General features: G+C 41.4%; 1 protein-coding gene across 1 annotated transcript; it reads left to right on the forward strand.

Annotated features, from left to right (window-relative positions):
* Positions 1–16,235: 16,235 nt before the first annotated feature.
* On the forward strand, positions 16,236–46,239 carry LOC148041080 (gamma-secretase subunit). Its single transcript, XM_087676634.1, has 2 exons — positions 16,236–16,735; positions 45,753–46,239. Exons 1-2 carry the CDS (start codon positions 16,426–16,428, stop codon positions 45,908–45,910), a joined length of 468 nt encoding a protein of 155 aa, XP_087532760.1. The 5' UTR covers positions 16,236–16,425; the 3' UTR covers positions 45,911–46,239.
* The last annotated feature ends 25,850 nt before the right edge of the window (positions 46,240–72,089 follow it).

Consider the following 72,089-nt stretch of genomic DNA (forward strand, 5'->3'; position numbering starts at 1 on the left):
ATGACAGCCAATGTAAAACTCTGCGAGCTCTTTCCGTCCAAGCTCGATGTGCTCGTCTTTGATCAGCTGTAGGATTCCTATCTGGAACTTCAGGTTCAGCCTCAACACCTGTCACTAAGTCCCAGTATCCTTTGCCTATCAGAAAGTTCTCCATGCGGAACTTCCATATTGCATAGTTGTTGCTATCAAGCTTTTCTCCCACAATCTGGGTTACATTATCAGTTCTATCAGCATTTGCCATGTTGCAGACCTTGCCTGACTACCTGCAAACCAAGATTTTCTTAACAGTTCAACTTCAGCCCGGAACTGTTTATGACAGTTTTCTGCAATTAATTGCAGTAAAAAAACCAGAGTATTTCAGCCCACTGACACCCCAAAACAACCCACAAACAAGTGGTCTCAACTGTAGATATAACTGTCAATACATAAGCTATGTGTTTGCTTCAGCTTAAGCTTATGTAACCTCACTGCCAGGGTACATACATGCAGTCTGAAAACTGTAAACTGTGAGTAACCAGCAGCAATTTCAAGTCCAAAACTGAGTGTGTCAACAAATTCAGTTTCAGGTTGCAGTCAACCAGAATTCAGCATACCAAGCTCCAAGCAGCTCCAAAATTGTAATTAGCCAGGACAGTGTAACTGCATTTACTTCAGCTTCAAAATTCAGTTTTCAATGATGCTCATTGCTTGCTTCAATTCTCCATGCATTAGCATGTATAGGCCAGTTCATATAGATGATGGAATCCCCAAGATGACCTGTATTGCTTCAGTAATGCACAGTACTTGTCATTGACTGTGTATGACAGTTTTCAGCTTGTCATTGATTTTCAGATCTGAGTATTCTGTCATTGACTGTGTATGACAGTTTTCAGCCTATCATTGATTTTCAGATCTGAGTATTCTGTCATTGACTGTGTATGACAGTTTTCAGATTTTCAGATCTAAGTATTCTGTGCAAGAGATCTCAGCTCCAAGACATTTGATCCAATGTATACATGCTTTGACACATTCTTGTGCTCCAAAGATGCTTTCTGAGTGTAGTACAAGGCTCCTGTGTGTCAGTAATGACTGAATGCATGCTGTCCATTCATGTTTATAGCAGTTCAGAAATGATTACAGGTGTGTGTCTGTCACTCCAGCTCATAACAGAGCTCCCACACAAGCATTTACTCCTTGCACACTTCAAATACCTTCAATAGTGAGCATACATGCTCTATGAACCTTGTCCAGGTGCTCCACTGAAGATTGACAGGTTGCTATTCACTCAGATCAGCAAGCGCAGATTTTCAGATACAGGTTGCTATCCATTCAGATCAGCAGGCGCAGATTTTTAGATACAGGTTGCTGTCCATTCAGGAGGCAGTCCACGATTTTCAGACACAGGTTGCAGTCCACGATTTTAGGACACAGATTTCAGGAGACAGTCCACGATTTTCAAACACAGGTTTCAGGAGGCAGTCCACGATTTTTCCTGATTCCTTACTTCCATCTCCTTTGCACTGCAAGTTGTCATGCCCATTCTCCCACAGCCTCATGGATGAAGCTCTGATACCATGTTCAGATTCAAAGAGGCAGATAGATGACAGACAGAGTGAAGCAACACGCTTCCTCTCTCACACTCTATTATTTATACCACACTCAATAGTGAAAGATACAACCTACGGTCATAAGACCATTCACACCAAAGGCACCGACTTATTTAATGTATCTAACTACTATGGCTAGACTAGCTGTGTCCAGCTCATGTCGGTCAACACACACTAAATGAGCTTGATATTCTAACAACCCCTACTTTACTATTTGGCCAACAGATACTAGATTCTTTGTAATTGATGGCACATGTAATACATCTGTCAGACTCTTTGTTTAGCCATCATACAAGGACAAGGAAACCTTTCCAATGTGTGAAATTGGGTGGCATGAATCATCACCCTTCTGCACATAACCTGGGTTTTGTAAGTCCTGCATCTCTCCAAACCATTCAACATGACTGGTCATATGATTAGATGCACTTGAATTGACATACCATACATCATCATGTGTCCCCATTCCTGTAACTACATTCATCATATGTTGCATAACAAACAGACGCTCATTTTTTTCTTCATTCTGTCATGAAGACGATGCATAGTTTCCTACTGCAATTTATCACTGCGAATATCATCCTTCTTTGCATAGCAATGGGCTGCAATATGGCTTGTTTTGCCACAATAATGGCAAACAATAGCAGAATTTCCAGAACCTCTATTCTGCCATCCACCTCTTCCTCTAGAGCTCCCCCTGCCTGTAAAGTTTCCTCTGCCTCCAGAAACCTGCATTCCACCAAACTGTTGATTGAACCTGTTTTGCTGGTTATCGCCAGCATGTCCCATACCACGGCCTCTTGAAGAGGATCTACCACGTCCCCTTCCTAAACTCGAGTAAAATGCTTGGACCTGTTCACCATTTCTTTCAGATGAATCACCCTACATATTGATCTTTTCAGTAATCATGAGAGAGATCAACTCATCAAAATCTAGAAATGGCTTCCGTACATATACTGAAGTAACAAATGATTTCCATGCCTTCTCATTGTTAAGGCCACTCAGAGTGGATGAAACCAAATCATCATCATCTGGCATTGCATCAATTGCTACTAAAGCATCTGCAATGCTCCTCACCTTCAACACATACTCATTGACAAACATTTTCCCTTTCTTCAAAGCATTCAACTCTTGCTTGAGCTGAATCTTTCGTGCCTTTGTATTTACTGAAAACATGCTCTCAAAAATTGTCCAAGCTGTAGGTGAAGTTTCTGCATTCCTGATATGTCCCAGCATAGTATTATCAATGACTGCAGATAGCCAGTACATCACCTTTTTGTCTTTCGTATTCCACTCTTTCCATGCTTTTAACTCATCTGCAGTCGGGAGGGATACCCAGCTTTGGCTCCTTTTCTTCACCTGAAACAAACTCATAAAGGCCCTTTCTAATGAGGAAGTTCGTCACGCGAAACTTCCATGAAGGGTAGTTGTTCTTGTCGAGCTTCTCAATAATGGGATTTCCACTACTCTCTACCATTATCACAAACAAGGACATAACACAGCAAGCTAGTCTTCTGCAATCTTTCACAACACGTACACAGAAATACACCAAGCAACCCTTTTCACTGATTATTCAATAGTACATGTAATCTGCAACCTGTTTGCAAATAAACCTTATGTTTGCTTCCTGCAAACACCTAAAAATTTACATATTCGCAATCTGTAACCTGCGCATCCACTTTCGGTCAATATAGCCGAAATCAAAGTGTACCCTGAAACTGTTGTCCGCAACCTTGCAGCTCTAAAACGGGGCCTGAAACGGCCTGAAACGCCCAAAATAACTACCAAGAGATTTTTACTCTGCCCGACTTCCGGTGCCTCCACAGGCACTATCCAAGAGAGAGAGTGGAAGAATGCGAGAGCTTCTTACCCGTTGCTTGCTTGCTTGAACCTTGCTTCTTCTCCTTCACTTCAGCCTTCAAAATCAGCCTCTCTTAGTGGTGTGGCTCTGATACCATGTCAAGAATCGCGTGGTGGGGGGACTTGCTTGAGCTGTTGCGTCAAACACACATTGTATACACAAAGGAAGCTCACTCAAGAACACAAGAAGAGAGATGGAGGCCAAAACGTTTTCTTGTTGGTTTCTTCTTCTTCTTCCACACACTATACAATGTACACAAAGTATAGATAAGATACAACATAAAGGAAAGAGGCCTTCTAAGTCAAATAGTGCATAACTGACAACACTAATCGACTGGCGCTATGTCTTTGCCAGTTATAGACAGCTGTAACAAACTAAATATAATAAGTGATAAGTCAGTGGCCATGTGAGTATCATAATGACCACCAACGTGCTAAGTGTAGACATGCAGACCCATCTAGCCAGGCGGTCCATCATCAATGTCCGCACGTGTTGAGCTTGCCATCTCAACACTTCCACTAGGAGACTTTTAGTTAGTAGATATGTAGGATTTTCATATGTAAATATATTTACAAGCTCTATTTGCTTATCCTCAACCACCTCTCTGATAAAGTGGCAATGGACCTCAATATGCTTGGTCTTCACATGAAATACTAGATTACGTGTCAATTAGATAGCACTAAATAGAGTTTGAATGCAAGTAGGAGTCATATATGTGATACTAAGGTCTACAACCAAGTGGCCTAACCATAGGGTCTCCTTACAAGCCTCAATGATGGCTGCAATCTACTTAGTCTTGGTAGTATATTTTTATACACTACGCATCCAAGAAACAACACCTCAAGCAAAGGTGAACATATAGCCAGAGGCAAACTTCCTACTATCCGTATATCCTATATAATGTGAACCTATGTAACCCATGACTTGAGTATCCTAGCTATCATAGCAAAGGCACAAGTCTGCAATATCCTTAAGGTATCTCACGATACCCTTCAAAGCATCCCAATGTTGCCTCTCAGATATCGCTATACAACGAGCCGCAACTCCCACTGCAAATGCTATGTCAAATCTAGTGGCTATCATAGCATACATCAAGCTACCCACTACCGATGCATGTGGAAACTCAGTCATCTCAACCCTCTCATCATTTGACTGGGAACAATGGTCTTAACTCAACTTCACATGAGAAGGTAAAAGGATATCAATTGGCTTAACACCTTGCATATGGAACTACTCAAGTACTTTACGAATATACTCGTTCTATGATACATAGAGAAGTCTCTTAAGAGTGATTGCAGTTAATGTGCATACCAAATATGTGAGAGGCATACCCCATATCCTTAATCTCTAAGCTCTTTTTGAGCTGAGTCTTCAAAGCATTTAGCTCATCATGAGCACTCCAAACAATCAACATTTCATCAACATATAGTACTAAGACAATAAGGCTAGCATCATGAGCCTTCTCCGTGCAAAGACACTGATCCATGTCACTATGGGAATAATCTTGTAAATGCATAAAGGTATAAGCCTTGTTATACCACTCCCTGGGTGGTTACTTAAGTCCATATAGACTATTTCTCAACTTGCACACTAGGTATTTATTGCCCTTTTCCACAAAGCCCTTAAGCTATTACATATAGATATCCTCGTGCGTAGGTCCCCATATAAGAAAGCTGTATGAGCATCCATATGATACAAGACTTGACTTATCTATGTTAGCAAGGCAGCCAAAACTAAGTAAACTGTATTTTCCTATTTAAAACCCTTAGCAACCAAACGTGTCTTATATAGTGGCTTAAAGTGACTATAGATGCTCTTCAACTTATACATCTACTTGCATGGCAATGCATGTTTTCCACTCGAAAATGGAACCAAATTCCACATATGATTCTTATGTAGTAAATCAAACTTAGATTACATGGCCCTCTCCTAGGAGTGACTATCATATCTACACATAGCCTCCTCATAAGTAAGGGGCTCACTAGAATCTGTTACCATGACATAATGCATAGAGTACCCATAATGATTAGGAGGACACCAAACTCTAGTAGAGCATCTCAAGATTGTCTAGGGAGCTTGTGCATCATGTGTTCTCTATCCAATATCATGATTGTGCACAATAGGTAGATCCTATGTGACTACATCATCAGTAGCTATAGGTTGTCTAATTGGGACTAGCTATATGATAATAAGAGGCTCCTCCCAAAAGGCCACCCTATGCACGTCAATCACTAGCTCCAGTTACTTATGTATTTTTTCCTCATAAAAGACAACATCATGGTTGTGGATAACCTTCTAAGCCTCTTGATCCCAAAGGTGATAAACCATCTCATCTACATTACCATATCCAAGAGAAATGCACTTGATAGACTTTGGATCCAACTTGTTGTGTTTGTCTTTGGGAATATAGTAGAATGCCTCACATCCAAAGACTTGCAAATGAACATTAAAGAGAGGTTTCCAGACCATACATCCTCTATAGCTCTACCACCAAGAGTTGTTCAAAGGGAACTATTAATCTAGTGAATGACATTAGTAATTACGTCAGCCCAAAATGTATGTGGTAAGCCTACATGACTAAGCACTCTTTCCTAAATAATCCTATTCATGTGCTCTACAACACCATTTTGGAGCAGGGTGTAAGAGACAATCAACTAATGCTTAATACCCTTCTCATCACAAAACTACTCAAAATAATATTACACATATTTACCCCCATTGTCAAATCTTAGGCATTTCAGTCTAGACATAGACTAGTTCTCAACCATTGCAAGAAAGCACTAAAAAGTACTCAAAACTTATGACTTCTACTTTATGGGATAGGCCTAGATTTTATGTGAATAATCAGCAATGAGTATAATGAAATACTTTGCACCATCCAAGGACTAACAGGGCATGGGACCACCAACATCTAGATGAACTAGAGCCAAAGGCTCACCCATGTGCATAGTACTAGATTTTTATGTGTGTCATGAGTCTACTTGCAATATAAACAATGATTGCATGAAAAAAAACATGAAAAGTATAGTTATGGGAGATACTACAAATGAGTTAGGGCTTTCATATCTTTTAGGGACATATACCCAAGACAACAATGCCAAAGAGATACATGTAAAAGATTGCCACACCCAAAACATGTGTAGTAGTGCCAAATATAAGTAAGGGATAAAGACTGTCAATCTTGGTACTTCTAACCAAAATGAGATTTCCACGAGTGATATTCTATGCAAAATCACCAAAAGAAACGTAATACCCAATATTATCTAACTATCTTGTGGAGATAAGGCTTCTAGTCAAAGTCAGCACATAGCATATGTCGTGCGACACAAATAAAGTACTAGTAGCAACTGCAAGCAAACATCCCCAAAGCTAACAATATCATAAACATGATCATCTCCCAGTCTTAGAGGACCTATAATAGGATGATGAGTATGAAAATAGACAAGAGGGGAGAGAGGTGAAGAAACTAAGAGCACACACAAAGGCATGGAGACTTGAGCACATAGAGAGATAGGGTTGATATCTTCTTCTTATTCTTCCACACAAACAACTAAGTCTACAACATAATAAAAGACTAATATGAATGTACCACAATGTATATACACGTGGTCACTAAGTTTGAACCTACTAAAGAAAGAAGAGGTGGCACAATAAATGTGCCATAACTTAGGATGGACTAGTGTAGTCAAGTTGTAGAATCACTAGCATATCCTCATGTTGGTCACCTAACATGCCAATGAATAATATGTTGCCACATCACCAGGGCATGTAGTGGATACCAGCTCATGTAGAGCTTAACATCTCAACAAAGTATAGAACCGATCACAATGTAGGGTTACATGAAAGAAAGCCCACGAATCAAGCAACCATTACTAAGAGAAAGACGATTAAGTATTAGTCAATTGGACATCGTGTGAAAAAGTAGACAAAACATACTCATTAGAACTATACTCTAATGCATTTATCTCCTTGATCTTGATAGTAGACTTTGTGATGCCATGAATATCCGAAGTCTTAGTATTATCAAGCTCTTTTCCCTTGCCTTTATCTCACCTGTCCTATCGCATTTTATGGCATTGTGGTCGGATATGACCATGTTATCCACAATAATGATATATAAGAGATGCATTGGGACCATGGGATTGATTGTGACCCTTTCTATGAGATCTAAACTTCAATCTACCCTGTTGTGCATATGTGCCATGATGGTCATTACCATATCTACCATCATTACGACATCTAACATCGAGTGCATGAGAGGTCCGGGCTGCATCAATATTCTTTATATTTACTTCCTCTATAAGAAAAGCACCCTCTATATCTTTGAGCTTAATATCATATGTAGGTGGGTTAGTACTTATGGCAGTGCAGAAAGTATCCCAAGACTGAGGGAGGGTAACAAGCAAGAATGTAGCCCTAATATTCTTCTAAGAGGTAATCCCCTGTGAAGCAAGCTAGCTAGAAATGGAATGAAATTTAAATGAGAAGGCATACCAGTGCCTCCCTTTATAAAAATATCCATGAGTTTCTTAAGCCAATACAATTGGGAAGAAGGGATTTGCTTATCATAAACATTGCATACTTTCTCCCACACCCGAGCACCACCCTCCGTCTCAATGACATTACCTGCTTTGACAAAGACAAGATAATAGTAGACTTGTATAACTCATCAAGATCACCCCAAGCCCTCTACATCATACTCTTCAAGATTTATCCCTTTAGTCTTAAATGGCCTAATTTTCTTCTTTTGAACCAACACTTTCCATATTTGGGTCATGCAATAGTTGAAGTTATTGCTATCCAACTTGTCTATGTTGAAAATGATACTATCTCTAGGAGCACTTGAAGCAAATGCCATCATGACAACAAAGCAAAGAGTAAATAGGCTACTATAATAATAGTAAATTAGCCCAAAACTAAATACAAGAGGCATTGTACAATATGATGCATGGCTACCCACAAAATAAATGCACTCAAGTGCTCAAACCAAGTGTGTCCTCTCAACAAACTAACTTAAACTAAATTTCAGCACCAATGTCCATAAAACTACAGTAAAAGAGTATCTAATTGTAGGGAAAAGACTAAAATGAAAAGCTTTCATTGCTATAGAAGTTCAAATAGTAATTGGGCAAAAAAGGCAACTAGTAGTGTACAAGAATGAGCATAAGCCAAGTACCAAATACTATTGAGGCCCAAAGATGTCAGGTATATAGATGCATCCTAACCAATAGGATAACCATATACATAAGTTGACTTTGCATAAGGGATCTCTCAAGCAATAGGAAGATCCAACAAAATGCAACCAAACTCACTACATATGAACAATGAAACTCGTGTACATAAACATAGCATGTATCCACCACTAACAACCTGTTTGATAGGAGAAAGTACTAGGGTATCAGATCAAATCTAAATTATCCCACAATCATGAATGTCTACAAAGACGAGTCCCTCATTGCTTCAAGAGTCCAAGATCTACAAATAAAATACCAAAGTATTTCCATTGGAAGCAAACCAGAATAGCCAATGAGCAAACCAAGCTCAATACATAATTGCCAAATCATATGGTAACCCAACTATACATCTGGGAGTACACCTATAGAGAACTACAAACATGTTAATCAATACCTAGGATAGAAGAACACCGTCAATGAAGTAATAACACAAAAGCCTAAACTAATCTCATGGGTATATAACAAGACCATCCACATCAGGGGCCTACCTTCATCAAGTAGATTCTACATTGACTACTACCTTAGGTCCTCTACTTTCCTAAAAGGATGTGCAAAAGCTTCTCCAAAAAACTCAATCATCACTATTAATGATAGTTCTTCATTATTAGCAACAAATGGTCCAGCATCAAGGCTTGTACTTTAATCATATCAACGCAATATTCAACCAATGTATAAATAATTTGAAAGTTGAGATCTCTATTGTGGTCAGCTTACTAAGCCGTAATAATATAGTTCATCATTATAATGCTAAAAGTTTCATTGTATGGTACTCATATATTTATTTTATAAAATGAAAAAGAAAAGAGAAAGAAATTAAACATGCATCTGTAGTCATTACAACACCTATTAGAGTTCCCACATATGGTGTTTCTCTCTCTTGCTCTCTTGCTCTATCTGCAAGATAGTTATTGCTTTACTCTTGCTTCCACTTGTGTGCTTCCACTTGGGCTCTACCTTTCATATGGTATCAAAACCAACCATTTGAGAAGCTTCTTCATCCTTTGCTTTAGTTTGAATTCAAAGCTTCAACTCGAGGTTTCATGGCATCCATTGTTTCTTCCTCTTGAGCCATGCATTGAGTCTTTCCTTCTTCTAGCTTGTTCCAACTTACTCCACGCTTGTTGGGAGATTCCCAAGGCTTAATTGAGCCTTGTTTAGTGCTTATTGAGTTGAGGAGTGGCCATTTTATCCATTTTGAGTGGATATAGAGTATGTTATAGAAGTTGTGGACAACTATGGTAACATTGTTATATTTTGACCATAACTTTTACATACGGTCTCAGATTTAAGCATTCTATAGCTAGAAATGAAGAGTGTGATGAGAGCTATAGATTTTAACACTCATAGAGTTGATTCTGTGTAGTTTTTCATTCTCTATCTCACATAGAACAAACTAGTTCTGGTTTGGATAGCAAACAATAAATTCCATAATGCATGTTTGATGCTTCAGGGATACTATTTTGGTGTCCACATGGTATGGTTATGCTTTTGGATAGCAAACAGTAAATTCCATAATGCGTGTTTGATGCTTTAGGCTTACTATTTTGGTGCCCATATGGTATGATTATGCTTTTAGGACTCATTTGAGCTTGAAATGGCTCAGATTTCACTATCATTTTAGTGTTATAATAACAAGATAGCAAGCATTTATCAGTGAAAAGCTTATGCATAATGCTCATTGATGCTTTATGGGATACTCAGTGTGTGGATGTATTGCTACTTCGTGTGTGGATGTATATTTCCTGATATGATATGGCATGCTTTTGAGCTGAGATTTGGACTTTGTTACATTGATCTTAGCTATGATTACATGCCTCGATTAGTTCAGTGGCTTATGCAATTACGGGCTTGAAGAATTTATTGGGTTTTATACTCTTGGCTTATGCTTCATGTATCTTGGATACTCAAATGTCATGTACTTGACGTTTTGAGCTTGCATTGCTCATTTGGCATTTGATTTTGTTCCAATGGGAGTTACTTGCACTACTTTGGATGTTACATAGAGCTTTGGGCTTATGCAACTGAGCTTGAGCATACTTTCATTAAGACCCTAGGACACTTACTTCATGTGCGTACTCTCTTGATATGTATTAGATGTAGCTACCCTACAATGGATTGATTTGATCACTTACTTTGGACTTGGCACTTATATCTTTCAACATATTGTCAATGATATTTATATACTTCTAGATTATATATTGATCTTTCCTTAGTGGATTATGCATTTGACAGTTCTCTTATATTTACCTTGAGATCTCCTATGTGCATAATGTCTATGGCTACCACATGTATGGTTACTAATACATTGCAATTGTGATAGCTTTCAGTGTCAATTGTTCCTAGTCTTTCTTTCTTGGTTGCTCATAGTTAGTGGTTGGCATACTACTATTGTTTATTATAGCATCCTATCATTTTAGTTTTATGCATTCTATCTCCAAGGGTAGTCTCTTGGATTTGATAGTTACTTGATTCCAATTAATGGACATCTTAGCCTTCTCGTAGTTTCTCTTGCTCAACCCTTGCTTTTGGCTGTGATTTTGGGGCTGCTTCATTGTCATTTATAGTAGCCTATTTATATTGGATTGTGCTTTCATCTCTTGCATTATGGCTGGTGGATCGAATAGCAGTGCTATCTTTAACATTGAGAAGTTGGATGGCACAAATTACAGCTATTGGAAGACACAAATCTGGTAGGTTTGAGTGTAGAAATTGCAGATTAAGTCATTGAGATATGAGGATGTAAAGCCCAAACACTTTGATATAGAGGATTGGGCTGAACTAGATGATCTATGTAAATCTATGATCATTTTGTCACTCTCTAAGGTTGTCTCAGATATGCAGACTGCATGGGAGTTATGGGATAATATTCACAATGTCTATGACAAGCAAAGCTTTACCTCTCAAATGTATTAGTTGAAGCAACTCATGGACCTTCATATGAAGGAGGGGACCTCCATATCTACCCACTTGAATGAGTTTCATTCTAGATTTGGTTGCTTTGCAAAAAATGTGCTTTGCCATGCAAGTGGGTATATAAGTTGAAGAGTACCCCAAGATGTCCCAAGCTAGCCTATAAGGCTAGATTGGTTGCTAAGGGTTTTAAGCAAGAAAATGGTGTTGACTTCGATGAAATCTTCTCTCATGTCATCAAGATGACTACCTTACGCTTGGTTTTGCCTTCGGTTGCATAGGTCGATTGGACCTCTATCAATGGATGTTAAGATAACTTTTTAATATGGAGACTTATATGATGAGATTTATATGCATCAGCCTAAAGGGCTTTGAGAAAAAAGGTAGGGAATACCTAATGTGCAAGTTGAGAAAGAGCCTTTATGTCCTTAAGTAGGCACCTAGAAAATGATACCACAAGCTCGATGATTTCATACATTCCCAGGGATATACTCGTAGTGATATGGATCCTTGTTTATACACGAAGAAGGCTTGTGATGACAGCCTTATGATTTTGGTACTCTATGTTGATGATATGTTGATTGTGTTGGGAGCACTCGTGATGAGTTGGATGCCTTTGACTCAAGAAGATCTTTGAGATGAAGTACATAGGACATGCCTCACATATTCTTCGGATGCACGTCACACACGATCGCTCTAAGGGTCTCCTTTACTTATCAAAAGAAGTACCTCCATAAGGTTATTGAGCAGTTTCATATGTAGGATGTTAAGCCTATTGGTTGTCATTTACCTTCACATGTGAAGGTTAGTCAGGCCAATTCTCTACAATCTAATTAGTAGAAGGATGAGATGGCCAAGATCCCTTATGCATCTACAGTGAACAATTTGATGTATACCATGATAGTCACTTGCCCTAATATAGCATTTATAGTGGGAGTTGTGGCATGCTATATGGCTATACCTAGCAAGCAGCATTGGGATAGTGTGAAGGGTATCATGAGGTACCTTAAGGACAATGCAGATATGTGCATATGATATGGTGGCCAAGATATAGAAGTTGTAGGATACACCGACTCTAATTATGTAGGACATATAGACAATAGGAAGTTTACCTCTGGCTATGTCTTCACCTTTGTTGGAGGCGCTATTTCTTGGATGTCTAGGGTGCAAAAATGCACAACCATATCTACTATAGAGTCAAAGTATGTTGCAGCCACTACTGAGGCTTGCAAGGAGGCTCTCTAGTTTAGGTTGTCTAATTATAGACCTTGATATTATTGATGTGGTCCCTACAGTGCATTCAGATTCTATGAGTACTATTCAATTGGCAAAGAATACAATCTTCCATGCGAAGACAAAGCACATTGAGGCGCTATCACTTCATCAAGGAAGTGGTAGAGGACAAGTCTATTGAGCTTGTCAATATCTCGATTGACGAGAATCTTGTAGATCTACTCACTAAAAGTCTCTTAGTGGAACATTTTGTCTTTCTTATAAGAAGATGATTATCATAGGATGAGATGACATCCATTCCTTATCCTATTGTACTTTATCACTTTTTTCTTATTCTCCCATCACTAGGGCTACATTCACCTTTAAGTGGGAGGTTGTTGGGGGTAAAGGAGCATGTGTCCAACCACCTGTGTATTCATTATACTATCAATATCCGCACACCTATACACTATAGGTGGTAGGTGCACATCATTGTCACTTCATTCTTTATTCTTTTAGTGGCATTTAAATAAGGGAATGCTGGTCACACATTGTGATTGTTGGAGCTCCCACATACAATGTCTCTCTTTCTTGTTCTCTTGCTCCATCCTCCATAACTTTTGCTTTGCTCTAGCTTTTGCTTATGTGCTTCCACTCAGGCTCTACCTTTCATCTACAATGTGTCTACTAAAGACACCTTTTACTCTCTTCTTCTCCCTGCCTCTTTGCAAGCCATTTCAATTAGAGTAGTGCATTGATTTTTTATTTGTATATTTTAAACTACCCCTCTTTGCCTTTCTCACGAGAGAGAGAGAGAGAGAGAGAGAGAGAGAGAGAGAGAGAGAGAGAGAGAGAGAGAGAGAGAGAGAGAGAGAGAGTGTGTGTGTGTGTGTGTGTGTGTGTGTGTTTAGTGGATGCAAGTGTTGTAACAATGGTTAGCTCTGTTAGCTTGCCTATGTTAGTCTTGTTGGGTCTGCCATCTCTTGGTTGTGAGTTTTTGTCCAATCTGATGAAGACATAGGAGCTTTGGTAGTTTAGGTGCATTTTTTTAATTTGTTGACTTCCTGTGTGCATTCCTAGGCTAGTTTCTTCTTTCCACAGTCTACTTACACCTATTAGACATTTCATTGTCATCTTGGATTTTTTTTAAGGGTCTCCCCTTTTTTTTGGTATTTTTCTTCAATGACCAACATTAAATGTTTATTGATCAGATTTTTGGCACCTATTGGTGTAGGTCAGTCAAATTGAGCATTTATGGCAGTTTATAGCCAGCCCCTTCACTTGGCAGATACACAGACTCTTCAGTCTTCAATCTTCCCTTTGTAGGTACACACTCCGACTCCGTGCTTGGTGCCACCATCATCATCAACATGATTTGGTGTCCTCATTAACACTTTAGGCTATGTGTTGGGACTGATCAACCCATCATCATTGTATCAACATTCTTCTTTAGTGAGTTTAGTATCTTTCTTCATCTTCTCCTCTCTCTCTCTCTCTCTCTCTCTCTCTCTCTCTCTCTCTCTCTCTCTCTCTCTCTCTCTCTCTCTCTCTCTCTCTCTCTCTCTCTTTCTTGTTTCTCTTCTATTACGCACTCTCACATGGTATCATTAGCTAAGTGAGGACACAATCTAGAGAATTGTTGTAGAAGAGCAAGTTTTCATCATAGAGGAACATCCCAAATCTTCACAACATAGATTTTTAGCCTACATTTGTTGCACTCTGTGCTCATTCAAGTGGTCTAGTCGATCTTCCTGACAGTCAGGCAACAGTCTCAAAGACCTAAGTGACAACATCTAGGCATCAAGTGATATCTATTTTTGTGTTTTGCAGAAAACACAAATTTGCATTTTACACCATATCCTGGTGCAGGCGACAACATCTTGGTGCAATGTCAACTTCTTGGTCATAGGTAAGAGCTTCCTAGTGGCAAGCAATAGCTTTTCCTTGATAGATAACTCATTTATAGTCCTTGTAGACTGCCTTATCTCTTGTGCAATGTCTCCATCTAAACATAGCTTTCTGGGTGATTGCAAGATTAAATATGTCTTACTAGTTCACGACCTTTGATGACACAAAGGAGCTTCTTTCTAGACACTCTTCTAAGTGGAGATGCAATTGTCACGATTATAGTCGGTGAGAGGAGTCCCCATTTGCACTTGTCCCCCTTCTATTCATTTGTAATAGAAGGCTCTGTCTGAAGTGAAGATGTCGTCCTTGATATCCTTGGTGCAAGTGCCTATCTTACCTTCATTACCCAAAGAAGACAAACTTGATGGTTTGAACTATTCATTGTGGTCATGTAAGGTGGAGTGAATACTCAACACCTTCAATCTTTGGGCTCTTGTCTCAAATTCCATTCCTTGTTCTAAGGAAGATCCAAAAAATGGGACTTCTATGGATCGAGAAGCCTTGTGGGATTGGCTCAACTCTCAATCCCAATCCTTTTGCTTGATGAGTTTGCAAGATTCTGTCCTTGTGCATGTTTGTAGGATGAAGACCGTGGTGGAAGTGCGGAAGAAGCTTATGTATTTGTACCAACACAAGATGTTTACCCACAAGATTTCTATTGAGAAGAAGTTGCGGATGCTTAGTCTTAATGATTCCTCCTCGATGAAGGAGCACATCACAAAGATGGAGGACATGAGAGGTGAGCTTGCCTCTCTTGGTTGGATGATATCCAATAAAGACATGGCTTAGATCCTTCTAACTTAGTTGCCATCTCCTTTGTTCTATGTCTTCTACACTACCCTTATCACATCAAGGACTTGCAAGACACTCTTATGGAAGGAGCTTTCACTGCTTGTCTTATGGAAGTTAGAATTTCCTTGAGGTCATGGCCTTGATTTCAAGGAAACGAACGAGGGATAGGGAGAATATTAGTAGACCTACACTAAGAACACATATTGGTAGATGTGCATCAAGAACCTTATACCAATGATGACCATGTGAGAAATAGACCCCGTAGTGTAGAGAGAGAGAGAGAGAGAGAGAGAGAGAGAGAAAGATAGGTTACTCTCTAGGAGGGGGAGGATGGTACTATCGATGCTGAGGGAGAGGATACAATAGCCTGCTATCAAGATGCATGCTTGTTCAAGTCATTTGCTTCTTGCCTAGCATGCCTTTGAGAGAGAGAGAGAGAGAGAGACATTAAAAAAATAAAGTCATATTTTCCTCTTTGGAATCTTGGGATGTCTATCACGTGGGATTATGTTCAGTTTGGCAATTGGTTTGGAATTTTCAAAAATAAGAGAGAGAGAGAGAGAGATAGAATATAGATAGCAAAGAGAGTATAGATATGGGCCTCTAAATCTCTAGTTTTTATAACTAAGAGAGTATGGACATTGGCTTCTAAATCTCTAGTTTTATTATTTGGTAATTTGGTATAGTCTTTTTTAAAAAATGCGATTGGTTTATTAAGGTACCAAGACCCCCGCATCCTAAGGCGAAGTACGACCGAACCGTCTTTAAGAATGGAACTCGGTCTGACAGCGCATACACTTTGCTTGCGTAAACCAGCTTCCCGTTCAGGTCACTGGCAATTCATGCATTCTTCCCAACAAGGCTCTGATCTTCTGAAATACGACCGATAAAAAGGAAAGGCCACTGCGACTATCAGAATAGAGACATGGAGGTGGTGGAAGACGACAGAGAGGTGTTGCTGACGGTGGAGGGGCCGTCCTCGCCATATTCGCCATCTCCCCCTGCGATACACACAGCGTCACCACCTCGTCCCACCACACCACCACCACCGCCATTAGCGCACTGGCCTACCGTCGATGGTCCCCTCGGCCTGCAGCTGGACGCTGCCCTAACGCAAGCCCGCAACTTCTTCTATGCCGGGTTCTTCCTGCTCCCCTGGCTCTGGTTCGTCAATTGCTTCTACTTCTGGCCTGTTCTTCGCCATCGCCAGTCGGCTGATCCTGTCCTCAGAACATGTGCGTGCTTACTTCCCTGTCGTACACAGTCTTTTATACACATTGACACAAATAACTGGTGCGATTAATTAGCCTTCAATCTTGACAGCACAATCATGGCTAGTCTTATTGAGATATTTTTGAATCGATTTCTTGCAAGAACATTCTTACGTATTACCTGTACTGATGCTTTTTATAGAACACAGTGAGGATCCTCATTAGATGCAGATCAGTTTATGTGAGGGAAAAATGAGGATGCCATGACGAATGATCAAAATACAGCAGTAATGATCGAACATTGTCGGGAAAAGGGTAAGAAACTGCAAAATTCAGGTAGATCAGCTGACAAGAAACGCAAGTGGGTTGTCACTGACTGCAGAGCCTGCAAGATGCGGGGTGAAAACTTGTTGCCTATGTGAAGGATTATATTAACAGGTGCTGTTTAGGATCATCTGCTGCAAACAGTACTAGATGTTGACGTCTGATGCTGAAGGATGACGACAGGGCTGAAGAGATGGACAACTGGTTGGGATGAGTGATGACGGCAGATTATTTGATGACTCCTGACAGAAAAGCTACGGTAAAGACCCTCATGTTGATTTCTTGTTGGATGCATGTACGGCCTGGGGCTGGCTGCTCATCACAAAGCTGGAACTCAGTTGAAGATTGACAAAAAATAAGGTAGAAAAGATGTCACCTGCTGCTGCCAACACAAAAAATTGCAGTCCTCTGCCTTGGACTCCATGTACACTGACATGTGTCATGAATGCGCTGGAGTGGTTTTCAGATGTACTGGGGAGTGGGAGTGCTCCCACCAATTGTGCAGGTCTGCAAATGGCTGAAAACACAGCTTCCTGCCGCCTGAGACAGTGCAGACTGCAGCACTTTCACATACAGGTTGCACACACTGTCATTGGAAGCTCTAATGGGGAAGATGAAAGCTGTGCTCTAATACCATGGTTCATGATGGAAACAGAGGTGCAATGAGGATGAGGCATATGGCATATGAATGCAGAGAAAGGGAAAAAATAGAGTAGGGCCAAGGTAATGGACCCCAAGCATGCAAAATGATTGGAATGGGACAATGTACAAATGGGAGTGAGTACCTAATACAGGCGTAGCCAAGAAAGTGGTTGCTGTAAGAATGAGTGATGAAACTGGCAGACCTACCATAAATGGCTGAAATTGGAAATGCCTAACTAAAATGTGGGCAGCACCCAATGTTGTGGATACCTGTGCTAGATATGGAAGTTGGACACATCAAAACTAAACATGTCACTGAGATCTTGGTAGGTCTTAGGGATATTCTTGAGTTCAATGCATTGTCTTTTTGGGATGGGACCTTTGTGTATAAAAATCTACAAGAAGATAATCATTGCCATTGTGATTGTATAGGACCTAGGGTGGTCTGTTTTTAGTGCCCTTTGTCCAATGTCTTGGTCTCTTTAGGGCAGGACCTTTTGGGGGATACAAGGATGGTTTAAAAAAAAAAGAGACAAGAACCAAGCTTGTCAATGCCTCTTGGTTCCCATTTTGGGCTTGAGAGGGGACCTTAAGCTATCTAAGATTCAGTGCAAATTCATCCCAGTATTGGCCAATTTCTTCAGCTCTCATATGATCCTGTGCTAGCTTGCCTATTTAAATATGTCAATCTGTCATCTCCTGGTTGTGAGCTCCTGTCAGAGTCTGGCAGGAGACAAAGGAACTCTGTCAGTTCATTTCAGCATTTGTGTGTGTTTGCGTTTTCTTCTCAGGTGCAGGTAGCCCATTTTAGGGGGTTATCTGCAGGTCGGCCAGATTTAGGGCCAGTCAGCCAGTTTTGGCTGGCCGCCAGCAGGTTGGCCAGATTTGGGGGTGGGGGCTATATATTACAGCCCCCCCAGTAACTCACATGCACCCTCTTCTGCAGATTTCAGCACTCTCATCTCCCGTTCTTCTCCAACATTGGTGCTGCCATTCATTTCAGCCTGATCTGGTGCCTTCACTGACACTCTGGGCTGCACGCAGGGATTGATCAGTCCACATCATTGTATTCAGCATTCATTTCAATCAGTGCAGTTTTTTTTCTTTCATTTCTCCTCTCTCTCTTTCTATGTGTATGTGTGTTCGTGTTCCTTCTTCCGTTGCACACTCTCACATGGTATCATCTCCTACTTGAGAGCACGGAGGAGAGATTTTTTACAAAGGAGGACACTAGCCATCAACCCCCAACCTTCCACCATCAAACGCAGCTGAGGCAGCCATATCCAGACACTCCCACCTTGTGTTTTGCTGAGGCGGCATCATCTAGAGGAGATGACCACATTAGACATTGCGTTTGGCTGTAGGCGGCATCCTCAGGAGGAGATGACCTTATCTGAAATTGTGTTTGGCTGTAGGCGGCATCTCCTAGGCCAAGGTAGGAGCATCTGTGGTGGTTGGTGACAGTTTTTGTGCCGTCGGCACATTCTCTTTCTGTCTTGTGTTGCCGATTGCTTGGTGATTGCAGATTCGGAAGATGTCTTACTAGTTCTTAGGCTTCAATGACTCAGAGGAGGAGCTCCTTTCTCGACACTCCTTTGTGAGCGGCGACGTTTGTGAGCGGCGACGTTAATATCAGGAGTTTTGTGATCGATGATGGGAGGAGTCTCCTCGAATCTAGCCTTGTTCTGTCCATGTATCTTAGAAGGTTTCATCTATAGCGAAGGTTCCGTTGGAAAAGCCTCCATTGCATGTTTGTATGCCTTCTTTGATTCCCTCTATTCAGGTGCCTATACTCCCTTCTTTACCCAAGGAAGACAAATTGGATGGTTCCAACTATTCATTATGGTCTTGTAAGGTGGAGTATATTCTTGATACCTTCGACCTATGTGAGCTTGTTTTTTCCACTGATTGCTCGTCGTCTCGAGGAGGACCTTGATGATGGGGTCTCCATGGATTGTGTAACCTTATGGGATCAACTTAACTCTCGAGTCCGATCCGTTCTCTTTATGAGTCTATAGGATTTTGTTCTTGTATATGTTCATAGGTTGCAGACCGTGGTGGAAGTGTGGAAGAAGCTTGCATCTTTGTAATAGCACAAGACATTTACTCATAAGATTTTCCTTGAGAAGAAATTACAAATACTCAGTCTCGATGATTCTTCTTCCATAAAAGAGCACATTACGAAGATGGAGGATATGAGAGGTGAGCTTGCCTCTCTTGGAGGGGCGATCTCTTCTGAGGATATGGTGATGATTTTCTTGACTCAACTGCTATCTCCTTGGTTTGATGTTTTTTACACCAGCCTCATCACCTCGACAACCCATGAGAAGCTCTTATGGGAGGAGCTTTCACCGCTTGTCTTGGAGCATGCCGAGTGACTTAGAGAGGTGGGGACCAGTGGTTTTGGCTCCACCAAGGCTTTTACTATAGGTACGGGTGGCAGGAAGAAGAAGAAGTAGAAGGAGAAGGCCAAGGACAAGAAGGAAGAGGACACAAAGGATTCAAAGGAGAAGCAGCCCAAGTGCCCACATTGTGGGAAGGTTACTCATCTCGAGTATGAAGAAATATCCTAACATAGGAACACAAATAACACCGTACGACAAAGCACAGACTGATAGAAGAACACAATTAGGTTTAGGGTAACTTAGAGACAATGAACACAGAGAATGAATGAAAGGATATGACTATTGAATATACAATGCACATGCAACAAACACCCTATGCAATGAATGAATACTGTACCTCGAACTCCTGTATCTCAAGGATTAGAGCAGGGGTAATGAGCTAGAGAGTGTGTTGTACTCTGAACGGATTCGGAATCACAGTAAGGTAGCCTCCGGATATTGAATACCAACAAATGTAGTCAAGGAAGGTTGGATCTGATGTAGATAGTATTGCAAGAGAGAGAAAGACAAAAGCGTAGGTGAGGAGAGAGAAATACTAAAAACACTGGTTATAGGAGAGAGAAAACAGCAAATGCAGGTTACAGGAGAGAAAGACTAAAAATGTGGGAAAAACCAGCAGCAGTAGTCAGTATGTTAAAATCAGCTCTGAACAATATGTGGTAGGTTGGAAATAGGCGCCAGATTGTTGTAGACACCAATGGCTAGCTTGGACTGTGATGTTCTTCGCGTCCGGGGTGTAGACAAGTTGAAATACTTGAAATTTGCAAAAACGAGATTAAGACTGAATGGACTCTGGAGGGCAGCATACCTATTTACAGAAAGTTTGGGCCCTCCCAAGTGGGTTTGTGCTTATGGGATATAGACACTCTCTAGAAACACATTTCTTTTTAAATAAACAAGGTTTCTTCCTTAATTAAGCATGTTTTGGGTTTGTTTAATTAAGCTAACATAGAAACACAAATAATACCGTACGACAAAGCACAGACTGATAGAAGAACACAATTAGGTTTAGGGTAACTTAGAGACAATGAACACAAAGAATGAATGAAAGGATATGACTATTGAATATACAATGCACATGCAACAAACACCCTATGCAATGAATGAATACTGTACCTCGAACTCCTGTATCTCAAGGATTAGAGCAGGGGTAATGAGCTAGAGAGTGTGTTGTACTTTGAACGGATTCGGAATCACAGTAAGGTAGCCCCGGATATTGAATACCAACAAATGTAGTCAAGGAAGGTTGGATCTGATGTAGATAGTATTGCAAGAGAGAGAAAGACAAAAAGCGTAGGTGAGGAGAGAGAAAGACTAAAAACATTGGTTATAGGAGAGAGAAAACAGCAAATGCAGGTTACAAGAGAGAAAGACTAAAAATGTAGGAAAAACCAGCAGCAGTAGTCAGTATGTTAAAATCAGCTCTGAACAATATGTGGTAGGTTGGAAATAGGCGTCAGATTGTTGTAGACACCAATGGCTAGGTTGGACTGTGATGTTCTTCGCGTCCGGGGTGTAGACAAGTTGAAATACTTGAAATTTGCAAAAACGAGATTAAGACTGAATGGACTCTGGAGAGCAGCATACCTATTTACAGAAAGTTTGGGCCCTCCCAAGTGGGTTTGTGCTTATGGGATATAGACACTCTCTAGAAACACATTTCTTTTTAAATAAACAAGGTTTCTTCCTTAATTAAGCATGTTTTGGGTTTGTTTAAGTGAAGCTAATGCATTTTTAGCTCAATACTTCCTCTCAAGCCCAACAATGGTGCCACAAGAAGTACGCTAGCCAATCCCTTAAAAAAAATAAATCTTTTAACCCAAGGCGTCCCACCCTAAAGCAGCTAGAGCATTGGATAGATGGTGCGCATCGGTTGCCCAATGGCCTACTAAGACTACAGAGGCAATGGTTATCTTACCAAGGGAGCCCGAGTGATCACCCTAGAGACAAGTAGCACCCAAGTAGAGAAATATGTGAAAGCTTCGGACTTATGCTTGAGGAAGTACACCCACATGTATCTTGAATGATCATCCACTATAAAAAAGAAGTACAACGTGCCGTTCAAGGTAGCAGTGGATGTGTGTCCACAAAGATCAACGTGAATCAATCTAAGAGGCACCTCAACTCTATGTGTAGATTGCTGAGGAAATGGGGTATGGTAGGGCTTCTCGAGCTAATATGCTCTATAGACATCTCGAGCTAGCTCTAGGCGAGGAAGGCCCTCAACCATCTGAGGGTGAGACAACTCATAAAGAGAGTCATAGCCAAGATGCCCTAGGTGGAAATGCCAAAGACACTCATTGTTTGTAGGCTCTTGAGATGTGGCTAATGCCTAGAAGGTATGAAACACGGAGTGGTATAGGCCATTAGGCTGTGCCTCACTGCAAGCAATTACTAAACCAGTCCGAGAGTCAAGGGCCTTAACTATGGTCGTTGTAAAGAAAATTGCTAATCTAACTAGCAAAGCTATTACTACTAAACAGATAACAAGTTTACCCCAAGCTGAGGGACATAGTATACATTGTCCAATGAAGCCATATCCGGACCCTTGTCAGTGGGGCAAAACTGACGCAACCTTGAGCTCGCATATTGACCAAGGAGTTGTTTTCTTCGTGGACTTGCTTAGCTGTAAAGGCTCGGGTACGGAAGATGTCTTTATAGGAGTCATGTGATGGGTAGCTCCACTGTCCACAATTCAAACATGTGTTGATGTGCTTGGCTGTGACGAATGGGCCTCTGCGGTAATCTTGTCGGGAGGCAACTCATAGATGTGGATGAAACTCGCATTGGATGTCTCTACGGAGACGATGTGAGCCTCTGCAAACCAATTAGACAAGCCCTCTGGAGTTGAGAATGTTGTCAACTGAGATGGTTGACCGGTGGTAGTATGAGTTTGACCTTTCCACTACCCCTTGCCATCACCTTGCCTCCCTTGATGGGGGTTGCCTGATTGAGGGGCGAGGGTCTGTGACTTGGGTTTTGGTGCTGTGTCCCTTGCCTTTGATCGACACTTGTTGTCAAAATGGCCTGCCTTTTGACAATGTTGACAATACCTATTCTTCTTAGGTCTATCAAGTTGCTACAATCTCTCCCCTTGGGCAACCGCTGCTATACCTACGTTTTTGCTGTCCAGCAAGTTGCCTACATCAGCAAACACCTCTCTTGTTGTCACGTGATAGTTCTTTGCCTCAAGTGAGACCAATTTTCAGCATTCTTTGGTGGTATATTGCTGCGTTTACCAGATTTCGGCCTCCAACTGTTGTGTTTTGGTGACTAGCCTACTACCCTTCATTAGTTAGCACACTCTCATTGCCAATTGGTGGTCATAGCACTTGGGATCCATCTCCGGTGGATGTTACTCTCCGACACTGTATGCTTTGCCCTTGGGCATTCTGTACACTCTTACATTCGTTTATAGCATTCATTCACTTTAGATTTTGTTCTCTCTGTTTTTTTATCTCTGTGTTTGAGTTTTGAGTTTTTGCGTTTTACATTTTGCATTTAGGGTGTTTGAGTTTTGCTCGTCTCTGTCTGAGTCTTTGTGTTTCAGTCTTGGTCGTATATGTTGTGTTTCCTCAATGCAAACCCTAGAATATCTTTACATGGTATCGGAGTTGGAGATCTCCTAAAGAGTGGACCTATGGTGATTGTGGAGGCTAGTTTTGTGCGAGACTCACACATGACTTGATTCTGACTGATAATGTCTCAGGCATCTTCTTTCAGGAATCCTATGATGCCCTATCAAGGTTCTCCATCATTGGAGGCTTTAAGAAGGCATTATGGTCTTGAGGAGGAGATAGACACACCTTCGCCTTTACCATCTTCTTTTTCTCGGTTTGGTCATCTTACATATGAAGAGTAGAGAAATACTTGCGCATCACGTACAGTTTGGTTTATACTCCTCCAATAAGTGCTACTATTCCGTCTAGACTAATTGGTGAGATCGGCCACCTCTCTGATCTTGAAGGGACCACGACATTCAAGACGTCTGATGATCCATCTCCCTCATCACAACCATGCCTTATGTCAGGTTGTATAGCCCTTTTGAGTCATATGAGCCAAAATCCTCTCCTGTTTGTTGTGCAGGATCAAGATGATTTTTAGTACGCTAACTTTAATAAAGAAGGCTATTGAAGCAAATACCCTTCATCAGGTATATCTTTACCATCTGTTTGATTTGAGCAAGTAAGACATACTTCTCAACTCCCTCCCATCCCACTACTATCTTCTCCACATTCTAATCTACTCACATCTTCATTCCAAAATCTAGGATTACGTTTCACTTTCACTCAAAGCACACCAAGGGTTGGATCTTCCATCTCTGCTCCTAACACTTTCCCTTTCTCCATCCCAGCGTCTGCTTACCCTCCATTCACTCTACCTCTTGGTGCATCATTCAGGGGAATGCCACCCTTTAACATTGTACCTTCCACCTACCCCCCCTTTACCACATTCTTTCACTCTAGGACGGCTGTGATAAGCATCCCTCTCACTACCCCCGGACACGCACAAGCTCCCTAAATGACCTTTCAAACGCAAGGATATCCGTCCTCTCCTTATGGACTGTCATCACACATTCCTTGGGTCACTTCTTTCCATCTTTTACTCCACATGTCCCTACCCCTCTACCTTGGGCTCCACAACAGTTACCATGCCGATTCTCAGTCTGCCCTTTCCCACATTTGGATCTGCTATGCACACTTCTTGTATGCATGGTGGGCACTCTGGGATTCCTTTCCTCCTCTCCCCCACTCTATTTCCTATATTCACCCTACCTCCATTACACACCTTTTCCATCTCCTAGCACTATCACTCTTGTTGCAATGTCCAAGAATGCCTTCACGAACAAGATGTTTTAACAAGTCGAAGTTTACCACTTAGTCGAACTTCATGCAACAAGTGCTTGAATCTTAAGGACTTTGGGACCTGGTCGTTGGTACTGCCTATGCTAGACCCTCAATTAGCTCACCCTACTCAAACCCGTCAATAGAGAGTGCACAATGCCACAGCCAATGTTGAGTTAATGCAAGGATTGCTTCGTGAGTGCCACTCTCAATTACAACATTTTCCCCTCATATCTAAGCGATGAAGTCATCTCATTGACTGCTATGTGGGTGAGATTGCATTTGACGTATCTTAAAGTCAAGTTGACTGAATATCAGCAATTACTCGCCGAGTTTGCCACTACTAGCTCCCCAAAGTCAAACGACGTGGGTCATATTCTCCTTGAACAAGTTGCTCGACAAATACTTTCATTTTATCCAACACATTATCTCACTGCCTAGATTGCCGACTTTCTACGAGTTTCGAGTGCCAATTCTTGCATTACGCAAGGTTGCACGATCAAGTCCACAAGAAGTCCTCCACACACATCCATTCAACGGGGCGAAGGTTGGTTGCCTCTTCCTTGGGAGGAAAAACCACCAGTGGCAAGAACTCACAAGATGCAAAGGCAAGCCAAAACAAGGGTGACACCACTTTCATGCGACAGAATCAAAGAATCACGAACCCTTTGGAGGCAAATTCCTAAGAAAAATAGGTTTTGCACACATTACCAAAGGTCAGGTCATGTGGACGAGGAGTGTCATACCAAGACCCACCAAGCTCTTCCTTTTAGAAAACCACAATAGACTGCTGCGACTGCCTTCACTTCAGCTGGCCAATCTAGTGGAGCTACACCTCTTGATGCTGTATCATTTACTCAATTTTTCCCAGTAGCTACTAGATATGTGGCATGCAGACAGTCTTAGCAACCTATCTCCTTCACTACTCCTAAAGGATTGGTTGATTGGTTTGCTAGTGACTCACCTATTGCACTTTACGCATCCATTTCTAGGGTATCTACTACATCTTCTAGGACTACTTCTTCATCTCGCCGTATGCAATGGTGGCCACACACTTAACGTTTCCTTTTTTAGACTTCCGTTGCATACTTACCTACTTATTGCATTGCACTTAGCTTTACTTTTTGTTATTTTCAATTTGTTTTTTGGAGCATCTCACTAGTCATCTTTGTGCTTGTCGATTTTGATCTCTTTTGCAGGATTTTGTATTTCAGTGAAGAGCTAATATGCAGTTTTACACCCGTCCTTCCTAAGTTAGAGACGAGCTACACACCATTCCTTTCATGGTTCCATCTACTAGGAGTTTTGCTCTTCTACTAGCATGGAGGCTTCTCCTCCTACGGCGGATCGCGTAATATCTCTCTTGATGCTTTCATGGTGGTGTCTTCTATCCTTGCTCTTCCAGTAGGGATTCTTCATTATTTTCATCCACATGGTTCTCGGCACCACACAAAGACTGACATCCTCAAGCTAGTCTTCCTTTTTTGGCATCAACAATTAGGTTAAGAGGAGATTCCTACCCTTCTTGGTATTCTACAGGTTTTGACACTTGTCTTTGACATTGGCATTTCCCCCCTGTTGTACCTTCCCTATGCATTGCATAATTTCATTATCTTTGTACTAGGGTGCTTGGATAAGTGAACAATTTTCCCACGAGGGAACATTGTCCAAGTGGCACCTAATGCATGAGCATTCTTCAGCATGTAGCATACTATACATTCCATTATGTAGAGCACCATTAGACAATCCTAAGTTGTTTCCACTGGTGGATTACACAACCATCATTCTTTCCATGATACTGCATGGTCTTTCCCTCGTCATTAACATCCTCGAGTGGTTGGGTAAGCTTGTATTGTTTTGTGATGTGTTGGGTGTACCGTCCCTACTCCCATCTTCTGGGTAATTGTTACTTAATCGGCTGCCACCCATAAAATTAACTTTTTCACATTTTAAAAAAAAGTTCAATGTGGTTCCATCCGCCTTTGTAGGGCTTGGTAGGCCATTGGGCAGCCGATGAGCACCCTTTGTTCAATGCCTTGTCCTCTTTGAGGTGAATACTTAGACTCCCTTTGTAAGATAACATCACCTTTGCAGTCTTGGTAGGCCACTCGATAGCCGACTTGCATCATTTGTCCAATGCCCTAGCTACTTTGGGGTGGGATGCCTTCGGGTAAACATTGCCGACCTTCCCTTTTAGGCTCAGTTTTGGGCTTGAGAGGGGGTGTTAAGCTAAAACACGCTTTACAATGGATTAACAATTTTTAATAGTCCCAAAACATGCTTAATTAATGAAAAACACAAATTTGGTGCACAGTTTAAGAGAGTTTCATTGGTCCCCCAAAACCCTAATTTTTTGGGGTACCTTTCAATATCTATAAATAGACAAGTTGCCCACAATTCAGTCTCATCCTTTTGTGTAGGTTTCTCACTTTACCATGCAGATTTCAACCATCAGTCACCTACCATTTGCTGCCCAGCCATCACTTACTGCAACCCATCACTATCCAGCCCTAGGCGGTGTGTTTTCAGCCATCACCTTGCTATTTGGAGGTCTCCATTTGATATGTCATCATAGCACCGGATTAGCTTGCGTTTTCACCATTTGGTGCCGGGCAATAGGCTACTGCCATCTCTCCGACCAGGCCAGCACAACGACTAGCGGGCATGCGCTGTGCATGATGAGGCAGCAGGCACACACGGGGGGGACTAGGTAGCAGGCGCATGTGGCAACGGGCAGTGACTGCCGGGTCACCGGCAGACAGGTCATGTGACTCGCTTGATAGGTCAATGAACCCCCCACATCAGTTTTTTTTTTAAAATAAAAAAGTTTTCTTTAATCTTTTTAATTACCACTTATGCTTAGCGGGAGTTCATGCGTTGGAGGCACAGATCTTAGATTTGTGCCAATTCGAGCCCGGAAATTTGTGGCTTTTTCTAGATTTGATCTTATTTATGCTTGGCAGTGATTTTTAAGTCAAAAATTGCAGACATTGTATGTGGTGACCTCAATTAATTTGGGGATTTTGTCAAATTAGTCAGAATTTTGCTCTTTTGAGTAAAATTTCTTGACATTGGATCCCAACAAATTGGAGCTTTTCATGTATTGATATTTGCTCAGCTGGGTCAGATTGGTTGACATTTATGCAAATTTGGACATGAAATTTTGGGGTTTTGTGTAGAATTTGGTAAGTTTTTGCATTTTTTTCCCATGTGGTGGCTTGTTCATGTATAAATAGCAGAGACTTACTTCTGGTTGAGGAAGAACAGTAGGGTGTTTGCTAGTTCAGCTTGTGCTTTTGCATTTCAGGGGAATTTACTCTTGTGTTCGTGATAAAATGACTAACTTCTTTCAGTTTAGATATCAAGAGTTTGATGGAAATCAAACGGTTTGATGGTCATGGCTTTGACCTTTGAAAAGACCGTATGTAGGGCATTTTGTTCCTAAAGGATTATATGGAAATCAAACGGTTTGATGGTCATGGCTTTGACCTTTGGAAAGACTGTATGCAGGGCATTTTGTTCCTAAAGAATTGTGAGGATGCTTTGTAGGAAGATAAACCCGCACTAATGTCTAATGTAGATTGGGCTAGAGTAAATAAAAAGGTTGTGGCTTACATAAAGATGTGTGTCACTGATGACATCTTGACAAACATTAAGGGTTTAGATAGAGGTTATGCAATATGGGAGAAGCTGAAAACTACCTATGAGATCACCATACTTGTTAATTAGGTGCATTTAATGCGCAAGTTGGTGAATATGCGATTGGATGAGTCGAAGCCTGCAGTTGAGCACTTGAGTGCATTTACAGGCATTTTAAATCAGCTCAAGGATGTAAATTTGAACTTTGATGATAAGTTGAGGGCGATCTTTTTGATCATGACGCTGTGTGACTCTTGGAAGACCATGGTGGTTTCTCTCAGCAATAACCCCAATCTCTCATATGATGAGGTGAGGGGCTCTATCTTGAATGAAGAAATTAGACGTATGTCTAGTGGAGAAGGCAACAACTCAGCTCATAATGTAAGAGGCAAGGCTGAAAAGAAAAATGCAAATGCTAAACAGAGAAACAGGAGCAAGAGCAAAGAAAAGGAAAAGAGTGACATTACTTACTATCACTGTGGTTGGAAGGGCCACAAGAAACCCGATTGCAGGTATTACAAGAAGGAACAAGAGAGAAAGAAGAATGCAGGGGATAAAAAGGAGGAGGATAAGACAAATGCATTGAGGCAACCAAAGGCAAGGAAAAGGCCAATGTGGCCTCTAGTGTGGTCATAGAGGAGCTTTCGGATACAGAGGCTGATGTATTATGTGCAGTTGATTATGATGCCCTTGTATGTCACATGTAGGATATGCAGATTACCAAGGCTGATGTGATTAATGCACTTTTGTCAGTTGATGATGGTGTCACTGAGACTTGGATTGTAGACTTTGGTGCCTCTTTCCATGTAACTCCTTGCTTGGAGTATTTTGCTATATCTTTTGCCCAAGTTGTCTCATAAAAAAGTATTTGGAGTTAAATGGGTCTTCAAGACCAAGTACCGTAGTGATGGCACGTTGGACAAGCACAAGGTTCACCTTGTTGCTAAAGGTTTTGCACAGCACCCAAGCATTGATTTCCATGATACTTTTGCTCCTATAGCTCGGATGGCTACTATTCGTAGAGTTCCTACCTTGGCTAGCCCTAGGTGTTAGGCCAGTCTATTAGTTGGATGTGAAGTCTGCCTTCTTGAATGGGGAGTTGAAGGAGGAGATCTATGTTGAGCAGCCTCTAGGCTTCGATTCTTTTGATGGTAAGGTGTATAGGTTGAGGAAGGTCCTCTATGGCCTTAAGCAAGCTCCCCATGCTTGGAATGAGAAGATTGACTCATTTTCCCAAGAGAGATTGGGGTATTGGTGTTTTCCCGATCCATAGCTTTATGTACACACCTTAGATGGAGGTCGAGTATTGTTTGTCCTTTATGTGGACAACTTGATTGTGACAGGTGATGATACCCAAATGGTTGAGCAAATGAAGGTAGCACTTCATGAGAAGTTTGAGATGGCGGATATGGGACTTCTTCACTTTTTTCTAGGTCAAATGGGTCTTCGAGATCAAATACCGCAGTGATGGCACGTTGGATAAGCACAAGGTTCACCTTGTTGCTAAAGGTTTTGCAGAGCACCCAAGCATTGATTTCCATGATACTTTTGCTCCTATAGCTCGGATGGCTACTATTCATAGAGTTCCTACCTTGGCTAGCCCTAGGTGCTAGGCCAGTCTATTAGTTGGATGTGAAGTCTGCCTTCTTGAATGGGGAATTGAAGGAGGAGATCTATTTTGAGCAGCCTCTAGGCTTCGATTCGTTTGATGGTAAGGTATATAGGTTGAGGAAGGCCCTCTATGGCCTTAAGCAGGCTCCCCATGCTTGGAATGAGAAGATTGACTCATTTCCCCAAGAGAGATTGGGGTATTGGTGTTTTCCCGATCCATAGCTTTATGTACACACCTTAGATGGAGGTCGAGTGTTGTTTGTCCTTTATGTGGACAACTTGATTGTGACAGGTGATGATGCCCAAATGGTCGAGCAAATGAAGGCAGCACTTCATGAGAAGTTTGAGATGGCGGATATGGGACTTCTTCACTTTTTTCTAGGTCATGAGATCCATCAGACTCCAAGGGGGATCTCTCTCCTAGTAGCAGTATGTGCACGAGCTCTTGACTACGTATGAGATGGAGGGATGCAAGTCTATTATGACCCCTCTGAATCTGAATTGAAAGGCCACAACCCATTCTGATCCTCCTTTGGCGAATGCTACTCGTTATAGGCAATTAATTGACTCCTTAATTTGGCTTCTCAACACTCATATTGACTTATGTTATGCCATAGGTGTGCTGGTCGGATTCATGAGTGAACCCGAGCTGGTGCATTGACAGGCTGTTGAGAGAATTTTGCGGTTCCTTCAAGGAACCCTCGATCTCGAGATCTATTATCCAGCAAGTATAGGTGATGCAGGCTTGTGGTGTTAAGAGTGCAACGATGCGGAAGCGTAGGACAAAGACTGAGAGAGAGTGAACATAGAGAGAAGAGAGAGAGAGAAAAGGAGACAGTGTAACACAGAAAATCTGTAGTGTAGTATGCTGTATAGGATGCAGAAATATACAGGGGTGTAGAGAAAATATTTGCATGTCTCTGCCTTGAGGACCTCGATCTCCGTCAGCTTGGGTGCTGTTTGTCTCTATCAAATCTCAAGATCAGAATGTCTGAGAATGTGCTACACACTGACTATAAATAGCCAAGAAATAAAAATGCTCAGCACCAAGTTGGCTGCATTAAATGCAGTTGACTACATAAAATAATGCAAAAAAACTGTCCGACCGATCACAACCTGTCCGACTGATCACAAACTGTCTGACTGACAATCTGCTGCCATGTGGAATCTGCACAGACTGCTGACATGGCTCTGCTGACGTGGCACTCTGGCCGTAGTGTTCTACACACTGCTGTCCAGGAAATGACTCTCTAACACCCCCTCTCAGATCTTGGATAGGCCAAAAGATTGAGGGATCTGGAATGTTGCCGAAGAAGAGCTTGAGGAAGCGCCTTCGTGAACAAATATGCAAGATTATCCTCCGTCTTGCAGTACTCCACATCAATGGTCCCATCCAGAAGCTTCTCTCGAATGAAGTGATAATGGATCTCAATGTGCTTCGTCCGAGCATGGAATACAGGATTCCGTACCAAGGCAATGCAACTCTCATTGTCACACCGTAGAAGAGTAGGACGAGTTTGGGGGGGCAGCCAAGCTCCTCCAACAATCTCCAAAGCCACACAACCTCACATGTGGTAGAAGATGCAGCCCGATACTCCGCCTCAGTAGAAGAAAGGGCTACCGTGGGCTGCTTCTTGCTACTCCAAGAGATAACACCTGTACCCAAGGTAAAGCGGTAGCTTGTAGTAGACTGCCGGTGGTCCACATCGCCAATCCAATCCGAGTTGCTCCAACCTGCAAGAACAAGATCTGAAGCATCTGTACCTGTCGGATAAGAAATCCCTAAGTTAGAGGTCCCCCTCAAATACCAAAGAATCCTCAGGGCAGCCTACCAATGCACCTGTTGCGGTTCACTCATGAACCCTGCCAAAAGACCCACAGCAAAACAAAGATCAACACGAGTGTTGAGAAGCCAAATCAAGGATCCAATCAACTGACAGTAGTGGGAAGCATCCATCACAGGAGAATCGGAGTGTGAAGCGGCCTTCAAGTTCGGATCCATAGGAGTAGAAATGATCCGCAACAAGTCTCCACTCTCAAAAGTCACCAAGAGCTCCTGAATATATCTTTGCTGAGAGGTGACAATCCCCCTCTGAGACTGATAAATCTTGTGATCCAAGAAGAAATGAAGATGCCCCAAATCTATCATCTCGAATGTCTGATGTAAAATTGTCTTGGTCTCTTGCACCTTCTGTGCATGATCCCTTGTTAGAGTCAAATCATCAACATACAACACAACAACACACAACCAACCTTGGAAGTGTGCACATAAAACTGCGGATCGGCCGTGGAGCGCTAATACCCCAACTTTGACTGAAGAAACGAGTTGATCTTTTCATTTCATGCATGTGGAGCCTACTTAAGGCCATACAAGGCCTTCTTCAACCTGTAGACTTTTCCATCCAAGGATCCCAAGCCAGGAGGCTGCTCTACATAGATCTCCTCCTGTAAGTCACCATTGCGAAATGCCGACTTCACATCCAACTGATAGACAGGCCATCTCCTATGGCCGGCCAAGGCAAGAATAGCTCGAATAGTTGCTATACGAGCAGTGGGGGCAAAAGTATCATGGAAGTCAATGCCTGGGCGCTGAGCAAAACCTTTAGCAACAAGGCGAGCCTTGTGCTTGTCCAAAGAACCATCGCTAAGGTACTTGGTCTTGAAGACCCACTTGACACCAATCACCTTCTTGTGAGAGGGACGAGGCACAAGAGACCAAGTGCCATTCCGCTCAATAGCCTCTGACAGATGACTCTGAAGAAGACCATAAAAGCCAGAGAAAAAGCAGTCGGGATGAATGAGCACGAGTGATCCTTTCACCTCCCAGCCTTGCCTAGTTTATTGCTGGCCAGACCCGTCGTGGTCCGATTGCCAGCCGTCAAACCTTGGTGAGTCCTACTATTCTTGGACTCTCTTTGGTTCTAGGCTCCCCTAAAACCCATTCGGGCGCCCAAGAGCCCGGACGGTCATCCTCGTGCATGTTCCCCTTGATTTACCTTAATGTCACTTTAATGTCACATTAATATTTGTGACCTTAATGTCACATTAAATATCACTTTAATTTCACATTAATGTCACATTTCCTTCCCCTTAAGAATCGGTTTCGTCCTCGAAAACGATACTTGAAAGGTCTAACTGTAAATTGGGAAACCTTTTCTTTAAAGTACTTACTCGCTCCCATGTTGAGCTTTCTTCTGAACAATCTTTTCACTTAACCAAACATTCTTGATAAATAGTATTCCTTGTTCGTCTATTACGAACATTTAATATTCTTTCTGGTTCATGTGGATTAGATTGGTCATTTAATAGCTCCTCAATATCATCATTTAAGATTAGATTATCCAAATCACCCAGCTTCTTCCTTAATTTACTTACATGAAAAACTGGATGTATTTTACTACCAGCAGGTAGTTGGAGCTTGTAAGCTAATTCTCCCACCTTTTTAAGTATTATGAAAGAACCACAATACCTTGGTGAAAGCTTTGGACATTGTCCCTTTTTCATAGTTTTAGTTTGTTCAGGCACCTTAAGATAGACTAATTCTCCTTCTTCAAAGGAGATGTCTCTTCGGTGAGGATCTGCATATGCTCTAGCTCGATTTTGAGCCTTTTTAATATTTTCTTGAGCAAATTTTAACATATTATTCATATCCTCCAAAAAGTCTTTGGCTGCTTGAATCTTTTCCTTATGCAGTCCTACTGCAAAAGGAGCTCTGGGTTGAAACCCATACATTAATATAAATGGACTATATCCAGTGGAAGAGTGCTTGGCATTATTATATGCAAACTCTGCTATCGGTAGATACTCTTTCCAATTAGTTTGCCTTTTACTTACATATGCCCTAAGCATATCTTCAAGGATTTGGTTAACCCTTTCAGTTTGCCCATCAGTTTGCAGGTGATCCGCCGTACTCATGCTAAGTTTAGTATCCAACTTCCTAAATACTGCACGCCAAAATTGACTATCAAATTTTCTATCCCGATCAGAAACTATATTTGCCAGAAGGCCATACAATCGGTATATATTCTCTACGAACAATCTAGCCAATTCTGGTGTTTTAACATCAGTTGAAGTTGGAATGAACCTAGTCATTTTGGTTAGCCTATCCACAATCACCCACATAGAGTCGTACCCCCTCTGTGTTCTGGGTAAAGCAACAATAAAGTCCATGGAGATACTCTTCCATTTTTCCGAAGGAATCTCAAGTGGATGGAGAAGTCCTCCCATTTTCAATCTTTCAGCTTTATTAACCTGGCATTTATTACATTTGACCACATAGTCAAGGACGTCCTTATTCATTCCAGGCCAATAGAACTGCCTTTTAATAAGACTATAAGTCTTATTAACTCCTGGATTTCCCGCGCTAGGGGTATCATGACACTCAAAGAGTATCTGGCGCCTTATTTCTGTATCTTTCGGGACACATATCCTACCTTTGTAGAGTAAATAACCATTATCAATGGTAAAATTCTTCCACTTGAATCCAGTTTGAGCAACCCCTGATACTCCATTTCCTTGTTGAACATCCTCAGGTATTCCTTCCTCAGTAGAAGCATTTTCATTTGGATCCCCATTTTTTATTGCTTCCCATATGTTGGAATATGCCGGATCAACTTGGCATTTCCCTTTTAAGGATTCAAGCAAGTTGGAAGTGAACTGAGTAAAACTCAATTCATTAATGATGGGCATTCTATTGAGTGCATCAGCTACTATATTATACTTTCCTTTTCTATATCTTATCTCATAGTCGAACTCTTGGAGGAGTTCGGCCCATCTGGCTTTACGCCCGTGTAAATCCGGTTGATCATTAAGCCACTTAATGCTTTCACGATCCGATAAAATCAAAAGTTTGGCACCGTACAGATAGTGCCTCCATTTCTTCATTGCATGTACTATTGCATATAGCTCCCTCTCATAAACAGAATAATTCTGTTTTGCACGGTCTAATTTCTTGCTTTCAAAAGCAACTGGTCGACCTTCTTGTAATAAGACCGCGCCTATCGCCTTATCACTGGCATCAACTTCAACCACAAATGGTTTATTGGGATCCACTATTAATAATACTGGAGCTGTAGCAATAGCTACCTTAAGTTTTTGAAAACTTTCATTTTGGTCTGTTCCCCAATTAAAACTTTTTCCTTTCCCTTTAAGTTGGTCAGTCATTGGAACAACTATTTTGGCATAATCTCGAATGAATCTACGATAAAATCCAGATAAACCTAGGAAGATCTGCAGCTCTTCCAAGTTCCTTGGAGATGGCCATTCAATAATTGCCCTTACTTTTTCTGGATCCATGTTGATTCCCTCTTTCGAGATAATATGCCCCAAATATTTGACCTCTTGTACAAAGAATTCACATTTAGTTTTCTTCGCATAAAGGGAATGTGTTCTTAACAGTTGGAATACTAATTGTAAGTGTTCCAAATGTTCTTCTCTTGATTTACTAAAGATCAAGATATCATCCAAAAAGACTACTACAAAATGTTCTAGATAGGGCCGTAAAACACTATTCATCAGCTTCATAAAGATAGCTGGCATCACCAGAAAATCATAATGCTCGTATCTAGTACGAAATGCTGTCTTAGGAACATCTTGTGCCTTAATTCTTACTTGGTGATAACCTGATCTTAAATCTATCTTTGTGAAGAATTTTGCTCCTTGCAATTGATCAAAAAGATCTTCCATTCTGGGCATAGGAAATTTATTTTTCACCGTTATTTTATTAAGTGCTCTATAGTCAACACAAAGTTGCATAGAACCATCTTTTTTCTTTACTAATAAAATTGATGAAGCCCAAGGTGAAATACTGGGTTGAATAAACCCTTTATCAAGGTAATCCTTAATTTGTCTTTCAACTTCTTGGTGCTGTGTTTCACTTAACCTATACGGTGGTTTAGAAATAGGGTGTGTATCCTTATTTGTGTCAATTGGGTGATTTATATCACCCCTATCTGGTGGAAGGCCACTTGGTAAATCAGAAGGAAACACATCTTTAAAATCATCTAACAAACTACTTAATTCATTATTTACATTCAACTCACAAACATAAGAAAATTGTTGCTTTATATTAGAAAAAGTAAAAGTGTTTTGTATAGGAAGAGACCATAACATGTATACCTCACAAACTTCCTTCTTTATCAGCTTTTGAACTTCAGTAGAACATAGCAAAGGATTATCAGATACTTCATGTTCACCTTGAATGACAAAAGTCTTACCATCCCTTTCAAATTCTAGTGTATTATGATGGTAACTACGTTTCAAGGATGATTCCAATCCCCATAGCCACTCCCTCCCTAGAGCAATATCAGCTCTTTCCATGTTCATAATTTGGAAATCAAGTTTATCTTTATATCCTTGAATCTCAATTTCCAAATTGGATACCATTGTATCCCATATTTTATTATCTTGGCCTTGCATCATATGAACAACATATTGATGCCCACTCTTTTGTTGGGGAAGTTTCAATTTTTTGACAAGTGCATAATTTATAAAATTATATGTAGCAGAGTTATCAATCATGACTCTAACTCTCTTTCCAGCTATGAATCCATGTACTCTAACTAAATCATGTGGCCCAAAAGTAGGCTGCCACATAGAAGTTGACATACAACACTTGTGTTGTACATCCATGTGCAAGACCTCTAAAGATCTGTACTTTTTATGCCCCTTTAATTCTAAGGTCTGCACTACATGGATTTGTTTTTCTTTTCCCTTGCCCTTGTCCTTATCCCTTCCTTTGTCTTCCCCCTTTTTCTTTTGAGGGCAATTCCAAGCAGCATGGTTAGGGGATAAGTTGAAACACAACTTTTCTTTTTTGGCCTTATCAAAGTCATCAGGACTTAACTTTGGCCTCACATATGGTTTCTTTTCAAAAGGTTGTTTTTTACCCTTAAAAAATGACATTTTCCTTTTAAATTTGCCCACAAATTTTGAGGTTTCCAATTCCTTAGACTTGGGCTCTGTATCAGTGAGACTAGTGAGTGTATTTGGACGCACACTATCTTCATTGATTAATACAAATTTAATTGCCTCTTCCAGCGTCTTAGGTGAACTCCTTTTTACTTCCTTTTTACATGCTTTATCTAGTCCCCTAATGAATCCTCTTGTCTTTTGAAATTCATCTATTCCTTTCAATTTGAGGATTATCTCACGATATTCCTCCAAATATGTCAGCAGGGGTCTTCCCTTTTGTCTGACATAATCCCAATCTTCCCAATTTCTTTCCATTTCATTTTCAGGAAGGAATTCTTTTAAAAAGACGGATTCAAATTGAGCCCAAGTTTCAGGCATTTTATTTGCCTCCTTTAAAGTTCGCCACCACTTATATGCTTTGGGCCCCAAAGTTAAACTAGCCTCTAGTGCTTGGAGATGTGGTGGGGTATTCTTAAGTTTATGTAAATCTTCCCATTTTTGGAGGAAATTAAAGATTGTATCTTTATTTCTATCTTTTTCCTCCCTGTGAAACTGAGGGGGTTTCATATCCTTTAAAACTGGATTATCCCTCAACTTATGGTGGGGTTCCTTAGGATCTCGCATAGTCACATCTAAATCTTTCGATGAAGATGGGACATCCGAGGTTTCTATCTTATTTTTATCTCTTTCTAATAATAAAGTTAATTGAGATTTTATTTTAGTGAGTGTTTGAGTTAAAAATTCCATTTGAACCCCCTGAGCCTGTACACGAGCAGTAAGATCATCAAATTGTTCTTGTGTAGCAAAAAATTCTTCCCACTGTTCCTCTTGCATTTCCGATTCATGGGGATCTACCATAGGGTGGTCCCCAGAACTAGAACCTTCCATTACTCCCTCTTTCCCTTTTTCTGCCATTAATACACTGGAATTGGAAAGCAAAGATAAGAAATTTGCAGGCAAAGTAAAGTACTTCCCTGGTTTTAATGGCAGGCAGTTGTTGCTGGTTTGTAAAAAAACCCGGAGTAAGGAACAAATTTTATCTTTCGAACAAAGTCGGTCACGCAGGAAATGGAGCTTCTTTGCAGAAACAACTAGTATTCAGCCCCCTTCTTAATGATCACGCAGGCCATCAATGCACCTTTCCTGAATTTGTTCTCTGCTGAGCTTGTACTTGTGATGCAAGTGCAGTCGGGGCTGGCGAGAGAAATTCCAGAGCATGCAGTCGACTGGTCACAAAAGAACCAGAAAATAACGTCAGTTTCATGCAACTGGAGGGCCAGCCTGCGGAAAGGGGAACAAGGCGTTAGGTCCGTTGATGCGCTTTAAGATGGGCTCGAGCCGGAATTTGGCACGCGATCCAGCCTACAACGTTAGATATAGAAGATAGCTCCCCCCCGCCATATGATAAGTAACGTAGTGCAATAAATCGTCACGTCAAATTTATATGACGTGTCACCAAGCGCCGTAAACGGACTACTTCACGAGACCCGTTGGCCTATATGATGTGTCACCAGGCGCCGTAAACGGATTGCTTCACGAGACCTGTCGACATGTCTTCTTGTCGAACAGCTTCACGGATCCACAAAATGAGACCCGTCGGCTTTGATACCAATGACAGATGACTCTGAAGAAGACCATAAAAGCCAGAGAAAAAGCAGTCGGGATGAATGAGTACGAGTGATCCTTTCACCTCCCAGCCTTGCCTAGTTTATTGCTGGCCAGACCCGTTGTGATCCGATTGACAGCCGTCAAACCTTGGTGAGTCCTACTATTCTTGGACTCTCTTTGGTTCTAGGCTCCCCTAAACCCCATTCGGGCACCCAAGAGCCCGGACGGTGATCCTCGTGCATGTTCCCCTTGATTTACCTTAATGTCACATTAAATATCACTTTAATGTCACATTAATGTTTGTGACCTTAATGTCACATTAAATATCACTTTAATGTCACAGCCTCCAACTCGGCTTCCATAGCCTTCTGCCAATGGTCAGACTATAAAGTCTCCTTCCCTAAAGTGGGCTCTCGATCTTGCATAACACGGGTCATCAAACAATAGTTAGAGCAAACAAGCTTCGTAGAATATGCCTGGTTCCTCTGTGACCTCTGCGGTCCATCGTGCAGTTCCCACTCCTTAGGGACCCCCTTGATCCTTGAATCTTGGAGTGTGTCATAAGCCCAATGAGGAGGAGGCCGAACCTTCCCCCGTTGCTCTCCATCTGCCGAAGACTCAAGAACATCCATCGGCGGAAGCTCCTCTGGGGTGGTTGGTGGAAGGAAAGACTCTGAATTAGAAGAAGAATCTCCATCAAGAGGCTCGGGCTCCAAAGGAACTGTCTCAGGAGTCCAACTCTCCCCTGGATCTCTAAGGATGGGGTGCTCCTCACCCCCCTCTGTGGCTGGAACTTCCACGAACCGCACATCTCAGCTCGTGTAGACATCCTGCTTGACAGGATCAAACAGATGATAGCCTTGGGACTGAGAGGAGTAGCCAACAAAAACCTGTTGTCAGGAAGTCACCTCGAACTTGTCACGCTGTGTCTTGAGGATGTGCACATTGGTGTCACACCCAAAGATCCTGAAATACGAGACATCAGGCTTAGTCTCAAAGTAAGTCTCAAAAGGTGTCATCTTGTCAATGGCCGAAGTGGGAGATCGATTGAGGATGTGAACTGCGGTAGCCACTGCCTCGGCCCATGGAAACTGAGGTGTCTGTCTGTGCTCCATCATGGCGCGCCATCTCGATCACACTTCGGTTCTTCCGCTCCAAAATGCATTCTCTTGAGGAGTGTTGGTGTTAGCAACTCCTGGTGAATGCCCCTATGTGCATAAAAACGAGCAAACTCATTAGACATAAATTTACCGCCCTTGTCTGAACGCAAGGTCTTTAGTCGCCGGCCAGATTGTTTCTCCTCAAAGAGAAGCCAATCCTTGAAGTGAGAGAAAGCCTTCGACTTCAATGTCAAGAAATAAGCCCATGTCATCCTGCTGCAGTCATCTACGATCAACATGAAGTACAAGCTCCCCTTCAGGGACTCGATCCTCATCGGGCCACAAAGATCCGTAGATACAAGCTCCATAGGCGAAGTAGATTGTGGCGAAGCTTTGTTGGGAATCGCATCCCGATGCAGTTTGCCATGAATGCAGGAGACACATGGTTAATGGCTCACCACTATGTCCGGCAAACCTCGAACAAACGATTCTTGCAACGCCTTCCGAGGTACTCATAGTTTAGGTGGCCAAACCGAGCATGCCATAGCTCGGACTATGTGCGAGAGGTAAGAAGAGAGGTAAGAGCTATAGAAGACTTCAATTTGTAGATGCCATTCTCCTCATACCCTGTAGAGATAACCTTCCTCGATCCACGATCAAGGTCTCGAACAATATCATTGTCAAACTCCACCAAGAAGCCAAGAGCACAAATCTTATGGACCGAAAGTAAATGATACCCCAGCCTGGCACATGCAACATCTCGGAAGTGTGGATAGCACCACGTCCATCTGGAATCAGTTGCATCTCACCCCGCGTAGCAATAGACACAAAAGAGCTATCTCCAATGAGAATCTGCCTATGCGAAGGTTGCAAATGGGCAACACCAACAGGAGGAGGAGTCATGTGCTGTGGGGCACCACTGTCCATGATCCATTCTTGAGCTTGGGGAGCTGTCATCGAAGTATCAAAAGTCTTCGGTGTAGAGTCCTCAATAATTGCTAAGTATAGAGAAGTAGCTAATGAGGGTGCAGCCACCACTCCAGAATCCTTCGTATCCTTCTTGTCTTTGTTGGGGCAATCCTTCTTCCAATGACCGGTCTTACCACAAATATGGCAAGTCGATTCCTTCTCCTTGTCCTTCTTGGATTTGTTGTCCTCCTTCTTTTGGTCCTTCCCCTTCTTCTGAGAGGCTTGACCAACCAAAGCCTCCAATTTGGAAGCATTCTATCCCTTCAATTGTTTCTCTTGATCCAAGACCATAGGAACCAACTCTTCCCATGGAAGAGTCAACTCCCGCCCTGATACAATAAGAGCAGAATAAAAGATACCGAATCGTGGTGGTGACTGGGACAACAAAGTGATCGCCATGTCTTCGGAGGAAATAGGCTTCCTCGCATTTTGAACCTGCATTTGAAGCTGTCGAAGCTTGTTGATGTGTTTCCCAAACGAAGAAGACTTATTCACGGACAAGGTCCGCATCTGCACCTCCAAAGAAACCCTCTTCATCAGGGTCATTCGGATATACATCTAGTTGAGCTCCAGCCATATCTCACGATCCACTGTCAAGTGCTCGATGTGAGCTATGAGTGCTGTAGTATAAGACAAAAGTAGAAAAGAACGAATCCTGGCATTCAGTTTATCTCAATGAGACTAAGCTCTGGTCAACTTTGCACGAGCACTGGAAGAGAGTTTGGACTCATCTATCACCGATGGCCGATTGATCTCCTCCATCACAAGCTCCACCAAAACATAAGACTTCAGAATGGCCAACATCATCACGTGCCAAATGCGGTAATTATCACCATCAAGCTTTTGATCTGATGGAAGAGCCGGTAGGATAGGCACCTTCCTATCCATGATCGCCTGGAACTCCAAGTCAGTCTTTGAAGACAGTTCACCTGTAATACCTGCACAAACGCAAAAGCAGCCCCCTTTGACTGCGAAGACACAGCCTGCTAGTGCTCTTTCCTTCCCTTTCCGAACCTTCTTTAGCTACCGGAGGTGATGAAAAGGTAAAATCTGCAATGGAAGACCTAAAACGTAGCCTTCCTCCCCTTCAAACAGCAACAACGTGCAGCAAATTCACCAACTAGACTCCTTTCCCACACGCCCACGCTCGCTTCAGCCTTGATCTGATGTGCAGCCCTCCAACTCGCCCTCAAATGCTGGAAACGCAGCCTTGTGTCGCGTTGAAATCTCCTTCTCAGGTAGGTTCAGCACTCAGTCAGTTTGTCTTCATCGCTCTGATACCATGTCAGAGTGCAGCAATGCGGAAGCATAGGACAAAGATTGAGAGAGAGTGAACACAGAGAGGGGAGAGAGAGAGAGAGAGAAAAGGAGACAATGTAACACAAAAAATCTGCAATGTAGTATACTGTATAGGAATGCAAAAATATACACGGGTGCAGAGAAAATATCTGCGTGTGTCTCCGCCTTGAGGACCTCAATCTTCGTCAGCCCGGGTGCTGTCTGTCTTTGCAGTTTGTCTCTATCAGATCTCAAGATTAGAATGTTTGAGAATGTGCTATACATTGACTATAAATAGCCAAGAAATAAAAAATGCCCAGCACCAGGTCGGTTGCATTAAATGCAGCTGACTGCATAAAATAATGCCAAAAAAAACTGTCCTACTGATCACAATCTGTCCGACCGATAGATTGCGGTCATTGCAAGTGCCACGTGGCACGATAGGAGCAGTCGGCAAGTTTGTGTATAGTTGGTTGCATTTAATGCAGCCAACATGCATTATTTTTAGCATTTATTTTTGGGCTATTTATACTGCCTAGCCTCCATGCACTTTACATACTTCGATCATAGGTTTCCAAATTGCTAATCATGGAGACTGTTGCACATACTTTGAGGTTCATAGCCCGTGAGACCTTCAAGGTGGACACGTAGACATACACTCTACGTCCATGTACATATCTACTTCCTTATACGACATTCTTCATTGCAGATTTTCTGTGTTCCATTGTCTCTTTTCTCTCTCTCTTCTCTCTCTGTTCACTTTCAGCCTTGGTCATATGCTTCCGTACCACTTCACTGACACTACAGCCAAGGTCCTTGACTTTGACTTGTTTAGTGATTGCTTGTGGTGAGGGACAGCCTAGTGGCTTGTACCACATGACACAGTTTCTTTCTGAGCACATAGTGAAGGGCGCTTGAGTTCCACCGCTTCCAAGCTTTAGTTGCTACATGAGAGTCTACAAATACTGAATGTCTTTTGCATTTTCACTTAAGGCGATATGACTCTCTCTGTATACCTCTAGTGCATTTGCATTCTGTTCTATAAATATGCATTTGTGTACATTTATTCTTGTATTTGTTGCATATTCCACTACCCTATTACTTTGTCATCTACACCTAGTATTGGTAGGGATAGTCTGCTTATTTTATGAAAGGATTTGGGATTGGCTACTTGTCTCCCATCCATTACTTAATCAACCACTACCTTCCCTTTTTGAAACAATGATTATCACACAACCCGAAAAAAAAGAAAAGTTTCATTGTGGTTCCATCTGCCTTTGCAAGACTTGGTGGGCTACTAAGTAGCCAATGTGCACCCTTTGTCCAATGCCCTGACTTCTCTGGGATAACCACTTGGACTCCCTTGGCAAGATAACTGTTGCCTTTGTAGCCTTGGTAGGCCATTGGACAGCCACCGTGCACCCTTTGTTCCATGCCTTGGTTGCTTTGAGATGGGACAACTTGGGGTAAAAATATATAAAAACAAAAACACTCAAAATTTGGGTTGGGCTTCCTTTCTTGCTTAGTTTTTGGGCATGAGAGGGGGTGTTGAGCTAACATGAGCATTACATGTTGAATTAGCCACTTAAACAACCCCACAAATGCTTAATTAAATCCCCAAATTAGTGAGAGGTTCGAGAGAGTTTTAAAATGGTGCATGGTACGAGGTCTTAAAACTTTCTATAACTAGGTCGGCTGCCCTCCATTCAGCCTCAATCTCGTTTTTGCAGGTTTCAAGCCCTCTAGCTTCATTGCCCACACCTTGTTCGTGGAGGATATCTCAGTTGAAGCTTCCTTTTGCTGTCTACATCAGATTGGAGCTTGTTTCTAGCCTTATTCTCGTAGTTTGCACCTCCTCCAACTGTTGTCTGTTGTTTCTTACCTTCCTTGTGGTTGCAATTCAGCTTGTCAGCCTATTTTCCTGCATTTACAGCAGCCTATTTCCTAGCAACTGCCCCTCAAGTCTACGTTTGTATCTATCAATTGCCGCCCAGCACTTTTCCACTCCAGATTTGCTGCGTTTGGCCCCTGCTGCTGCCGCCCAGGCTGCTTGCACTCCATAGGTATTTGTGCTTGCTGTTTTTCTCTCTCTTCCATTGCGTGTCTACATATGATCCAGTCTTTGTGGCTGCGTTTGTTGGTGTTCGACTCTCGGAGGCTGCCTTAGCTGCATTTTGGGATCCTTGTCAAGAGTGCAACACACTTTCCCACACAGCACCTTTGCCTCAATCCTTGAGACATGAGAGTTCGGGGTACAATTTTCATTCCTACACATTTTGTACATTCATTATTTATTCATTCATTCAGATTCTTTGTGTTCATTGTCTTCAAGCTACCCTAACCCTAACTATGTTCTTTTGAGGTTATATTTTTGCGTTAGGGTATTTCTTCACACATCATACTTGGGATGGGGCTCCTGTTTTTGAATGAGGTTCCATATGAAGATATGCTAGGGTTTTGTAGAGAAAACACCGAGTGTGTATGAACATGACTGGCACATAGTGAACTCAAACAAGAATGCAAAGAAAGGAGAAACTAGTGAATGAAAAAAGTGCTAAATGAATGAATGAAGAAAAGTGTGAGGTAAAACTGAAAGGATGCCCAAGGAGTGGAGGTCATTCAACAACCATTGTCTTTTGTTGGAGCGGGCCGAGGGAGAGTTGGAGAGTGTCAGCCTTGGAGAATGGACCCCAAGTGCAGCAAACCACCAATGTTGAGAAGAAATCTGATATAGTGGGCTGAAGACAGCGGGGCAACCATCTGGATGTCAAAACCTAACAGTTCCAAGGGCTGGAATGACAAAAATGCACCAATATACTGCCTGATGACAAGCTGTGGAGGATATACTGCCTGGTGACAGGCTGTGGAGGATGCCATGAGGAAGAGTGGAAAAAGTAGAGGCAATAAGGGCAAAAGGAGTGGAGTAGGGAAGAGAGGGAGGAGGCTGAGGTGAGGAGGGATTGGGAGGTGGTGGGCAGGGCAACTTTTGGTAGGGGAAGAGGAGACAGTGGGGAGAAGCTGTGGTAGAAGATGATGAGGGAAGTGCAGAATCAGAGGAGCACACATGGATAAGAAGCCTGCATGTCTCTCACACCTGGCATACATGTGCTCTACGAAAAGAAATTGATCCTTACTTATTTGGAACAAGAAAATTGTCTGTCATTTATAAGTTTTCAAACAGGTTCCAGTCCTCTCTTGTATTTCCCTGAAAATGTATCGACTCGCATAACTTTTTGGATCCAGTATCTAACTTGTTTGCCCTCATGGTGAGATGGTCTACAGTGTCCAGATTTGAATTGTTACCAGTTTGATGTCAAGGTTTAAAGCCGCTTTTTTTGAATCAAATTGAATCTTGTTTGTTTGGTCGTCCTTTTGGGATTAGAGATTTGATTGGAATGATGTAGAATGGCAGAATAAGCTGCAATAATTGTTTTCTTTGCATGGAGCATTCTGGTGGGCGTGATGATCATTATGGTTGGAGAATGAAAATTATGCCACGATCTCTAGTGAACATTATTCCTTATGCACCAATCATCTGATCTGTTTTAAGGGCTTCTAGTTTTTACATATGCTTTTGTTGTATCCCCAACTGGACATTTAAGGCAGCATCATGTCTTTGCAGTAGGGTAGTTGTATGTTTCTGTCACTCAATTGTGAACTTGTTTATTCCAAGCTATATTCACAACTCTGTGTCACTCTTTTGCTGCAGATATAGTGCGATCAGGAATTGGATTCTTAATCTACACATCAGTGCTCCTTGTCTGGGCTTTGACCTTTGCTATTGGGGGGCAACAAATGTTTGGCTCTGTTTGGAAGAATCTCGCAGTCTATGAACTTGCAGACAGTTTTGATCTCCTGGGTTCTTAATGAATTTTTCGGTGGTAATGATCGGTCCTGATGCATGTCCAGGTTTTCTGCTACATGAATGTTTTTAGGGTGGATCTCCATATCTGCTTACATTGTTAAGCTGCAAGGAATATCACAAACTCTTTGCTAAGGGATCATGTTATCAGGCTTAAGAGAACATTGATGGGGGACTTGCTATTATGTACATCTGATATACAACAATGATAAATCTTGTTTTACTATCATTTTATTTGTAACATAATACATGTAATCGTAAACTGTCAAGGTTTTTCAGGGTGATACTTAGTGGCGATACCGCGTATGCCCCCTATAAACACCGTGTTTTAATAACTTGATGGCAGCAACAAGGTTTTTGGCTCCACTCTAACCTGCTTTTCAAGTTCCAGGCCACTAAATAATAAAGCTAGGGGGAGATGATGATGTCTTTTCAGGTGCAGCTTGCTGTTTAAATGCCATGCAGATTCATGAAGTTGAATACATCTGCATACCTCTAATTTGACGAGCTTGTGCAGAATGTGGTAAATGTTCCTGTGTGAGTTTGGTGAAGGGCATTCTTGGGGGAAAATGCCTTAGCATGAGCTTGTGTTGACAACATGCAGCATTTGGCACGCATGCACATCAATGTATGTATGTATAGATGTGCACGTACGTATGTATGTATGTATGTATGTATGGATGCATACGTACCTATGCATGTGTATATCTATGTAGACATAAATATTATATTAATAGGCTTTGCCAAGGAGGAAACCATACATCCATTATTTATCAGAACACATGAAATAGATGTGTTTTGGGGGGAGGAGGCACACACACACACACACCCACTCATACACAAACGTTTATTGAGGCCACGATCGGCCTATGAGACATCCATGTACAATGATGATCGTCACGAAGTATCAAAGAGTGATGTAGTAAATTGTGATGAGTGATAGTGTAGTGTTGAGGGAGACTAATGTGGTATACTTAAGAGGATATTGAGAATACAATAGAGGGATGATGGGGGGGGGTGTACAAAGAGCCCTATACATCTAGTTGTGTAGTTTGATGTGAAGATTAAATAATTACTAGTTCCACCTTGTCAAAATTGGTGGGTAGAGTATGTCATACATCCTTGAGGAGATAGTATAAGGGTAGTATCTAATCTAATCTCCCAACTTTGCTAGGTAGTAGTCATGGCACCAATGAAATAGAATCTCCCTCCCTTCCTCCGCAACCCCCCCCCCCCCCCCCCCCCAAAAAAAAAAAGAAATCTCTCTAGTGTAACTTGTATGTTAGGTATCCCAGCCTTTGGGATTGGCACGTTGCTCTAATCTCTTTGACTCTTTGGATTGTCACCCTCTATGTGGGTCGTGTGTGTGGTCATTATTTGGAAGAAATCAATGAGTTGTGAATGTCTTTCTCCTCTTTGTAGGAGCATCTTGTAGTAATGATGTGTGGAACCTTTAAATCTCAATCAATAATTGATCTAAGTAGCATTGGTTTGATGACTTCATGACTAATCTGAGAGAGGTGTCCTCCCTAAAGAGAGAGGGGTATTTGGTTTAGTTAGTATTGTAGGCCTAGTATTTGTATACATAGTGCTTCTTGTATTCGTTCGGTTTGGGAAATATGAGTTGCTCTCCTTGCCTTGATCTTTAGTGGATGAGATGAAATTTGAAGCTGGCCAATAGCTACATGTATCTTATGTGGCATGTAGACATCCAAGTATCTAGGTATCAGAGTAAACTCATTAGGTTTGGTCCCCATGAAGTGGTTTGTGTAGTAGAACATCTTCATGGGATGGGGTAGCATGGGTGAGATCCATGTGTGCTGGATATATAGTGGATAGAGATATTCTTGCATAACCAAGTTCCTCTTTGAGTGGGAGAGGTGTATAGAGGGGGAGTTAGTATTGGAAGGTTGGGAGTTCGCTTCTCAACTTGTGCGTACCATGAGGTCTCACATCCTTCCTGGGCTAGTTGTTGATAGGCCTCAAATGTTGTCTTAGGTAGCATGTCCAAGTACATGGCACACATTGAGTGGATAAAACTAATGGTTTGGAAAAGAGTCTCTAGCATCGAGGATGCATCAAACTTTGCTTTGATGATCTCATGTGGCATTTGATATTGTGGATCATTTGTGAGAGCATAATGACATATAGTGTCTCAATCTATGTTTATAAATACGCTAGGGGTCCAAATTTGTGCACCATATATCACACTTGGTGTGACCATTGTATCAAATAACCACCTGTGTGCAAGGCTTCGGAAGTGTGCATGGTGGCACTATTGCTCTAGCATAGCCAATGTAGTGTATTCTTGTGTGAGTTGATTCTCGGCCGCTTGCGCCATTGTGAATCTCCTTGTCGATGAATAAATGTGACTCCTAGATAGATGTATGTTTGGTTTTCCCAAGTTTCATTATTAATCCACGCTATGTACAAAAGTCCTAATGGGCATATAGATGCTAGTGTAGACCTTCTCATGACTCAAAGATCAAGAAAATGTCATTAACATAAAGAAAAATGGAGATCAACATACTTTCTATATCTAGTTCCATCTCCTTGTGTGAGGTGGTTCTCTATCTCATCAATGCAGAGTCCAAAGAGTGTGGGTGAGACCATGTCTGACAGTCTTGGGCTTCATTGCTATTGTACTAGAGACCACATCCGATAGTCTTGGGCATCTCATGTGACCAGTCACCCTCTCATACAATGTATAAATACCCCACATCATGTCTATCTTTAGTGTTTGTAAATTTTTTAGTAATTGGTATTGTGGAATTGTGTCAAAACGCTTTACAAAAATCCATTATTTAGTAGTCAAACCTTCTTTTTCATTTTTGTGTGCTCAACGATGGTCCTTAGGGTGAAAATATGGTTAAGTACAGAGAAACTTCATCTAAATATAGTTGGTCCTACTACTCTCAAAATCCCCCTCTCTACATATGCACTAAGCTTCATGTCTAGTATTGCTCTGTAGATCTTGGGCAGTGTGTGGCCTATCATGACGGTTCTATAACTACTTCACTATTTGGGATATCTAAATATGTGAATAGGCATAATAGTATGTATGGTTCACTCATCCATAAAGTCTTTTTGTTAAGGCCTTGCTAAACATAAAGGCAAGGAGAGAAGCCATCGTTTTGTAGCATAAATGAAATGCTCACCATGTATACATGTGGCTTCAGTGGATGAGGAATCAACGGCTAGTGTGGTACATCATAAATCCTCTCTGCATATGAGTGCTATATCTTTGGGTCACTAATAGGGGGTAGCGTGGCTCTCACCTATGCCAAGCTATGGCTACATCTTGGCTCATGAATAAGTGGTACAAGCACAATGCCTTCTCATATGCTCGTCACTTATGATGAGTCAAAATCCTTGTTTTCTTGCAAGTGTGCTACTTGGAGACAGATCTTAGTCCCCTTTTGGTTCAAAGAGGTCAATATAGCTCTTTGCACTCTATCATCATACCATCAATTCTGGGCCATGCTCCCATGCCATGTAAAACCACTAGTGCCAATGGCATGTGGGAAGCTCTTGAGGGTGGAGGAATGCAGGATGAAAGTGCATTGGGAGGTGAGTGTCCCTAGAAGGTAATGTGCTTGAGTTGTGAAAGTCAAGTGTATACATCACGGCCATATATGTTAGATAGCTCATTTGTAAAGTAGAAGGTATTGGGCTAGGTGTAGATAGTGGCCGGAGTCCATGGGAGTGGGGTAGATGACATAATGAGACAGAGGCATGTGTGGGCCATGCCGACCGAGCAAGGGGGGTGGTTAAGGATTTGACTAACTCCAACATCTCAATGGAACTGAGCACTTAGTCCACTATGCTAGAGCTGGTGGACTGGAAGTAGGTGCATGCTTCGGATTTGGGCCACTTTTTCATCTTATTATAGAAAACCAGATGATGCCAGGTCCCTAGCTTTAGTAGGTACTATATAGTGAAAGTGATGGTTGGACAAAGAGAGAGCGACAATGAGACAATGAGATGGAGAATGAATCACACACTCGTATTGCACACTTATATTGGAATAGGTGAGAGTACATGCATATATATACAATAAAGTTGTGGATGTGGTAGGTTCTCTTACTAAATTATCATCCACCTGTTCTAGATCTATCTTATTTACTTCTCCTAAATATCTTGATATTGTTTTCCTAGATATTCTCTTAGTACATGTTCATATGAGTACATCTCATCATTCTAACATTTTCCCTCTCTAGAAAAAGCTAATGATATCTTCTAATATTATTCCTCCCTTCTCAAAAGAAAATAGAATTTTCTTTTACACTACAAAGACTTACAAGAGTAGTGAGATTACAATGATGAGTAAGGCATGAGACCTTGTCCTTGTTGCTACAAAAGATATACATCAATATTTATTGCAATGATTTAAGGGATGTAAGTTGTTGATGAAGATCTTTGGGCTTTGGTTGAGGGATGCCTTGATGAAGAGCTAATTACCATAGTTTGCTTCATGATAGACTTGATAAGAGACGGGCTCATCATATAGACAAATGATGTATTGTAATTAGAACTTGATAGTGGTGGAGTGAAACAACGGTGAGAGCATGTTTGTAGATGGAGGAATAATCCCAATGTGACTATATACCATAGTAAGAGAGAGATGGATAAGATGCTTGTGACTTGATCCTTCAAAAGGTTATTGCTGATGAATAGCAAGTGATTGATAAGGAATTTCAAGGATGTTATCTTTAAGAGGACTCCAAGAGGTGTGCATAACATCTTTAGTAATAGCATACTTTGTGTCAAGGTGCCCTTTTATCCATGCAAAGTAGTTTGTGCAAATGTACTTCCATGTTTCATTGTACTTTATTCATTCATTTTCTCCCCTTTGGAAGGCCAAGATAGTTGGCCGATTTAAGAAAGATACAATTTGTAGATGATGATTTGAGTAAGGTAGGTGGTAGACTATTTCAAAATGAGATTGAGAAAAAATTGGTGCGCAAATCGGATGCTGTACGCTTGCGTAGTGAATGCCGGAAGGTCCCCAAGAACAAAAGAACTCTACTTTTTGCACAAAATTCAAGGTGAAAAGCATGAACGGCATGAACAAGAGACCAATTGGGTGCAATCTCCCCCCATGCCTTGTGTGAGCGCTCCACAAAGCATGTATTTTATGTATTAATCATCTTCAAGCTCAAATAATAGCCCAAATTACAAAATAGCAAGCTTTTAGCTTTTGAGTTTGCTTTAGCACAAAATAGGAATAAAGCTAATGGGCGGTACCCTAAGAGTCTAGCATGCCCAATACAATGTCCAAGTACAAATAACATAATCATGCGCCCATGCGCATACAAAATAATAATAAATATCCAACGCCTCAATAAATAGGCGCGACAAAATATAGGCGCCATGCCTAAGTATGCGCCCATCAAATTATAAGTAATAAATCGAATACTCGCTATCCTCCAATGCTTTCCTCCGCCACTGCTGCTATTTCTACACATCAACTGAAGCATTCACAATCGTTAGTAAAATAATACAATTAAACCGACAAAAGTGAATACCTAGCAGTCTTCAGCTACATAAATAAATCAACTAGTTAGAAATCAATCCTAACCTTAATTTATTACGAGTGCGCACTCTAAACTCATAAACGTTTATTAATTTAATATCCATTTTGCGGAATGACCCGCTATGGAATCGCCCATGTATACACTAAATTAATGAAACGCCCAAAAAGGACAGGCGTCCCCATCAACTTCTCACACAAAGAATCCACTGTGTATGAGCCCCGGTCATCAAAGTTTACGGAATCCATCGTAAAACCTCACGGAATCCACCGTGGCACGGAGTCCACCGTGAAATATGCCTCCTGGCATCATACCCCCGGGGTGGGATAGCAATTGACCTCAATTGTTATTAGATCAATGTGGAGCTAGCAGGGTGGGGAAAGCATTTAAGTCTCTAGCGTGCATCCATTGTGCTTCTTCTACAGGATGGTTCTTAAATTTAACTAGATATCTAGAATATCTTCAGCCAGTTCTAGTGGTCATAAAATCAGTATCTATGATAGCTTCAGGTTCAAGTATTTCAGTCTCTTCCTCTAACAAAGGTGGGTTTTCATAAACAGGGTGTACAGGTAATTGGCCTCTAAATGGTCTTAATAAACTAATATGAAATGTGTTGTGAATTTTCCAGTGAGGTGGTAATTCTAACTTGAATGCATTGTCATTAATTTTATGAATGATCCTAAATGGTCCATAGAATCTAGGTGCTAATTTCACAACTGGGTGTCTATCTATACTTTGTAGTCTACATTTTTCTATTCTCAACCAAACATAGTCATCAACTTTGAAATTCATTGCTTGTCTTTTCTTATTGGCTTGTTTGGTATATGATTGCTGGGCTTTGGCAATCATGGCTTTAACTTCATCAAAAATAGTATTATGCATACTAGCAATATCATCAGCACTCTGAATTCTATTTGACAAAGATGCAACAGGTGTAGATAATCTATAACCATAAATCACTTCAAACGGTGCTTTCTTTGTAGATGTGTGTGGTGTATTGTTATATGCAAACTGTAATAAATGCAAATGTGTATCCCATGTCTGTGGTTTAGAAATAGTGTAAGTACGTAAAAGATCTAGTATAGTACTGTTAGTGGCTTCTGTTTGTCCATTAGTTTCAAGATGAAATGCAGATGAGAAATCAATTTTTGTGCATAGGTTAGCAAACAGAGTAATCCAAAAGTTGTTACAAAATCTAGAATCACGATCAGCAATAATAACTTTTGGTAATCCATGGTTAGTGAAAACAGTTTTCAAAAACAATTGTGCTGCCTGTGATGCTGTTAAAGTTTTCTTACATGGAATGAAATATGCTTGTTTACTAAACCTATCTACTACTGTCCAAATCATATCATGGTTAGATTTAGTATTAGGTAAACCAGTAATAAAATCCATAGAAATTTGTTCCCATGGTTTCGATGGAATAGATAAAGGCATAAGTAATCCATACTGTTTACCATGATGTCTCTTAACTCTTTGACAAATCAAACATTCACAAATAAAGTTAGATACATCAGTGTCCATATGTGACCAATAAAAATCTTCAGTTAATGTACGTAAAGTAGATATGATACCTCTATGACCTTGATATGGAGGACAATGAATCTCATTCAAAACAAAAGATCTGAATGGAACTGTAACACATAATCTCTTTTCATAAAACATAAATCCATCATTATAAGATAGTGAATCAATAGGAATCAAGTTATTTTGAACTAATTTATTCCAATCAACATGAAAAGTAATGTCCTGATGATAAGTATCTTTCATAGCAATCAAAGAATCAAATGATATAACAGAAATATTATGAATGGCAGGTCTTCTACTTAATGCATCAGCCACTACATTTTCTTTACTGGGTTGATATTGAATGATAGGATGAAAACTCTGAATAAAGGATGCCCATTTGATATGTCGGTCAGATATTTGAGGTTGGCTAAGTAAATGTCTAATACTTTGCTGATCGGTCTTAATCATAAATTTTGAACCCATTAAGTAGTGTTTCCATTGTTTTAAGGCTTGTACCACAGCTAATAATTCTTTGTCATATGTGGAATATTTCAGTTCAGAGGGTTTTAGCTTACAACTAGAATAGGCTATAGGATGATTATCTTGCATAAGTACGGCTCCTATTCCTGATCTGCTAGCATTGGTCACTACTAAAAAGAATGGTCTATTAAAATCAGGCAACTGTAGTATAGGAGCATGGGTTAATGCATGTTTCAATAAATCAAAGGATTTCTGTTGATTATCGGACCAATGATAAACAATACCTTTCTTCAGAAGTTTAGTTAATGGTAAAGCAAGTAATGAAAAATTACGGACAAACTTCCTATAGAAACTAGCAAGACCTAGGAATGATCGTAACTCATGCACATTTTTAGGTACAGGCCAATTCAATATTGCTTCTATTTTCTTATGGTCAACCTTAATTCTATCAGATGATACAATATGACCTAAATACTCAATTTCTGTTTTAAAGAATTCACTCTTTTCTGGATTTGCATACAGTTGATTATCTTTTAATAACTGGAAAACCAATGACAAATGCTCATAATGTTCTTTCTCATTTTGACTAAACACCAAAATATCATCAAAGAAGACAATTACACAATACTGATATTTCAAAAATATACAATTCATCATTCTACTAAATGTAGCAGGTGCATTAGTCAATCCGAAAGGCATCACTAAAAATTCATAATGACCAAACTGTGTCCTAAATGCAGTCTTGAATATGTCAGACTTATCTAGTCTCACCTGATGATAGCCAGATTTAAGGTCTATTTTACTAAATATGGCAGAACCTTGCAGTTTATCCATAAGGTCATCGACTCTAGGAATTGGATACCTATTCTTTACAGTGATCTTATTTAAAGCTCGATAGTCAATGCACATACGATAGGTATTATTCTTTTTCTTGACTAACAGAACAGGTGCACCAAATGGAGAACTACTAGGTCTAATCAATCATTTATTTAGTAAGTCCTCAACTTGACTTTGAATTTCTTTTTGCTCTATCTGGTTATGCCTATATGGTGCTTTACAAGGTGGTTGTGTACCAGGAATCAAATCTATCTTATGGTCTTCTAGACATGAAGGAGGTAAACCAGGTGGTAGATCTTCAGCAAAACAGTCTTTAAAATGTACAAGAAATTCCTTATGCCTAGGGTGCATATGATTTTCTTTAACTTGCAGTTCATTCACCCAAATGAGATAAGATTTACTACTTTTGCGTAATGCACGTTTAGCTTGAGTATGCGAAAGTAGTGGAAAAGCATTAGATGCATGCATACCATACAATGTAAGATGTTTTCCTTGAAATTGAATATTAATTGAATGTGTGGAATAATCTATATCTGGATTATGTTGATGACGCCAAGGCATACCTAAAATAATATCACTAGACTGTAGTGGTACAACTAGAAAATTTCTTCTTTTAGTGTATTGACCAATTTGAATCTCTAAGTCATGCACTTCCTGTGTACCATTATACCTAGTGCCTAAAAATGTTGCTTTAATGCGATAATGTGTAGGTATAGTCTGTAACTTCAATTCTTTTACTAGCTTTGCAGAAATAAAATCATGAGTACTACCGTCATCATGCAAAATAATATTTTCATTTCCATGCACTAAACATTTCATAGTCAATAAAGAATGTGGAGTTGGCATACCTGGTAAAGTATCCGAAGGAGTAGTAATGTCGTCCTCATCTTCCGTGAAATCAAGCATATCTTCATGTTCTTCATCTTCCATTGCTCCAAGGTAGTTGATATGGACAGGTTGTTTCTTCGAATGACAATTTGCTGCTAGGCATCCAGGCTGGTGGCATTTATAACATACTATAGGCTTGGCTTTGGTTACATTATTTGCAATGGCAGGAAGTCTAGGGACATTAGGATTTGACTGTGGAATAGGCTTAGGGTTTTGGTTGGTAAAGCAGGTGGTTTTGCCCAATTCTTACGGAAAGATGATGAAGAGAAACGACCTTGATTAAATCTTCTAAAATTTGAGTTCAATTGCTTAGATCCATAGTTACCATTGGCTTGGAATTGCTGTGGACGTCTATCTCTTCCTCGCAGCTTGTCTTCAATGTCATGAGCTAATGAAATTGCGTCTTCTAGAGTTGCAGGCTTGAACATATTAACTTCAGCGTAGTAATACCCAAGTAGTCCAGACATATACTTGCGCTTGTGTGTCGCTTCAGGTACGTCTTCAAGCATGCGTAACTGGAGTAATGCATTCCAAAAGCGCTCAGTGTACTGAGGAATAGGCTCACGATCCCATTGCTGAAGAAGGTCCCATTGCTTTATAGCTTTTTCATGAAATTGTGGAGGAACGAAATTCTACATAAACTTCTTCTTGAAATTCTCCCAAGTAGTGGGACAATCTTTACTCTTGCGAACCACAGTCCACCAAAGAGATGCTCTATCCACTAAATGATTAGTGACACACTTGATTTTATCTTTTTCTGCATAGGTTTCCTCATGAAAGTAGTCATCAAACTGACTAATGAATGCAAGAACAGTTTTTCCCTCTCGAGTGCCATTGAAAGTATGGAATTTGAAATTTCTTTTACTTTTCTTTGTTTCCTTGCGGATAGATTGAGCTTCGAGAGTCGCGTCGATCGTACGTCAAATAAGATCTTCAGATTGAGGTTCCTCTTTGTCGATCTTTGTAAATTAGCCAATTGAACTTGTAATGCTTGCCTAGCTCGTTGTTCTTCATCCAACTTCATCATAATTAAGTCCAGCTTTTGCTCCATCGTAGGTTCAGGTAGGTCGCCTTCAGCCATTAAATCATCCATATGTGGTTCCGTCATCCTGCAAAACTCAAAAGACCTCTCACTCTCAAAATCAAGTTAGTGGGATGAGCGTAGCTCAAGATCGGGAATACAAGGCTTATATATTTTTGGGTGTGGCTTTCACAATCTTCGTCTTTGGCTGTTGCGGGATTTGTAATTTTTGAGAAATATGTGTTTTATCCTTCTTTGTATGCTGAAAATGCTTCAGCAAACCTGCATATGTGTAGAGTACCTTCCAATGAACAACTTTGCAATTCAGAGTTTCTGCGCAAGAACAGGCCGTCTATGAGTTTTGAACAAAAGTCAGTTTTGACTTCAGATGACTTGTTTGACTTGCAGAGTTGCAGACTTATGTGACTTGCAGAGTTTGAAGACTTGTAGAACTTGGTTGCTTTATGTAACTTGCAGAACTTCGACTTGAGAGACTTGCAGAATTTGATTGGTTGTGTGTAACTTGCAAAATTGAGAGAACTAATGTGATTGGAGCTTAGGTGATTAAGCTTTAGGCTTAATCAGTTAAAAACGGCGAATCGTTGGGGGGGGGGGGCGTTTTTCTTCAGGCAGCGCAATTTTCGGACATATTCAAACACCTCGCAATGAGATTTTTGAAGCTTTAAGCTTCTCTTAAGCTTTCTAAGCTTTAAATTTTAAAGCTTTGAAGATATCAAGATTGAAACTTATCTCTGCAACTCCAGGACTTGAAGAAGAGGATGTAGGAGTGGTCCTCCGCCTCTGCAAGCTGGTCCTTCGCAGTCTGATGATGGAAACAGAGGTTCTTGATCGCCAGGAATCCACCCATATCGACCGTTCGCGACGAGATTGACCGTAGAGCTCGATCGTTCCAGGAGCTCCGCCTTCGCACAAGGTGGGTAGCGATTGGAATCTCTTGATCTCAGCTTCGCTCTGATACCACTGGTGCGCAGATCGGATGTTGTACGCTTGCGTAGTCCGGAAGGTCCCCAAGAACAAAAGAACTCTACTTTTTGCACAAAATTCAAGGTGAAAAGCATGAACGACATGAACAAGAGACCAATTGGGTGCAATCTCCCCCCATGCCTTGTGTGAGCGCTCCACAAAGCATGTATTTTATGTATTAATCATCTTCAAGCTCAAATAATAGCCCAAATTACAAAATAGCAAGCTTTTAGCTTTTGAGTTTGCTTTAGCACAAAATAGGAATAAAGCTAATGGGCGGTACCCTAAGAGTCTAGCATGCCCAATACAATGTCCAAGTACAAATAACATAATCATGCGCCCATGCGCATACAAAATAATAATAAATATCCAACGCCTCAATAAATAGGCGTGTCAAAATATAGGCGCCATGCCTAAGGTATGCGCCCATCAAAATATAAGTAATAAATCGAATACTCGCTATCCTCCAATGCTTTCCTCCGCCACTACTGCTATCTCTACACATCAACTGAAGCATTTACAATCATTAGTAAAATAATACAATTAAACCGACAAAAGTGAATACCTAGCAGTCTTCAGCTACATAAATAAATCAACTAGTTAGAAATCAATCCTAACCTTAATTTATTAGGAGTGCGCACTCTAAACTCATAAACGTTTATTAATTTAATATGCATTTTATGAAATCACCCGCTATGGAATCACCCATGTACACACTAAATTAATGAAATGCCCAAAAAGGACAGGCGTCCCCATCAACTTCTCGCACAAAGAATCCACTTTGTGTATGAGCCCCGGTCATCAAAGTTTACGGAATCCACCGTAAAACCTCACGGAATCCACCGTGGCATAGAATCCACAGTGAAATATGCCTCTTGGCATCAAAAATTGAAAGAGAGATTACTTGTGATTGTTGATTAGGTTGTTGCCATGTAAGGTAGAATAATGCTTGAGATTTGGGTAAACAATTAGAGCAAGATGATTGTAGGAGGAAGGTAACAATGTGGGTGGTTGGATAGGGTAGGATAGAAAGAAATGATGATTTGATAGATTGGTGGTTATGGGAGATAAATAAACATAATGTGGATGGAATGTGATAGTAGGATAGGGTCATGTGTAAGGATTTAGGATTATGCATTGAGAAGTAGTGATGTGATAATAAGAAACTTAAGAATACATGATTTTTATGTGAACTTAAAAATATTGTAAGAAGCTTGAATGTGTACGAGGAAGCCAAGAGTGTGTGTAATTACATTTGGTCAAGAGATTGTGGCACACAATTGAAGTGGGGTGTGCATGTGACCATAAGAAGATAAGGATATTGAATACATAGAGACAATGGAAGATAAAGACAAAGACATGAACTTGAGATTGAAGTGGAGTTTAGATAAATACTAGATGTTGAGTGACAAATGTAAGGAAATAGACGTTGTGTTTAGATATAAGAGAAGCGGAAGTGATGTACCTGATGAGGGAGTGACCTTGAAGGTTTTGTAGAAATATCCAACAAGAGTCGATGAGGAAAAATAGGCGTCTCCATGTTATTAACTAAGAGAGTGACGAGGCTTTGCCATTTTCTTGCCACTAAGGTACCATCCAAATGTGTTGAAGAACATAGTCCAATAGAGACGCCACAGACAATGCCTTCTTGGGCCTTGAGATGTCAAGTATGAAGGGCATCCTCTTGTTGAATTGTTGTTCCAAATGAGCTTATGATAGAGCCTTCTATTTTAGGATTCAAGAGAAGAGATTGATAGGGGTGACAAACATTATAGTATTGAGAGTGACCAAGAGAGCTAGAACATGCTTGGATGGATGAGTTGAGAACATGAAAACACAAAATGGAAGAGTCATGAGAGAGGTGGGTATGAGTGTCCTTCATCTGGTAGAGGATTGGGGTCATCCATCAAAGAATGTTCTATGCATTCCACTAGTTGACAAGAGAGAGGGAACACTAGACTTAAGGAGGATATGGATGGAACATATGTGTTGCATGATGTGATAGAAATTTATTGTGATGAGAGAATGATATAAGGGGAAACATTCAAATTTTAACAAAAGAGGAGAGAGTAAACATGTGGCAAGGGTAAGGGCTATGGAAGTGTGTGAAGTATATGTGTGCTACAACAAAGTAATAGGGTAGTCTATGTGAGTGGGGATAAGATTAGAGACAAAGTTTGTGGATAAGGATCAATAAAAGTGGACGGCAAGGGAAGTTAATGTAAAGGCTCGAGGGAGATAAGAAATGAGTGAAGTATATGAGAGTATATATGGATAGCTCAAAGTCTCAAGCATTAGAGGATGAGGTTGGTTGAGAAAAGATAGAAAATATATGTGACTATGGAAAAAATTCTTTGAGGATAAGATGGATAGAGAAGTCAATGAAGTGCATGTGCTATGGGGAGAAAGAACATCAAGGACAAGTGTAAAAATAGATTGGTGGGTGAGTGGGGCCACAAAGGGGTTGTGAGGTCATAAGGTGCTTATTATGCAGAGGTTGGCCTTGGAGTCCATAGTATTGATGTTCTTTAAATGTGTTGTGGCAACTGAAAGCATCTTGTTGAGTTGTCAAGGTCACTACTCGTTTGTGAAGGTGGAAGATACAGTGGCAATTGATGGATGCAAGAGGGGCCAAGGTGGTATAAATTAATGCATGGCCTGAAAGGAGGGGGGCTGGCCATCTGTGTCCCCTATGTCAAGTGTAGGCCACTCTGAGTGGGTATTCTAGGTAGCAAACAGATTCACTAGCTATTGCGACAAGCCACAACACTATCTTCTCAACTACAACTTGTGATTATTATTAGGGGAGAAGATGGCAAGCATGTAGCAAGAGAGATTTTGGTGGTAGCTACTGGCATTGATGGTGGGTGCTAATTGATAAACTAGAGGTGTTGCTTGCAAAACTAGTAAGTGAATTAGGCAGCTAGGAAATTTGTCATTGACTGCACTAATTACATTGATTATTGCATGGATTAGAATATGATTTGCCCACTAAATAATTTTTTGATGATTTCAATCGGTCCTATAATTTGCGCTAAATGAGTAGTGGCCACTTGACGACTACATTGTGATACTCAGGGAATTTACATGACATGTAGATGACAATGATTGCACATAGAGCTTGTTGAGCTGGAGCTTGGAGATTGAAGCTGTCTAGGTGCGTTGATTGGTGAGCATTGTATGTGTTGATTGATGATGAACTGGAGCTGACAAGGCTACTTGATTGTCAGGCTAAAGCATTGAGTGCCTTCAAGATTGCGATTGAGCTACCTATGAGTTGAAATAACTTTGTATTTATAGAGCTATTGTTGTGGTCTGTTGTCATGTTGAAGGGGCCATTGATTGATTGAGTGCCATTGAGAAGTTGTTGCTCTATGAAGTGCTAATGAAGCCGAGCTTCACGTTGAGATGGCTAACTTGGACTGATGCTATGTGGAGTAGGTAGAATAGATAGAATAAAGAAGAATTAACTCCACCTATTCCAATAATAAAGCCAAAAAATTAAATTTGCTTCTCACTCCTATGCTTTCTCCTCAAGAGTAGTAGATGAAGAGGATAAGAAGAAATAAGAAGTAGATAGATTAGGTGAGTTTGATGGTAATGAAGATAGAAAAGATAGTAGGTGAAGATAAAGAGGGGAAAGTAGATGAGAATGCCAAAGATGGCAAGGAGTTGGTGGAGATGGATAAGACATGATAACGATAAGATTTGTGGGCCTTTATATGGGTTCAAAGCCTATTACTATTTGATAAATAGATGATGAGGATATGCTTTCTCAAATATGGTAGATTTGACCAAGATTGAAGAGATGGAAACCACATATGATGATATTACCAGCTCAATAAAATACTTCCATGTTTGTGCAAATATTATCTTTGTGAAGCTCTTCTTGCAAACCAACTAATGAATATCACCACTTCACTATCAGATAGATATGAAATATTCAAACTTAATGTAGAAGTACTCTTTGGAGAAGACCTCCTGGGGATGATATCTTTATTGTGAATCTCCACAATGGAAAGTACTTTCTTGTTGATATAGAAACCTTGTTAATGATTAATAGAAAATGCCTCGAAGTTGTTGATGTAAACATAACTTGTATGACGAAGAAAACAACTCAAAAATGTGATGCAAACTCAATGACTGAAAACCAAGATATAGACTAGTGTTAGTTCAATGAGAAGCCTATCAGAAGTGCATTATGCCAAGCAATGCAACAATTAGATGAGATGAGTTCTAAGATGTATGATAGCATGTAGTGAAAGTAATGGTAATAGAAAGAGAGAGTGACAATGAGATGGAGAATGAATCACACACTTGTATTGTACACTTATATTGGAATAGGTGAGAGTATACACACACACACACACAAACACAATAAAGCTGTGGATATGATAGGTCATCTTACTAAATTATCCTCCACATGTTCTAGATCTATCTTAGCTAGTTCTCCTAAATATCTAGATATTGTATTCCTAGATATTCTCTAAGTATATGTTCATATGTATAATGTCCCCTACATTACGTTGAAACCCGAAGATTAAATCCATCTTGAGAAGATCTATTGGCATTCATCCCGATCTTTTCATATATATATATATATATATATGTTAGTACGGGTTAGTTGTGTTAGAAGGAGTTAGTTGATTGAGTAAGGTTAGTAAGTTATAAGTTAGTAGGAAAGGTTAGTATAGGGTATGGGAGATAGGTGAAAAGGGAAACATTAATTTTAAATTTAAAAAAAGAAAAAAAAACTTACCTTGAATGCAGTCGATATTTCCATCTGGGCTGCCAATGTCATGATCACTGCCCCCTCCCCCATCATCTATGCCGTCATCATCACCATCCACGCAAAGCTTTCTTCCCTCTAGCAGAACAGCATACACAGACTGCAGTCATGGCAGATGGACTCCCAAGTGGCCACCATAATGATGCATGGGCCACACTGTGACACCCCCCCCTCTCTCATTGAAATACTATATAAATGGCTTAGCCTTTGTGCAAGACGGATGCATAATCAGGCCGTTATGCTGATGAGAGAGAGAGAGAGAGAGAGAGAGAGAGTAGAGAGAGGAGAAGAAGAAGGAGAAGGGGAAGAAGAGAGAGAGAGAGGAGAAGAAGAAGAAGAAGAAGAAGAAGAAGAAGAAGAAGAAGAAGAAGAGAGAAGAAAAAGGAGAAGAAGAAGAAGAAGAGGAGAGAAAGAGAGGGAGAAGAAGAGTAGAAGAAGAAGAAGAAGAGGAAGGGAGAGAGAGAAGGAGAAGAAGAAGGAGAAGAAGAGGGAGAGAGAGGAGAAGAAGAAGAAGAAGATGAGAAAGAAGAGAACTTGAAGAGAAATCAGAAGGCCAAGCACGAAGACTCGTTCGTGGCCATAAAGAAACCAAGGACACTCAGGGTTACACGGACGCATGAGACCGGAAGTCCGTGGATGACTCATGACACCTAGCAAGATGACATTGACTACCCACTCGAAAAGGGTGTCCTCTAACCCTCCCACTATTCTTATTGCGTATTGTTCATGGTTTTTCTTTCATACTTAAAGTGCATGATTATGAAAAGTCAAGTGCATGAGTTGCATGAAATATTGACTAGCCTAGTATATGAAATATTGTTGCACGAAATATTGCAAATATGGGATGATTGCATGGGAGTCAAGTGGACAAATAGAATGGATTCTGCATGGATTCACGCACATGAAATGATAAGGTTTTCATAAATTTTTACATAAAATGATAGACCTTCGCATAGAGCAATGCTTAAATTAACCAATAAAAATCACAATTTGCATCTGCATAAAAATTAAACACATGAAATGTTAGTTTCCGTTCATAGGATGCAATTGCACCGATGGATAGAAACCTAGACTTTCATATACACAAGTCACATGAGATCCGGTGCATTAGGAATAAGTATTCGTTGCCAGGTATGAAGAGAGTTAAATGTCGTTTAGGATGTATTAATATATTAAACGCACCATGTGCATGATGGGTAAGTTGATTGGAGAATTCTACATAGTACCGCACTAAGAGAGATGGAAGGGACACATGCATCTAGACTGTACCCTGAAGGTCTAGGTGAAAAGTCTTGCGTTGGCAAGTGTGTAAACTTTACTTGGTTAGAGAGAGATGAGTAAAGAACTGGAAGGATAAAAGGCTCTTGGATGGGTTGCGAATAAAGGCTTGTCCATTGCCTTGATTGACTAGTCAATGCTTTGAGTTAGGACTAAGTTACCACAAGGAGACGCTCAAGGGGAAAAGAAGTAGACCAAATCAAGTGGAACTATTAATGTCTCAACACTTGCGGATCAAAATCGGGAAGGGGAGACTTACATACTAGGGTAAGGACATCCTAGTGGACTCAATGCGCAACAACATTTAGGAGTTAGATAGGTAAATTATCTAGGGAAAATTTCCTATGAAGACCTAGTTGATGCTAAGGTTGTTGGAAAGGGTGGATCACCAGTCCATAACTCAAAAAGCACGAGTTGAATTGGCATTCGACTATGTAGATTCTTGTTCCTTACAAGCAAAGGCTTACTTAGGGAAAACCCCAATTCCCAAGGTATCGGATCTTGCGGGTTGCAATCGACCTAAGGAAGAGTACTGAGGGTATTCAGGAAAGGAACTTCACCTTAACAGGAATATTGTACAAACTACCTAACTTGTCTATGTTTGAAACAATAGGGCAATGTTAACCTTGATCAAATCAGGATCAAGGGGAAGACCACTTAGATCATTTAAAGGATCTAGAAGGATTTCTACCTTAGAAAATGTTGTAAATTCCTTGAGCAAGTGTTTTGATACATCCAAGTTAATTTTTGGTTATACATGCAATGGGATTGCGATGCCGTGAAGCAAGAGGTTGTGCATTCAACTGTTTGTTAATGTGGTTTTGGATGTTAATCCAACTGGGGTGTGATAGATGATTTCATGGCTGGGTCTGTGATGAGACTGATTGCCATGGGAACAAAAAGGATGTTTTCCTAGTTAAAGGATGTTAGGCTGGTTGTTTTAGCTTGATTGTTCCCGAAAGGATACTTAAGGATTGGCTATGGTTTTGGATGAATATCCAAGTGATTATATTTTCATGGCGGGAATTGTAAGGATAAATTGCCATGGGAACAAAAGGGATGTTTCCCTAGAAAATGTTATTGGGCTGGTTGCTTCAGTTGTGGATGATTTCCTAAAGGGATAATTAAGGAAGGATAGCGCTAGCTACCCCCCACAAACCGCCAAACCCTAACCAAGGGGGTTATGAATCTGCACCATGAATGTGGACCAAACTTGCCGCGAGAGGTCTCTCCGTGCAAATGACTTGGCGTAGGAGGACGCTTAGGTGCCAGGGGGGCTCTAGCCGTAAATCCCAATGCCTCCAAACCCTGCACAAGTGTTCTACGTGACTCAGGATGGGATCCTGAGGCTCTAGATATTAGTTACAGGGCAGAATCTTGGTAGGATAAACCTTCGGGTTTTTATTATCGGGAGACGGAAGGATTTTTTCTGCGGAGGCAGAAAGGGACACTTAATCCTCCTGTATGGGTGGGAGACAAACATTTATATGAAGATAAGTTAAGAAAGTGTTTGATCTTGTTTTATCTTGTCTTAGTGTCTGTGCCCTAAATTACGTAAAGGAACTTGTGGTTAACGAGTTAATTAAGGAAGTTACTTTTATGTGTCAAACATAATGTGGTAGGTAATTAGATAACTAAAATAACCCACGAGGGAAGCGTGGTGGATGTGACCGTTGGGTCCATCCTACGGCAGGGTGGTCTCGGTTAGCCGAGAGCTTTCCTCAATGGAATTTATTTGATGCGAACGTTAGATAGATAAGGACCTTAGAACTTGTAGGTTAAAAACCTGATTCATACCGTTTTAGGGGACTGGAATGGGAATATGCCCTACGGGCAGAAAGATCGAGTGATGCATCCCTCTTATTTTCCATTCTCTTTGAACCAAGTGCAGTATGAGTCTGCTTTGGCCCAGTTGTGTCTGCGCAAAATGGAGCAGTTGTAGACCGATGCTAGAAGGCTGTCAAGAAGACCCGATTACAAGGAACCCGAACTTGAGGTTGATCCTAGTGGGAACGGTCGAATAAGTGCCGTTGCGAGGCAGGCTCGAGAGACCCTAGTTGGCAAACCCCATGTCATTCCTTGGGAGTGCCGAGCGGCGCCTTCTAGATATATCTCTCGATGGACTGTTAACACGTGTCCCGTGATTTGAGGAGCGGGCACGTTACAATTGGTATCAGAGTAAAACTTCATAATGATACATGATTGATTAATGTTTGGTTCATAGACATATCCTAAATAGAAATAACCTAAGTGGTATGGCTTGATTGTCAGGCACCTTCTGCACCCATGAATGCTGACATGCAAGAGAAGAAATTTCTTCTCAAGCAAATTAAGGCACCCGAGTTTGATGGCAAGGGAAGGACTGTTCAAGCTAACGTCGAGATCTGGATTGAGTCCATGGAGGACTATTTTGAGGCAGCAGGAACTGCACCTGCTAACCAAGCCATGCTCGCCAAACTTAAGCTTACAGGCGAAGAGAGACTGTGGTGGAAACAGTGGTGCAGAGACCAAGCGATCTCGGAGGGGACAATCACTTGGGATAAGCTTAAGGAAGCTATGCGAGGGAGGTATCTGCCACCTGCCTACCGCACACAAAAGATGAATGAATTCTATGACTTGAAGCAGCTAGGATTATCCCCTGAAGCATATTATTCAAAGTTCGTTTCACTCCTAAAGTATGCACCCCCAATGGATATGACACAACAGGTGTCAAAATTCTGTGTTGGGTTGAATCCACCCATAAACACTCGATTAGAATCAATGCGCCCAACGGACTTGCAAGACGCATTACTCCGAGCAAATCCAACTGTCCAAGAACTTAAATTAGGCAATTGTAGCAAAGATGACTATGGAGACCAGGATAAGAGATGCCATACGTGCGGAGAGGTAGGGCACATCCGTAGGAGATGTCCCTACCGTCAATGCTTCCATTGTAATGAGCTAGGACACATCCAAGCAGACTGCCCTGATCTAAGTCCAAAAGACTTTGAGCCTCCAAGAAAACGAAGCTACACAGGTGCAATCTATGGATATATAGACAAATCAGATGAAGACAAAGATCTAGAGCCCACTAAACCTTATTGGGAGGACTAAAATTCCTAGAAGCTTAATCAACATGTAACACAATTGAGAATAAATCCTACTCTTGTACCTATGGTCAATTCGAATAATATGAGTGCACTAGTTGAAACATTAAGAGTAGCACAGCGGATGCATGGTGGGTCTACAGGTCATAAGCCCCATTAGTGCTTGTCTTCCCCAGTTTCTCTCGAGATGAGGACATCTCGATTTCTCTAAGGGGGAGAGGATGTAATGTCCCCTACATTACATTGAAACCCAAAGATTAAATCCATCTCGAGAAGATCTATTGGCATTCATCTCGATCAAACTCAATCTTTTCATATATATATGTGTGTGTGTGTGTGTGTGTGTGTGTGTGTGTTAGTACGGGTTAGTTGTGTTAGAAGGAGTTAGTTGATTGAGTAAGGTTAGTAATAGGGTATGGGAGATAGGTGAAAAGGAAAACGCTAATTTTAAATTTTTAAAAAAAGAAAGAAAAAACTTACCTTGACTGCAGTCGACGTTGCCATCTGGGCCACCAATGTCATGATCACCGCCCCCTCCCCCATCATCTACGCCGTCATCATCATCATCCACGCAAAGCTTCCTTCCCTCTAGCTAAATAGCATACACAAACTGCAGTCATGGCAAATGGACTCCCAAGTGGCCGCCATAATGATGCATGGGCCACACGGTGACCCCCCCCCCCCCCCTCTCTCATTGAAATACTATATAAAGGACTTAGCCTTTATGCAAGACGGGCACATGATTAGGTCGTTATGCTGATAAGAGAGAGAGAAAGAGAGAGAGAGAGAGAGAGAGAGAGAAAGAAAGAAAGAAAGAAAGAAAGTTATATTAACGTCTTCTAAAGACCAAAACTGGCCTATGAGACAAACTGTGATACAACTGATGAGGTCCAGCTATCCAAAATAAAAGTGCTGAATGAAAAGCTAAAAACTGGAAACTGAAAATACGGTGATGTGAGTGTGATAAGTGTCGTGTATGTGTATGTGCGTATGTAGCTCTGGTACTCCAGATAATGGCTACAAAAGGGGAACAAATGTCGGTTGTTATAGGGGAACAACTGTCGGCTATGATAAAGTGGTGCGATGTGTATATGTAACAGATGCAGGGAGATATACTATCCTGGGATGTAGTAGTAGTCATCGAAGTCGCTAATAGCAAGTGATCCCTCCTGGATGCAGGATGTGGTACATCGGCGGTGGAGAAAGAGCAAACTGGAGATCTGAGATCCAATGTGTCGAGTGTCGTCGGATCTCAGTCTGCTGTCGATGTAGATCAAGAATCCTCCGAATCTCCTATCAGTGTGGCTGTGGGGTCCGAAACCCACGGATCCTCGTGCGGCGTTAGGTACGCTAGTCCTCAGCCTACTGTAGTGTGAGCCCGGAGGTCTGGCTAGAGGCTGGTACAGTAGCTCTCACTCTGTTTGTCTGAAAGAACTGTGTAATAGTCATCTGGGTGGGCCCCTCTCTGACTGGGACCCACTGTGTGCTCTGCTCTCTGATGTGCCATGCCTCTCCCAGAAAACGGCCAAATGATCTCTGATCCATATCAGTCATACATCCCTGAAGTGAGCTGCTCAATGTGTATCTAGATCTCAACTCTGAGTATGCCAGGCATCTGAGAACAAAATGCTCCTCACTCTCGACCTCTGATCTGCAAAGGGGGCATATCCTCTCCTCCCGCGGGATGCCACTGGCTCTGCCACTCTCAATCATAAGCTGATGTGATGATACCCTGAGCTGTCCAGTAAGAACTCTCAATCGATGTGGCATATAGATCTGCATATATCTCGGAATCTCTATGAATGCCTGCTTTGATATCCTCAAGAACTGTGTATAATAATGTGCCATCTTCGATGGCAGTGGCTGTGCAGGGCTGACCCATGTCCTCTGTATATAAATATGCCATATCTCCTGTCTGATGACTCTGTTCCTCTCAGAGAGAGAGAGGGTGTAAGTGGGAGCCTGAGTATCATATAGAAGAGGTGGGAGTCTATCAATGTCCAGCCCATGTCTGTCAAACCAAGCTCTAGTCTGTGCATACCATGATGTGGTATCCCCCGCTCGAGCCATTTCCTGAGATGCCATATATGCTCTATATGCAATGCGATCTCTGTCCATATCCTGAAATCTGTGTAGGAAGCTGACTGTCTGAAATAATGCCTCGACTAGTATGGGCGGTGTGGCAAGCTCTGCTCGCACAATGTCATGTGGGACTGAGGCCTTGCTGCGAATCAATCTAGATATCATGATCACCTGAGGTCTCTCCATCAATGTCCATACATAATCGGCAAGGCCCGGCCCCCATATAGCTGCTCCATACATCAGTGTTGGAGTGACTAGAGTATCAAAGAGCCACCCCTTGGTGCCGGGCTCCTGGAAATGTGCCTAATGACACTATCGCTCCATAAGAGCCAATACTGAGTATCCTCTAGTGAGGCGGTCACAAGCTGTCTGTGTCATCGAGAAAGTCCCTGAAGCTACTGTAAAGGTGACTCCCAAATATACATATGATCCAGTGACCTTAATACTCCCTCCTGCTGCCATGAAAATACTCTGTCTGCGTATTTGAGCTGATGTATGGAATATAAGAACCTTGGTTTTACCAAGGTTCACTGTCATGCCTCTTTGTATGCAAAAATCATCCAATGCTAATCAATGCTGTTGTAATCCCTGAGCTGAGTCTGAGACCAACACAATGTCATCTGCATATAGTAAGATATGAACTGTGGCTCCACTGAGATCTATACCTCCACCGGCTCGCTGTTGAATAAACTCTGCTATCTCATCAATGTATAGCCCAAATAGAGTCAGTGAGAGTGGGCATCCTTGGTTCACACTAATGGTGCTCACAAGGGGATCTGATATACCTCCCGGACATCTGACTCTGCCAGTAACCCGTTCATATAGTGCATAAATACCCCACATCATGTCATCATCCACCCCCAGATCAAGTAGGCGTCTGAAAAGCCTCTCTCTCGGAATCATGTCAAAGGCTTTGCGGAAAGCCACAAAGCAATAGTACAATCTCAGAGAGAGAGAGAGAGAGAGAGAGAGAGAGAGAGAGAGAGAGAAGGACGAGGAGAAGAGGGAGAGGGAGAGAGGAAAGGAGAAGAAGAAGAAGAAGAAGAGGAGGAGGAAGGGAGAGAAAGAAGGAGAAGAAGAGGTAGAGAGAGAAGAAGAAGAAGGAGAAGAAGAGAAGGGGAAGAAGAAGGAGAAGAAAGAGGGAGAGAGAGGAGAAGAAGATGATGATGAGAAATAAGAGAACTTGAAGAGAAATCAAAAGGCCAAGCACGAAGACTCGTTCGCAGCCATCAAGAAATCAAGGGCACTCAGGGTTACGCGGACCGCCTATTCCTTCACCTTCGAGCGTCTCCAATTCAACATTACCAGTTCTACTAATTGTACGTACTTGGAAAAGGTCCTAGTCCTTGAAATTTCATTTTCTGTTTGTGACCCTTCACAGAGTATAGTAGAACGAGGTCCCCCTGATCAAAGTTGCGCTGTTTGACATGCTTGTCAAACCACATCTTTCTTCGTGCCGTCTCACAAATCAGAGCGTGGGTGGCTAAGAGTCGAGTCTTCATGAGACGCTCTAACTACACTAAGCGGTTGGTCCAAGCCTCTCTTCCCTCCCAACGCTCTTGGGCTACTATCCTTAAGCTAGGGACAAAGAACTCTAAGGGTAGAATAGCCTCCGTTCCATAAGTCAACCTAAAGGGCGTCTGTACTACAGCTGTCTTATAAGCTGTACTATAGGCCCACAAGGCCGCCATTAATTTGTTATCCCAGTCACTTCGTGATGTGGATACCACCTTCGTAAGCACGTTGACTAGGATTTTATTCGTGGATTCTACTTGGCCATTTGCTTTAGGGTAGTAGGGCGAGAACCTTCTATGAATGATTAGGAAGGTCGAGAGCAGGTGGGATATCACTTCATTAATGAAGTGCGTGCCCTGATCACTTACTAGTTCAATTGGACAACCAAAATGTAAAATGACCTGCTCCCACAAGAACTTCACAATGGTTCTAGCGTCGTTCTTCCTAGTGGCTCTTGCCTCTGCCCACTTCGTCAGGTAATCAGTTTGCCACAATGATGTAGGGTACCTGGGAGTACTGTGCCGCAGGGCTGATAGGTCCAATGAAGTCAATGCCCCATTTTTCGAAGGACTTTCATGCTATTACGGGGGTCAACTCCATCTTATCCTTGAACACATGCACCTTAGTTCTCTGGCACTCATCGCAGTGTTTTACAAATTTAGCAGCATCATGGAATAGGGTGGGCCACCATAGTTGGGATTGTAGCACCTTACGGGCTGTTGTATCCCCACTAAAGTGTCCTCCAGCTATTTCACCATGGGCTTCTCTCAATACATCATGTATCTCGTGCTCACACGCACATCTACGCAACAAACTGTCTTGTCCTAGCCTATAGAGTTAGCCGGCGCGATCAGTTGGTATGGCTGGATCTTTAAGATAAGTCTCCTTAGCCTGGATTTCTCAATAGGTCTCTTAGGTAGACCGTTCTCTAGCACTCGAACTACATCATCGGCCCAATATGGCGTTAGATTGGCTCTAAACAAGTCTCCTTCGCTAGATAGGCCAAAGAGGTGAGCATTCGGTAGGTCGTCGGGTATGCCTTGTCCAACAGCTTCTCCTGTGGGTATGCGGGACATGTGATCAGAGTTGTAGTGCTACTTTCCCTTACGTACAACCACAAAGAAATCAAATTCTAACAAGAGAAGTAACCATCTAGCTATGGGACCTGTAGCGCACGGCTTTTTCACAAGATAAACCAAGGCTTGATGGTCAATGAAAAAGACGAAGGGGGTGGCCAACAGATAATGCCTAATTTTTTTTATAGCAAACACCATGGCTAACCCTTCCCTTTCTGTAGTGGAATAGTTCATCTCCGTTTCAGTGAGCTGCCTGCTGGCAAAACTCACGGCGTAATCTAGGTTATGCTCACCAGGCTGGCATAGAACAACTCCAATAGCAAACTTAGAGGCATCTATGTGTACATGAAATATTATGCTCCAGTCTGGGGCTCGTAAGATTGGTGCATTAATCGTTGAAAGGTCGCATGTGCATTCATTAGCCCAAAGGGCATAACGATGTAGGCAAATACACCCCACTCCGTGGCGAAGGCAATCTTGTGCCTGTCTTTAGGGTGCACTTGCACTTGATTATAGCCAGAGAAGCCATCCAGGAAGCTGTAGGCTTGCTTGCTACCCTCTCCAGCATGTGCTCGGTATACGGTAAGGGATAGTTGTCTCTCTTCGTAGCGGCATTAACTTTCTTGTAAATCACGCACACTCAAATTTTATCATTCTTTTTCATAACGATCACTATAGGTGATACCCAATCCGTGTGCTCAATCTCATATATAAATCTTGCCTTCATGAGCTTATCGATTTCCTCCTTCACTGCATAGGCGTGTTTGGGATTCATAGGGTAAGGTCGTTGCTTTGTTGGCACTGCATCTAGAACCATTGGGATATTATGGGTCACAACCCTAGGATCGACTCCTTTAAGTTCCTCCATGGACCAGGCAAACGCGTCGACATACTCTTGTAGAAGATCAACAAGTTTAGCCTCCTCATCCTTGGTCAAGTCGTCAGCAATGAACACATGTCGAGGCTTCTCACCTTCCCCTGCCAAGTTGACTTCCTTGACCTTGGCGGGCCCCTCAATTGGCTCACTGGTTTGCCCTTGCCTCTTTGCTCCTAGCAGAATCACCACTCTATCACCCTTCTTAAACTTTGTGAAGCGTTTGGGGAG

The sequence above is a fragment of the Lygodium microphyllum genome, chromosome 1 (genome assembly GCF_053477565.2).
Source record: "Lygodium microphyllum isolate KBCC chromosome 1, Lygodium_microphyllum_v1.1.10, whole genome shotgun sequence".
NCBI lineage: Eukaryota > Viridiplantae > Streptophyta > Polypodiopsida > Schizaeales > Lygodiaceae > Lygodium > Lygodium microphyllum.

Bases quoted from the DNA above. Each gene is read 5' to 3' on its own strand.
- LOC148041080 (XM_087676634.1), top strand. From the start codon at position 16,426: ATGGAGGTGGTGGAAGACGACAGAGAGGTGTTGCTGACGGTGGAGGGG. The intron at 16,736-45,752 runs GTGCGTGCTTAC...CTTTTGCTGCAG, and splicing joins TGATCCTGTCCTCAGAACAT to ATATAGTGCGATCAGGAATT.